This window comes from Cebidichthys violaceus, unplaced genomic scaffold (assembly GCF_023349555.1).
Source record: "Cebidichthys violaceus isolate CVI_PGR_0920_01 unplaced genomic scaffold, fCebVio1.0.p SCAF_247, whole genome shotgun sequence".
NCBI classification, from domain to species: Eukaryota; Metazoa; Chordata; class Actinopteri; order Perciformes; family Stichaeidae; genus Cebidichthys; species Cebidichthys violaceus.
In genome coordinates, this window is record NW_027176425.1 from 1 (window position 1) to 72,089 (window position 72,089).

The 72,089-nt window shown below is 42.1% G+C and overlaps 1 protein-coding gene across 1 annotated transcript; it reads right to left on the reverse strand.

The window, feature by feature from the left end:
* Positions 1-8,710: 8,710 nt before the first annotated feature.
* prickle2b (prickle homolog 2b) lies at positions 8,711-27,338 on the reverse strand. The gene is made up of 8 exons (XM_068719944.1): positions 26,856-27,338; positions 20,847-21,030; positions 16,446-16,559; positions 15,696-15,833; positions 13,369-13,572; positions 12,513-12,699; positions 10,543-11,433; positions 8,711-10,298 (listed from the first exon to the last, which is right to left on the reverse strand). The coding sequence occupies exons 2-8, from the start codon at positions 20,976-20,978 to the stop codon at positions 9,346-9,348; spliced, it is 2,619 nt and encodes an 872-aa protein (XP_068576045.1). The 5' UTR covers positions 20,979-21,030; positions 26,856-27,338; the 3' UTR covers positions 8,711-9,345.
* Between the last annotated feature and the right edge of the window lie 44,751 nt (positions 27,339-72,089).

The window sequence follows — 72,089 nt, forward strand, 5'->3', positions numbered from 1 at the left end:
GCTCACACTGAAGTTCAACTGGTTTCTTTTACTCTCATACCATATTCTTAAAAGTGAGACTATGAAACCTTTGCTGAACAGCGGCCACTGTGGCTACAGGTGACTGTTAAGGGATAATGCTAAACTACTACTGTAGTTTAACATTTAGCTAAAATGCCAAAGTAGCACAATTGGAGAAGAGTTGTTAAGTAAGCAAACTCACTTAGTAATGTCCAGTATACAGTAACTTTGACCTAAGATTTTCTATTAATAGCCACCATGGTGTGGTGGAAAAAAAATCCTATACCCGCTTTGCGTGAGTCTTTTCATGTTGAAATACATAATACCAAAAACCAGGTTGTCTTTTAAGTATTTATTCTCTGCGCAGAGAAGGTTCAATCATCACAACAGAATGCGTACAGTCTCAGTGAGGAAGAACCTCGAAAAAAAGTGAACAAGCTTTCTTTATACAGAATGAGCAAAGGTGGGGGCCGATGGCCAACGTTACAGACATCTCAGTCTCAGACTTTTGGTCTCAGACTGATAGGAACAACATTCAAAAACAAACGGCCAGCAACCAAAACAAGCGGCCCAAAGGCCTCGGCATGGAACATTCTCATGCAACACAGTTAGTTATCTATGTGAATAGGCAAGGGAGAATCCTTCTTCTGCACAACAGAGACACAGTGAAGTTCAACAAAGTCCAGAGCAAAATTACTTATGCACGAATACAATATACTGAGTAGAAATATATACTACGTAAAAAATGACCATTACAATGGTCATACCAGACCATGTAAGGCTTTAGCAGCAACACCTTTGAGTGTATTAAATTGAGCAATGATATGTTTCATGATTAATGAATTCAACTTTTCATTTGAAAGAAGAATGTATAATCATCCTCTCAAGAGTTATAGTCTCATTCTAAAGTAGACAGTGTCTGTGTGTATATTGTGGTACTTCCTAACTGATAAATGAATGAATGTGACTCAGACTGAAGTATTATAAATGTTTTTCCTCTTTTAATAATTATATAAGGACTTCAGATATTGTGCTACATGTATGCTTACTTAAGTATGCATTGTGCTAATGTACAGCATTGTGTCAGCATTTTCTACACTCTTAACAAGAACACACTAGAAGCAGAAATGCATACTGGACAGTTTCTTCTTCGGGGCCTTTAATATCTTTGAGCCTTTAAAGGTCTCCCCTTCCTTATCACTAGCCAGCAGCTGCTAGCAGCCACAGGGGCTTCATCAGCTGCCAAACACAGTCTGTCCACTGTTCTGCACATTGGGGAATGGAGCCGTGATTAGTAGTGTCTTGGCTTCCCTGACCATCTTGTATGATATCCTGCTGTGTTTTGTTACAATGTAGGAGGAATAACTGTAGGATTAATTGGAGACAACCGTGAGCGGTTTACTCTTGCAGACCTGGCTTGTATTTGTATAGGTTGCAAAATGCAAAGTGCATAGATGATAAGCAGAAAAGAAAAAAATAATTATTGGTATTAATATATTGGTCCAATTTTGGTCAAGAGAAACACAAATAGGAATTCAGTTACATGTAGTTCTAAGTTAACCTGTGTGTCTGGGTCTCAGTGGAATTACTCCACAGCTGTAATGTCTCTTTTACATCAACAGGTGGCAATGTTAATCTTCTGCTGAGATGCACTGCACTAAGCCAGGCCAAGTCCACATGCAATAACAGTAATAACTGTAATCTATAACAATCAGGACAAATTCATTTGGACAGATTTCACAAGTGATTTTACGTCATTGTATATTGATCCAATGGTGGTGAATGAAGCTTATAGAAAGTAAACAGTTGCATTTACTGGTAGTATCTTTAACATTTGGCACATTTTCAACATTGTATCCTAAATTGTAGACGGTTACAGAATATTAATTATGTCTTTCTATCATATTGTATCAGATTCTGTGTAGATGCTGAGTTTTTCTCTTTTTTAGACATCATTAAATCTGATTAAAATCTGACATTTCGTCTTTCAACCATTATAGGGAAATTATGCTTTAGCCACATATAAGTCACCAGAGTTCAAGAGGCATCTCTGTAACTTTGAACACATGTTACTTGTAATACTTCTAAGGTTTATGCACCAGTGTACCGGTGTAAAAACTGTTTTTATTGTCTTTATGTTATTTGAAAATATGTATAGTTAGTCTAGTCTAGTGTCAATGTGTCCGTGAGCAAGACACTTAACCCCAAAATCGCTCCCGTAGCTGTGCCATATAGTATCTAGTATAGATACTGAATATAGATCCTAAATTGTAAGTTGCTTCGGATAAAAGCATCTGCTAATGTAAATGACTGTAATGTAATAAAAAAAAGGTCCAATGTCAGAAGGAAAGCATCATTTGTAAAGTGCCTATTGGTATTTTTAGGCCTTTTCTATCTTTTACAAAGACTCCAAAAGAAAGTCATATCCTCCACCAGTGGTGAACCCATGCATAGCAAAGAAAAGTTTATTTATTATTTATTATAAATATTTAGTTTATTCTTCTGTCTCTTCACCTGGCAACACTGAGCTCACTAGCAGCACTGCAAATCAGAGTGAACAGAGTCCGATGTATTACAGATTAAATGAGTCAGTTTCATAATTCTCAAGTTTGTTCATCGGTCTACTTGCATGATTTCTGGACATGCAAAAAGACTGTGCTGATTTCTCCAGTGAATAGGACTACACATGGTCCTCTGTGTAAACCATGTGAATATGATTATTCAATGAAATAATGCCAGTTAGTGCACAGAAAGCACAAAAATCCACCTGATTAAATCGTCCATTGTGTCTGACGATTATCTACTTTGCCTAAGTAGAAGAGGATGAGTAGCAGATGTCGGAGGAACTAGCAAGCCACACTGATGCCATTCAGTGGCTTCAGTGGAGGACAATTTAAATTGAAATCTCTGCACATGAAAACTTTCTTAAAGTAATATGTAAAAAGCATTTCATAGTGCTGATAATGTATTTGTCTATTTGGCAATGGAATCATGGCACTGTAGGTCCTATGAATTTACACATGTGGTAGCCTGATATTAGCCCAAAATGGAAATTTTGTTTTATTTAAATCACTTGACACAATTTGAGATGTGGGCAACCATTCAGAGGTCTGCCACCAGGCTACAGACAAGGAGGGTGTTTTAAAAAGGAAAATACCTTGTGTCGAGCCTCTGTGGACAGACTTCTCCTTCATGGTCTCACGCTGCAGGAGTCCAGAGGGTGGAGTCAGGTCGTCAGGTAGAATTTGGCTCACCTGGTCTGACTGCTAGAGGCCAGTATTTACATAACGTCAGCCATGTTTCAAAATCCTTGCCTGAAAGGGGATTTTCTTCCTGGCCTCTTTTATTTGGATTTGGATTTGGATTGTGACAAATAACCACCCACAAGCTGTTAAAAGGTGACCCCTACTCTGGTAAAATGGGTGCTGGCATTGGAATAAGACTTATAAAGGAAGTAGCTAAGTAAGAATACTTAAAAGAAGACCAAAGAAGACAGTCAACAATATCGAGAACTGAACTTATGACTGAACATCATCATTACATGTACACACACAGACTCGTTGGGAAAACTAGGCTACTGTATAGGGCTGCCATTACAGAGTGCAAATATCTTAATAGAAAATTAGAGCCAAAAAAAGCATCAGATGGGGTCTAACATAATAAAGGTCTTAAGATTTGGAACTTCAGAAGCTTTTTTGCTATAAAAAGACAATGTAGAGGATATGATAATCCTGAAATATTTAATAAGAGTTAGCTAAATAACCATTAAACCTTTTTATCCATAACAACTTTTGTCAGGCACTAATTTATTACAGCTACAACTGCAAATGTCACAAAAAAAGGTCCTTTTGACTTAATTTAAAGTGTAATGATAAGTTGTAGGTCTTGGAAAGATGTGTAGCTGTAAAGTCAACATCACAGAACTTCTCTGCCTCATCTGGCTGACTGATCGGTCCATCCATCATTCTGCAAAACAGATGGACAGAGACAGAGAGAGGTGAGGGAAGACAAAGAGAAGGAAGAAAAGACAGAAAATAAGGGAATAGACATTTAAGTGATATGATTATGGGAAACTTTGGAACAAATGGGAATGGTGTCCTGCACTATATGTTGCTATCGGTGGTGATTTTGTACAGGTGGCACACAGATGGGACCCTTCCTGGGACCTGAGCTTGTTAATGAGTCACAGAGAGGAGGGGTGAAGCGGGCTGAAATCATGAACCAGACGGAGCCCTCTGGCAACGCAACATTGAGGTACCCAGCATGCCATTCTCCATTATGGCGAGGTGCCCCTCGGGCCGTTGGAGCTGCGGATTAACCCAAAACTGGCAGCATTTCGCCGCACAATGTGTCAGACTGAGCAAACACTGGAAATTAATTGTTACTATTTTCTCTCAGTGTGGCTGAAAGACAATAATCAGGCCTAATGAGGGCCCCACAGAAACTTATTATGAGCTCTAATTAATGGTGCAGAGTGTGTTTTGTGATTCATATTTACAATATTTAATTGCCTTTCCAAAAAGCTTGCAAAAACTTGAAGTCAAGTCTATCGAATCACGATTAGTCTGAGGGGTGAAGCTGAGTGGGATACAAAATGTTGACTGGTCACAGTTTAGAGCAGTGGAAGGACAAAGGTCATGCTTAAGTGGGTGAGAATGTATTGCGAGATTAGCGGGTTTAGTCAAGGTCTACAAGTCTAATACTGCTTGACTGCTTAACTATCATTCACTATCCTTTTTTTGCAGACAATTGAGAGCTGCTTGAATGTAAACAGCAGGGAACTTGTTGGAGATAATTACATTTTTGGGTCTGCTGTGCAGGTTTGCAGAAAGAATGTAGGAAGTTAAGACAGCACGGATGATAGAGAAGAGAAGAGAAGAGAAGAAAAGAAAAGAAAAGAAAGGAAAAGAGAAGAAAACAGCAGAAAGAGAAGAGAAGAAAAGAGAAGAGCAGAAAGAAGAAGAGAGGAGAGGAACATTGAGTCTCCTCAACATATTCAGATAAAGCTTCAGAATATGCAGATTTTACACCCAAGGGGGAAAAAAAGGCTCTCAAACTATATTAAAAAAGCAATCTAAGTAGGAGTATACTGTGATATCTTTATTTGTGGATATACTGACATTGTTCTGGTGCATTCTTCCCACAGTAATTGAACACACATGATTAGGCAGAAGGAGGGGAGACTGCTGGTAAGACCTCAGTCAGTCCTGTCACGCATCTCTTATTCACCAGCCCAGTGTGTGTGTGTGTGTGTGTGTGTGTGTGTGTGTGTGTGTGTGTACATGTGTGTGCTGAGAGAGTTTGTGTGTAAGATCAAGCTGGTTATGTGTGTGTGTGTGTGTGTGTGTGTGTGTGTGTGTGTGTGCGATAACACACCATTGGCATTCTGCATTTGTAAATAATTGAATCAGGCTATTTTAGTTTGCTCAGAACGCAGCTGTAATTTGCAGCCGTTCTGCTCTTAAGGACCAGTAATTATGGCTTTTAGAGTCTCCCAAAACAACTCAAACGGCTTCAACTCATGACAGCTGTGCATCTGGGCCGCAACACACACACACTCTCACACACACACACACACACACACACACACACACACACACACACACACACATATACACACACACACACACAGGCACCTAACATATGTGTGCTGTTAATTAAACTGCTACACGTTCTAACTGAATTGGATTTCAATATATAGGTGCAACAACTGGTGCTTTATGGATGAAAGCAGGTTTTTTAAATATATTTTCTAAATAATATTATTTAGGATTTTTTAAACTATAATACCTTAATACATAGTGAATATGGTATAGACCACGCAACTTCACAACTTCACATTTTTTCATAAATGTCAGATTTTACAAAATTAAAACAAGCTGAACAACCTTTTCAAAGGCTAACTCACAGTCTTCTTTAACATTATGGCAATCTCACAAAATCTATATAGGGAGATAAAAGGCGAAGCTTGGTCAGCAGATATTTAGGTAGATCGTTATATAGGTAGCCATTATAGCACCCGTGAACAAGGTTTGTCTGAACCTTAAAGAGGACCTCTTTCTATTTTCTACTGCGTCACCTGATTTGCTTGTTGTTTATCCAGTGCAGACACATACCTCGGGGTTAATGAAAGGATGGCTGTCTGTTCTGCAGACACTGCATACTCTGTCAGGCCTTAATAAACCGGAGTGCAGTCAATGTGATTCAATGGACGATTAATATGGGAGGAAAATAATAGACAAAAGTAAAATTAGCTTCCTCAACTGCTTTATGTATTACAACCCCATGCAGTGAAGTGTGGTCACATGAAAACTTTGTTATCATATAAATTATGAGAATGCAGCCAATTTACAAAAACTAAAGGGAAACACTTATGTTTTACTTTACTGGATCCAGAATTTTTCCCTGCTTTTCCGACTGAAAATAAAAACAATCAGCCATCCAACTATTCAATCAATTCAATTAACCTGTACAAAGTAACACATAACTGTTTTCATGCAACAGTTGATTTATTCTGTTACGAACGCTGCATTCTTTTTTCTAATTAGGCCGAGCTCCTGCGGTTTAGCTTCATTAGTAATCAAGTAAGTTATTAAAATGCACAGAATTAGAATTTAGGCAGCCCCCTATATTTGATAGAAATACAATATCTTACAAGTTTTGTATCAGCACACTATAAACATTATTTTTTACTGGCATGTAGAAAACAAGAATAAAGAGTAGAGATGGAAAAATCAGTAAATAGGCTGAGATTTTAACTTTCCAAAATTAGTAGTCCAAGACGAATGTCCTGAGTGCTACGTCATATTCTGAGCCTGAACATTGTACTTGATGCTGAATATAAAACTCGCTGTAGACCCTGGTGATGAAGTAAAGTACTTCAAACATTGGCAGTGTGTTACATTTTCATCGAATCAGGACTAGGTGTCACACCTCATCAAATGGTGAATTATGTCACATTGCGGAAAAAGTAGCTTTGTATCATTGATGGCCACATGATCAGAAAACCAGAAAACCTCCTCCTGACATACATTTTGAGAATTTCACCAGACTGTAAACTCTTTGTGAATTGAGTTAATCCCAAAGGCACTTAACAGCTCATGGATCTAATTCACTGGCAGTCACAGCTTGGTCACCAGTACGACTGTCACAACTGGAAGCATCCATGCAACTAGAGGATTATCTCTCCACCATCCGCTACCTTGAATATGGCACGGCCCGGGAAGCATATGGCTGCAATCTGTGGCACCCCTCACTGTTGGGCCTTCATTTGCTTTTAATTAAACACATGGAAACACACCCATGCTTGGGTAAATACCTGGCAAGGGACCAATGAAGAAACAATAGTATGGGCTAAGTTAATGATGATGTGAGGAAAGCTCATCTGTCAAGGACAATAATATTCACATTAATGAAGACTTTGTGTTTTATTGTCTATCTAGAGACACCGATTGCAGTAATATTCATCCAAACTTGCAGCTGATATGAGTAACAGTCTGCAGCTGTAGTTTGAAGACTTGCTAAAAGCAGGCGGAAGCCCACAGTTACGGACCAGGCCATCGGCCGTCTGACACATCATGGCTGGCTAATGAGGACTCTTTCCTCCCGTCTGGGAGTTATCAGAGTGTATCCTAGAGTAAACATGAAAACTGGGGCACACGACGCCTTGGAAGTTGAGGTTAGGTGAAGTAAACCCACTAATGTGCCAATCATGTCAACAGCATTAGTGCTTGAACACCTTTAATCAAGCGATTGGCGTTCACACACATTGCTCCAAACATATGTCTGTGTGTGTGTTTGTTTGGATTATGGGGGCTATAGTGACAGTTAATCCCCGGACAACATGGACGTCAGAGGCAATCCAATTTACGGTATGACACTGCTTAACTCTTATAGATATAACCTGTTATACTGTATTTGCCAATAATTTAACGGGAGAGGTTGACTTGTCTAGGATTCTCCTTGTTTCTTACCAAAGGTTACAGCTACGTCAGCAGCTAACTGAGGCTTTAATTGGGAACAGCGGTGCTTTGAGCTAAATGTTAATGTCAGCAAAGCATGCTCACAATGACAGTGCTAACGTTTTAATGATTAGCATGTTCAACATCTAATTTAAGCATGCAAACATTTGCCACATTAACGTTTTAAGTGCAGCTGAACCTGTCAGTTGAATGTATTTGGTCATTACCCAATGACATAATGACGCTACATTAAAAAGGATCCAGCAACTTATCACAATTCATCCTGATGGGAACATGAATGTGCCAAATTGCATAGCAATCCATCCAATAGTTGATATTTTTCAGGCTGGACCAATGTGGTGGACCCATAGACTGGCACTGCCATCCCTACAGCTATGCCGTTAGCATGCTTTACATACTTACACAAAGCATCACCAGATTTCAATAACTAAATCCCTGGACCTTTGTCAGCAGTTTCCAACTTGCATAGGCTGATGCAATAAACCAGAACTTCAGTGGCATCTGTTTCCAGGACAATGGAGCTCTGTTTGTTTGAATGTGACGACGCCCATTACCAGGCAAGTTTAACAACCCAGTGGAGGGTGATGCTCCTGATCAACCTCTACACCACATTGTCATTCATTTATGCATTAAACAGATGGAGAAGGTGACTGTTACGCCCTCTTGTGAACACCAGACACATGTGTGTTCATTCTCTGGAGAGAAACACCAGCTGTCAATCAAAACACTCACTGAAATACTCCTTTATTCCAAATGCAGGACCAGGTCAGCCAAATAAAACATGCATAAGTTGTTTTTGTCATATTCTATATCTACATTATAGATATTTAATACATAAATGATTCTATCCATACAAAATATAAAAATATGTGAGGCCTCATTTACAACCATATGTACATGGACTTCCTTAACTTAAGTGAAATTATTAATTCATTTATCTATATACATACTATGAACTGAATACAATAGTACAGTATATCCTATATCTAAATCACATTGTGTGAAAAAGCTAAGCTGTACCAAACAGACTACCTTGCACACTTGACTGCTGCATGGAAATGAAGTTATGATTTAAAAAAAATTGCACATCAGCTTTTGATAAATGTTGTTACTTGATAGAATTGCGCATGTAACTGTTAGCCTTAATACTCAGGAGATATTCCGAAAACAAACATGCAAACACTGTTGCTTTTTCACTGTTAACCGACTGTAATTCATCACTGACTTTCAATTACTTGATATTCAACACTCAACAACACTGAATAAATGGACTGTGAGTTTTTTAATTGTTTTGTTCCAGATGGGAGATGTTAGTGTACACAAGCTGGACAAAGAGTAATTTCCTTTATCAGATGACAGGATGTTAGGAGATAATGCAGTTCTTGCTTTTTCTGCGTTTGCGGGTGTGTAACTGCCCGCTGTGGTTGGGTCCTCCAATCCCGTTGTACTTATGGACGAGCTCCTGGTTGCTGAGGTAGCGCAGCTGGATGGGTCTGGGGATCGGCTCACCCAAGAAGTAACCTTCATCCTCTGATTCGGAGGATGAAGAGCAAGTGGAGCACCAGCCATCGTCATCGTAATCATCCCAGGAGTACTGGTTCAAGCCAGTGCGTCGGCTGGCCCCAGGGTTTTGAAGAGTAAGGTCTGAAGTGGTTCTGGGGCACTGCCTGAAGGGTTGGGGCTGGTATCTGCCCCCTCCTCCTCCTCCTACTCCGAACTGGTCCCTGATGCTCCTTGGTGGCGGGAAACGGTCGTAATCCTCACGGACACGTAACTGTGGTCTTTCTTGAGGTCTCACCCTTCGCTCTGCCACCAAGTTGAGAGCGTTTTCTGAACGGGATCGACGGGATCTCCGGGAGCGGTGGTGGTGGTGCCGGCGCCTCTGGGGAGTCTCTTCTGGGGCATCTATCCGTATACTGGCTCCCCTTCCAGCTCCTCCACTACCGACACCACCCACCCTGCGCTCACTGATGGGGGGTAGGCGAGCAGCGTTCGCGCTACTCACCAAACTCACCCTATCCTCCTCTTGGAAGGTGAAGCCAGGTGGTAACTTAGTCATACCCATACTCACACTCATGCCAGGGTGGTCGCAGTACTGCACCTGGTACTGGGAGGACCTGGGAGGATCCATTTCCATGTAGGGTTGACTGGCGGTGAGGCTGTGAATAGACTCAGAGCTACGAAACTGCACTGAGGAGTTGAGCGTGCCCATGTTACTTTTCTCTGACACGTTCATTCCAGAGTCTTTGCTCAGGTCTGGCATGGAGAAACGAGAAAGATGCTCCTGCCGCTTTCCTCCTCCATCTGCTGAGTTGCCTGTGGGCAAATAGAGTTAAGTTTGGTGTCAGTAGGCGGTTTATTCAATGTCATCCCATCAATTTTATACTTTAGTCAAGCTGAATTTCAGATTACATGGCCAGCAATGTCAGCACAAGTTGTGATGTATACCAGCAACAGTACTCGCACTATTGTTTTAAAAAACACAACTTCCCATGCTAACAAAGTACTAGAACCCGAAAACAAGGCCAAGCAGAGGTCTAACGGCTACTATTTTACCCACCTGTTGCATTGGACAGGGCCAGGGACTCCATGGATCCTCTTGGGGTCTGCTCCAGAGGGGTCAGTTGCTCTGTGAAGTTAAGTGCATTGATGGGGTTCCTGCTTCTTGCCACCTGGGTTGCTGCTGGAGGCCCCGTCTCTCTTTCCCTGTCCCTCTGAAAGCCGTGCAAACTGATTGAGCGCTTGTCAGAGGAGAAGCCATTGTGGTGCTGTGAACAATGGGACACCTCTGTGAAGCTCTTTTGGGTCCTCAATTTGGGTGGATAGTACTCATCTGGAGCTGGCTGTTGAAACCACATCTCATTCAGAGAGTGGCCCTTCATGGCTGAGATGGGTGGCCTCTTTAAACCTCCATTCTCTTTGATCCTGTGATCCTGCTGATGATTATTCTGTACAGAGCAGGTGGGGATATAGGCAGTCCTGACATTGCACTGGCTCAGGAGCTGAAGAGGGGTGGGGTTGGCAGTTAGGTCTGATTGGGATTCATAATTATAGCCATCACCTGCTTGCTCTTGGCTCTGCCAGGCAGGAGGCTCGCGCGTCAAACTGGGCGTTTGGCTGGAAAGACTCAGAAGATCCATTTGTAAAGACAGTGGGTCCACTTCCCCTGAGAATCTCTCAGTCTGAACTCCACCACCTCCGCCTCCACTCTTCCCTGCCTTGGAGCTGCGTCTGGACTCTCTGGTGGATCGAGCGCTTTGGAAGGCCGAATCAGAGGAGTCCGACCCATTGGGCTCCTCCCCAAGACTGCAGGAGCGTGAGCAGAAGATCTGGCCCTGCTTGGGCAGAAAGGGCCGACCAAGCAGAGAGCGTTTACAGCGGGCGCAGCAAAAGCAGCCCTCTGTGGCGTGCCAGTGCTGCCCATCATACGTCATCTGGCCTTGGTCAATGCCTGCAGGATAGATACAGATGGGTTTATGTAAAATAAGATTATGGGACTCATTTATTATACTCGTTGATATACACATGGTGCTTTAAAATACAAAGCACAATGTGTATATCAAAGAGCTTGAAATTTGTTATTTAAAATGTTGTTTTATGTGAAAATAGTGGCACTTTACAAGTTGCTTGTTGAGAGAGAAAATAAAGCTGGAGGCTGTAACTTAACTGTTCCTGGGGGCAAACCCATTATGGAGCTTTCCCAGCATTGTATAAACACATTGCATTTTGATTATGCCTGCAGTTGTTGCAGGGAGAAAGAAAACCAGCTATTTGCTAATGGCTGCCATCTGGTTACAGCATGTTTTCTGATGGTTTCAATTCATAATCAGTTGTGTTTTTTAGCCAAATACTTTTCTATATCCTGTCTGACGAATAATTACAGAGCAAATTTGTTGAGAGGTATGTGCCAAAATCACACCTGGGCATCCTATCGGGGGATACGCACACACAGAGATTTAGCAGGAGGTGGAAATGGGCCAAGAAGTGCTAATATGAAGGTTCCCCACCGAAAAATACCCCAGTTTCTTCTCTCAGTAGGTTTGCCTCTAACACTACAGGTTGTGTGATGTTTCAATTTGTATTTAACTGACACGTGGTGCATGGGTCTGCGACAAAAACAGATCCTGAGTGTGAAAAGTAACTTGATACAGTCATGCCTTTGCCCCACTGTGGTTTCATGCTGCATGGTATATACTGTACATATTTCTGTGCTCTGTAAGCTGAGGTCTCTTTGCCCCTCTGCTATGTGACCCTGCCTCACATGCCTGGCAATGACATCATTCAGCGATAAACTGCTAAAAGCCAGGCCACGTCCTTTCTACTGTAGCTCTTTTCTGCTCTGTGTTACTAAAAATTAGGTCACACATTCATGCTCCTTTAAAATGAAACTGCAGCCTGATAATGTTCCACTTAAATTTTCCATGTATCCATGTATTTAGCATTACATTTTTTTTCTGTAAGTGTTCCTTTGCATGATCTGCTGGTGATTAATGCAGTTTGTATTAACAGTGATAGATGCCGGCAGCGTACCAATATGTTCCCCGCAGGAGTCGCAGTACTCGGCGTAGAGGGACTCGAAGCAGGAGCAGCAGTAGGGCCGTCCCTCCTTCATGATGTAGCGCTGCCCCCCCAGCACAGTCTCGCACTCAAAACAACAGAAGTGCTTCATGTGCCAGTGACGCCCCTCTGCCTCAGTGCACTCATCCGCAAGGATGATCTAAGAAAGGAGAAATAAGAAAGAGCATCGTTTATCATAGGTCCTCGGCGGTAAAACCTCAGTTGGGTTATTACTGCTCACTAAATGACCGGACAAAGGTTTGGCTCGCCATTCCTCCCTTTTCATAGGCACCGCTTTCTCCTCTAGAGCTTAGTACTCTTAGATCATCCTCTTTGTCACTGACTTGTAGAAAAGGCTAATGTGTGTGGGGACTTAAATCTAAGTCAAATCTAGATGGTGCATTTTCTTTTAATTACGCTGCTGTTAAAACACCAGGGTGCTTTTGAAGTACTAACAGCGTCCTTGTCCCCATTTGCAGAGAGTGAAAGTCAGTGCTAATGGTTGGGAGATCAAGATATTGAGAGCTGACCCCATTAGACCGGAAAAAACCCTTGCATGTGTTACACTGTGACAGTGTGTGTAGGAAGCTTGTGAGTATCATACGACAGCAGTTTGGCCTAGTAATGGCATGTGCAAAATTTGTGTGTGATAACATTTAATAAGTAGTCCCACCGACACTGCCCCACATTACAGGCACAGTATGTTCAAATAAGTGATATGTGTGTGTGTGTGTGTGTGTTAACACATGATCATCCATGTGCAGGTGTGTGTGTGTGTGTGTGTGTGTGTGTGTGTGTGTGTGTGTGTGTGTGTGAGACGAACGTCTACCTCATCGCAGGCGGTGCAGCGTGGCTTCAGCCTCTCGGCGTGGTGCCGGCCGCAGTAGATCTTCCCGTCCTGGTAGAAGTAGATGAGGTCCACCAGGAGCTCGTTGCACATGCTGCACACAAAGCAGGCTGGATGCCAACACACGCTGTGACCTGCCCGTGACGCGAACACTGCAATGTCGCCACCATTTATCTGGCCTCCGCACTGAGAAGAGGTGGAGGAAGAAGAAAAAGAAGAAGAGAGTTTTAAGTTAATGGCTGTAGCTTTTATTAGTACTTGTGAATACTTAAATCCCACTTTTTTCTTTTCTAATATCAATTCTAATTCTTAAACTCTAATTAGTGGCTGATACTGACTTCAAATTCTATAACTGTGCTACTTTTTTGTAGTTCAACTTTAAATCTGTACACCTGGGCATCCAGTGGCCAAGTGGTGGACCTTCCATGCTCCCTCGGTTTCATGTCTGCCTCTTAGATTTTCAATGTCCATTAAAGGCAAAGTACCAAAAACAACAACACTAAGATTCTTTAAAAGGCTTGTAGAAAACCTATACAGTTTATCACAAAGCAAAATTACCATTTCATTATGACAGTGACGAAGAAACTAATTAATTGTGTGACACATCCAGAATAAATTTTTCCTTTATACAATAATTGCAAAAGAAAAGGCTGTAAAGCTATTCATACCTATTTCTGAGAGTCACCAACACAAGATGATTTATTGAAGTCTTGAAGAGCAGTATCAATAAATTATTGTCTTCCCAATCATGTGAGCGAGGAGGCAGCATGAAGTCAGCTGGGTCGACTAGAGATGGACTAATACACATGCTCTATGAGCTCAAAAATAGGTCTGAGGAACTCTGAAACACTTTTTGGTTCCGCTGTAAAGAACGTTCATTAAAATGAAAGGATGGGCGCCATCTTGAAACATGGGATGGTATCATTTCTTCCCTAATGTGAAGTAATTCCTGTTCAAAGCAGGTTGATGGTTTCCACGCTACAGTGGATCACCACTGGGGATGTACAGTTTTCCAAGAAGTAACATTTTTCCAAGAAGTTCAAGTGCCAATTTTATGGGATCTTTTTACAAGATCAGGATTTGTGCTGATACAGATTGAGTGTATCGGACTGGCCAACACAACTTTACACGTACCCTGGACTAATCTGAGAGCACATGGGTGTGTTTGCATGTGTGGCCGGGGAGGGCAAGGACAGACACAGAGAGGAAGTTGAATGGCTGCTGGAGGACGATGGTGGAGCAAATGGGAGAATAAAAATTGAGTGATATATGGGAGGATAAAAAGGAGAGCGAGATCGGCGTAGAGGTGTAAAGGTAGAGAAGCCAGAAAGATAAATGAGAGGGAGTGCTAAGGAGACAGGGGGGAAAGGTCGGGTAGGCAAAGTAGATTTAGAGGGGTGAGACAGGGACAGAGCGAAAGTTACAATCAGGTTATCAAACTGGCACAGAGCCTACTGCTGCAAGGAGGCTAAAGGGGGGGGGGGGTTCAGGAATTCAATCAATACACACTCTCCCAACAATCTCCTCCCTCATGTATGTATATGTGTGTGTGCGTGTGTGTGTGTGTGTGTGTCTGTGTCTGCTGAGCAAATGAGAAACACAAGCCATAAAGCAGCTACACACCCGGGGCACCGACACAACAGAGAGTAGCTCCGATTTGCTTGAGTCCATTGTACAGACACTAAAACAAATGGCTAGCGGATGCTGTAGTGCGTTTGTTGTTAAAAGAACACTCCATTGCACTCTGTGGTCCCATAAGGCCACAACAAGAATAAACGTAGACAACACGTTAAATATTTGATGGGACTACTCCGGGTACTACTATGACATATGTTCAGGAGGATTTAGAGCAGCTTAAACTGTAACTTAGTTGTTTAACGTTTTATGGAACGTTCTCGGGAAAAATGAGACACAACATACACATGCAACACCTCAAGATCCTCTTAAGAACTACACTTTGTGGTGAGACTGACAAAGTCACAACATTGTTATAAAAGCACATGACTGTACCTCTGCCCTTTATATGTCAACATAAAGCATTTCTCGTACATCATTACAAAGACCAGAAATGCCAGCAGGCTGTTCAGCATGTCCGTCACACGATTCATTGCTTTCATTCCGTCGGCCACAGGACACACCTTTGATCTTGTCACACTTAATAATTCACTCTCGTCACGGGACGCGACGCAGAAATGACATTTCGAAGCGAAACGCTGGGCGGCTTTCAGATCATCTTTGATCTTGTCGTGTCTCTTGACGGCTGGAGAAACGACACAAACATTTATATTTTTGATATTTCTGTCAGCTACCTGTTCGCAGATTGCCCCCGTCATCGTCAAGGGAAATGGACGGACGTTGCCGCGGCCCAGGTTCTCCCGTTTCCGTTGGGTGCTGAAAAGCTTCAGTTCTCGCTTCTCCTCGTCGTCCAGACCGTTACAGTAGCGTATCTACACACACACACACACACACACACACACACACACACACACACACACACACACACACACACACACACACACACACACACACACACACACACGAACATAAATTTGTTTAGTGTGATCTGTTACACAAACACAGAACGTTTAAGGTGGTTGCCTGTGTTTTATAAAGTCAATATAGCAATATCAAACTTTGATATTATTGCCACACACAAAGGCAGCACTTATCTCAAGTCAATAGTACAGCATTTGTTAGCATTTCAAGACAACTATTTTATTCATTTTATGTTATTATCATAAGGTTGATGTAGAGGTGCTAAGCATGTTGATCTTCTTAGTGCTGTTGTCAACTGTTTATGGCAATCACACCAATATCTCAACATTATATGGTAATGATTTATTGATGTAAAAAAAAAAAAAGATAAAATATATAGGAAGCTTTGCACACAAACACCTCACTATCTCATTCCCGCCCATGTCAGAGGACAGACTATTTTTTCCTCTGTCTGTCTCCTCCCTTCTCTTCTCTTATCTCTGTATTGCCCTGAAGGAGGGTAGGGCGGGAGGGATAGATGGATGGATGAGGTGGTGGGGGAGGGGGTCAGTTTGGACTCTCACCTCATTGTCGTGGGGTGGGAGCTGATGGAGCAGCTGTTTGATGCGGTATTTCTCTCCTGGGCTGTTAACATAGGGCACCTTGTCCTCAGGCAGGGAGCTGTAATACTGATGCACCTGAGCAAGAGACAGAGAGAGGATGAGAGTGATGAACAACAACAACAACAACAACATACCTGTAGCATGTAAACTAGCTAAACTAACCCAAAATACACATGGGCTGCAGCCAGTTATAATTTTGAATACGCTCTCGATAACTATTTTTGATTAATTGATTTCTTGTTTTGTCTATGATTTCACAAAATAAGGAATAAATATCCATACTCTCACTCTTCCAATGGCTCATTTTGTCTGTACAACAGTCAAAAAACCTTAATGGATAACAATATTAATAATATGAGACACAGAAAAGCTAAAAATCTTCACTTGGAATCTACAAATGTTTGACCAATTTATTTGATAAATTACCCAAAACGGTTAAATTATTATTAAAATGTAGTCTATTAATCATTACAGCACTGTGCATAACTGTGCAGAGACTAAATTAACAGGATCTACAACCAGGAGAATCCAACACAGAAAATCACTAAGATTTATGGCCCACCAGCGGAGACTTAACGGAACCTCACCTCTCCATCTTTGCACATTGACATGGGAATGTATAGCTGACCTGTCAAATGTGCAAACACTCATGCACACCCATGCTTAACATGGATACATTTAGCAGTGTGTGTGCACACAAACATGTGCGACAGCAGGATAAATGCTAATCTGGCCATTCAAAATTGCTTTGGACATTCTTTACATTACAGCGGCAGACAATGACTGTCATCTGCGTGTTATTTATTGCAGTCTTTTTTATTACACTGTAACAGGGGGCCGGGGTATAACAGAGGTCAGGCAGTCATATATGAATGTGATTGGAGGGGGTGAAATCCACGAAAGCAACAGGGTTTTAAATGGAGATTCGGGGACAGAGGTTAAAGAACGAAGAGGAAAATTAGAGGTGACGAGAGGGAAATAAAACAAAATGTTAGAGGGACGAAGAGAGAGTAGTAGTAGAAGAATGAACAAGATGCTTGATCAAATGAAAGAAACACATAACTAAGGCTTGGAATGTAAAGACAAACATGATCGATACCTGCTGACTAGGTCAGAGCAATCTTAACGACCTGATCCGTCTACTGAATGGATCTACTGACTGGAAGCCATCAGCTTTGTCCTTGGCAATAACACAGAGTCTGTTACACAAAAACAGATTAACTTGAATAATGCAGAAATGCATTGGTACGAAGAGACCGGAGACCAAAATGTAAAATATATTGCTTCAAAAAAACATTCATATCTTAAAGTTATAATTGTCCGAGCGACACATTCTGTATCAAGAGCATTTCCATGAAGCATTGCACAAGCATGTTTGTTGTTGGGATGCATTAGCAGCAGGAACCTCTTGTTGTAAGTGTAACCTAATTCTTTCTGCTCTGCTTTTGTTGGCTTCCACCGGTGTTGGCGAGGGACGCAAGATTCTTGGCCAGCAGCAGCTCGACCCGGGACACCGGCGGGGGGGGATCTCAGGATAATTCATGAAAGACTGACTGTGGTCAAGCACTGATAAATCAAACAGCGCATATGCTTCCAGATGAGCACACACACACACACACACACACACACACACACACACACACACACACACACACACACTGCTAATGATAAATTAGGAAACAACAACAATAGGGTTACAATCTGGAGGTGAAAGGCACATTGCCTCGAGGAAAAGATCTAAAGACAGATACACACACGCACACGCACACGCACATAATGGACACAGTTGCAGCGAGAGCCAGGAGGAGCAGCTTGTGATAATAACTGTAATCGAAAGCAGACGGAACTAAAGACAGGGCAGAATTTTCGAACTGTACTGAAAGGAGTGTTTTTAAAAGCTAAAGCAAAGGACTTTGCAACTGAGTGACAAGAGCGATGGCTTCACACAGCTGGTTTCTATTGCTGTTAATGGCCAGACAGCCAGAGGAGAAGACACCACCAGGCACCAGCCCTAACATTCTCTCAACAAGCCACTTTACAGTGGTTATTGGACATAGATGTTATATTGTTGAGAAAACACTGGTAGTTACAGCCAAACGTGGTGGGAAGGATGTTGTTTTCATAGCGAAGTGAGCAGATTTAACGGCTGTGTTTTCATTCTCTGTCTTTCTCTTCTCACGTCCTTGCTGAGATGTGCAAGTGCCCACGGATCAACACTGCAGTCAGCACAGTTGTGGAAACAAAAATCAATGCGTTTTAAAGTTAAAAAGGCATGAGATTGGTTAATTAAGCACGAAATCAAAGCTATACTGAATGTACTAAAAGCTCACAGCCAAGCTAGCAACTCTGTGAGGTGGTATTTAGGAGCAGCGGCGCTTTGAGTCACACGCTAACTTCAACTCTGATGGGAATGAGTCCTAATTGTTGTCAGGTCCATTTTAGATGAGGTCAAACTAGCCTCGGGTACCTTTTAGACTGGCTTTTTGTTGTTTGAAAGTTAATTTATCCACATTAGAGCTGTTGAGCGGTCTGAAAAAGCAGACTACATGTTCGAATGGAAATTAAAATATGATCCTGGTACATGCTGAGTAGAGTCTGCACATTAAACGGCAGCTCTTGCTACGTGATGGTAAAAAAAGGACATACATTGCTGAGTAACATTCTTGGCCTTGACAAGTTGTAACTTGGCAACATCGCAGAATTTTATTTGAGAAGGATGGAGAGAAGAGAGCAAGAGGAGACAGTGGGAGAGAGAATGTTGGCAGGCCCTCCTTCACACTATAATAACATCTCCAACAAACTCAGTTGGTGTTTGGTGATAAAAGTCTGTATTACAGCGATTGTTGACTAAAATTCAAACACACACAGGAGAGTTGAACAGTCCCAAATAAGTGCTGAGTTATCCCTCACAATTCTCAGATACATCTGATTTAATATAGCAGTCCTGGTCTGAAATCCCTCGTTACAGAGTGGCGACTTTACACCACCGCTGGCTGAATAGCAGACTCATACACAGCCCAGGCTCCCTACGGGGAAACCTAAACCCACCGTTTAGATCCTGGAGATTAGCTTTGTATTTACCGTCTCCCTCTGTCTTTACCTTGTGCAAAGGAAGGCCGGGTGTTGAAAAGCTCCACATCAGACATACTTCCGCTCCTCTGCGAGAGGTCACATAATGTGTTGCCACAGCTTGAATGACTTGGACGTCAGGTTGGGAAAATAGAAATCATGATAGCTATGGACATTTTTCATCTAGGCTGTTAAAAACACTCTTAATTTTTTACTTTCAAGGTTATTCAGTATTGTGCTCCGGGGATACTGCACAGTCCAGTTTTCATTATGGCTCGACTGTTCCTGAGGTCTTATCACCACTAGACGAGAACCTAATTGACTTCGGGGTTAGACATGTGACCCTGGAGGGGAATGAGAAATAGCTGCGCTCAGTCCTCGGGGGTGAGAACAGGGGGCTGTGCCAACATTGTATTGACCAGTTCATTGCTTTCAGCCCATCATCAAAATGAAACCAGCTTCCATAAACGCTTCTATTGTCCTATAAAACTGGAAACCCTCCCACATGTGCACACATACAGATACATGGAGTATTGTAAAAGAGGATTTTCTTCAACGTGCATGGGACCATTTAATACATTTGTGTATTGCTCAGGCTTAGCTTAGTCCCTGTGACAGAGATGAAACCTACTCTTAACATGTTTGGGGGCGGAATTAATTGGAGAATAATTTGACTGCTGAAGCCACAAAATCCTTGTTATTCATTTGCCTGCAGAAGGAGCAGTCAGCAAGATCGGTGAGCTATCATATGGTGAGGTGCAGTTTGAACTTAACACTCACAAAATATGGGCATGACTACTTTCATCAGGGTTACACTATACTGGTATTTATGTAAATACATATGATTGTATGACTGAATTATATATGTGCATATCACTGGGATTTTTTTTCTCCAAAACTAAAATGTTTTACAACACCAAACTTGGATTGTTTTGTGTATAAATGTGAACTCCCTATGTATGGTGAAATCAGAGCTTTTTGATGAGTGTAATTGTAACATTAACCCAGGACTTTTAGAGTTGTGCCATGCTGTTGTTAACACCTGCTGTTGGACAACAAACAATACTTAGCACAAAGCCGTGGGGTTAATCTAATGTGGACAGTCAACGTTTCTGGTCTTTAGATTTATTCACACCACAGTGGATGAGTTGGGTCACTATGTGGTGTCAACAATCCGGTGTGATTGACAACTGCTGACAAAACTGCACAACTTAACAGATGTCTGGCGTAGATGTCAGTGGTGGCGTCCAGTGTGAATGTGACGAGGCCCAGATAAGTGTAAAACACCGATACCTGTTCAGGTTTGAGTCCTGGTGGTACCCAGGCGTACTCCTCCAGGGCGCAGCCCGAGTCGTCGTCTGAGGTGGAGTTCCTCTGGAAGTCGTACATCAGCTTGGTGACCGTCTTCTCCATCTCTACAGGCATGGCTGTCACAGCATGCTCCTCACGGCGACACTTGCAGTGCACACAGATCTTCCTACCATGGACAAACACAGACAAAGAGCATTTGTCAAGCCAATGTTGTATGTAGACTACACTTTGGTTCAACGGGAACATATTAATAAAAGATTTACTGGAATAAGAGACGGATTAAAAAAATGAGGGCAACAGTTATTTGACCTCAGAATAAACCACCATTAGGTTGACAACAAACCCTCAGCTAAATAAATCACTGTGTAAACAGAAATACATTTGGGGAGATAGAGTTTCAACAGAAACAAGACGTCATGCTGCAGTTGCTGTTTGGGCCTCTGAAGCCTGCCATTAATCACCAAAAAATAAAAAATAACCCAAATTGCTTTTTTCGAAAGGTAACCGCAGACTACCTGTAAAAAAATAAATAAAAAAGGACAATCCGTCACCCAACCTAATCGCCTGTAGAAATGGTCATGCCCCCTCAAAAATTACATGAATCTCTACTTTTGTTCAAAACCGCATGAAGTCAGTTTGCAGACCCTCTACCGGTAAAGGATGTTAACTCCACACAGTTCAAGAGGTCGAGGCTTCCCACTGAAGCTCTCACAGTAAAATGTGGGTACCACAAATACAACGCTCAACAATCCTCTGAGGTACCAAGAACAAGCATATAATTACAAACAGGCTATAGAAATTAGCAGAATACAGACAACGACAGTGATGGAAAGCAGCACTGTACAAACACACCACACACTCCCCTATGCACAAGGTTAGCGAGAAACAATAGCAGATGCTTAGCCAAGAGAGCGCTCCACTCTCATTAGTCAAGCAGACCAACCCAGTTAAAAAATGGAAAGTATCCATCCATGTGTGAATTTCCACAGAAAAGATGGTTGGGAGTGTTTGACACGGCCACTCCTCCCACTAGCTGTTCTTTCATCTCCAGTGGTGTCCAGAGAGTAATAAAGAGTGCTGCGATATTTCATAGACTCAAACAACTATTCTGCAGTGTTGTCTTACAAAATATTGGGATTAACAGACAGGAATTACTTGTTGTAGAGTGACACAGAGCTTCTTAGACATCTCACAAAAAGCAGAGTAGGATGTAGGTTAAATACCTGAGTGCATGGATTAAAATTAGAATAAAGGTCACCTTCACCACGTCTGTACTTGGAGACACTTCATACATATAGATTCCATGTCCTTGACAGCTATAAGCCTCTGCATGAAGAGGGAAACTGGGTGGCCAGAAGGTTGCATCCCACTAACCCTTGCTGCCCCTCAGGCGGCCAAATCTGGGAGACAATCCCATTACCTTCCCAGACGGACGCCTGACAGACAGCCTTATGGAGGAGCTTAAGGACACTCAGGACACTGTTTGACAGCTGGATCGGCTGAGGATCTGTTAGTGTAAAGTGCTTGGAGTGCAGACAGTGCCATGTGGAGAGCTGGCCAAGTCTCACCTTGTCTGTTGTCAAAGGAGCACTTCTTGTCCATAGGTTGAGTCTTGGTTAACAAAACACTTTGGTCTATTTAGCTTAGCACTGATGGATTTTGATGATAGAATGGGCCGTGGAAATACGTAGCTCTCTAAGTCAAACATCCCATTGATGTGCCACAACTAGCCATTTGACATGTAATCCTTAAAAAAGAAAACACAAAAATATTAAGGTCTGAAGTCGGATGAATTCTCCATCACCACTTGAGATTCCACGCCATCCACGAGGAGCCTGACAGCCATTACTGTCAGTTCCAGCTTTCAACAGTGCCCTGAGCAGAGAGGCAGGCCTTTGCGGTCATTGTGGAAGGGCAAGCAACAAGCTTCAGAAACTGACTCCATGTAAAGTGGCCAGATATCATTGTCATGAATATTAATGGTTATGATAAACAGAGCAGCGATGCAGCTCAGGAAGACAAAGTCATCAAGCAGCTGTCAAGCAGGCCGACTGGTAGAAGGCTGTTTGGCAAATCCCTGTCCTGGCGGCATGATGCTATAGCCTGGGGCGCCGCAGCTTGCCTCATTACAACCCAGCACCTTCACCACCATTACTAATTTAAGGGTGATTAACTGGCTGACCCACAGAGAAATTTGCCTGCATCTAGAAGAGCACACACACTCGCAGAGAGCATGATGATTGGAAGTGAAAGACAAAGACACCAAAAGGTGGAGACAAAAAAGATTAAGCGCGTATGAGCACCTCTTCCAGTCTTCTGACATGCTGCCAGGTGGTTAGCAGCTATTTCTGCCTTGGGGTGAGAAGGGACTCTTGATGATAAGACTATACAAATAGCCAGACCTGAAGGAAAGCATTTCACACCGCATTCCTTCTGTCCTTCTGAGAGGACACATGACATATCCCTGCTCTGCCTATAGTCTCTGAACAGTTCGATTTGGAGGCAGAGAAGCTTGTGACCGTTATAGAAACACACCTCTCCGACCCACTATCTCAGTCCAGATGTGGGATGAGGACCTTCCTAAAAGTGATTCAACTCAAAAACATCTGACCCCCCCACATCAGCGCTGGCAGAGATAATGTGGGCCTACGGGGGCCTGTTGCTCCTTCCCTCCCCTTCTACCCTCATGATTTACAACACGCTTCATGCACATGCCTGGGATTTCCCCTCCACTGAAACCTAATCCCCGAGAGTCCTCCTTCTAATCTACATGATTTTCAATTAGGAGAGATTTGGGGACTTTTGTAATACAAGTCAAGTGCATCACTGTCACCTCATAAATGACTGTGAGGTAAAGAGAAGGAAGTTAAAAGGCTTGTTCTGAATTCAAACATGACTGCTTGGGCTTTCATCCCCCAGGAGATGTAAACGCTTAAGTATCATTGGTCAGTGTGAGTGTGAGGTTTGTTCAAGACCTGGGGGGTATTGTTGTTGGATTGATATCCTTGTGACCATGATGTCAGTGGACAATGATTCACCGTTTCGGGTTAATTATCATCGCCTTGCTCCTCTAGATTAGCCTTGTAACCCAGGTAACGGGTTGTTTTAATACATAACTAGAGTCTGATAGGCCCCTCTGACAGTTGCATAGTCTTGGTTCAATTGTTTTAGATCACTGCTGCCAGATCTTCAGCGAGCAGGGTCTCAAATTTGGCTAAACAAGCAGTCTTAAAACTCAAATTTACCATCTAGTAAATGTGTTTCAACGCAAAACAAAAGTTGACTCGGAATTATCTTTGCAAGGCAAAAAAATGGGGCTGGGGTTTTAAACATAACCCCAGGGTTAGGAGACTGTATTCAACCTAAAATTTAGAAAACCATCTGATCATTCAACTGTATCCAAGAGCCAGTGGAGGAAGTATAGCCTTGGAGGGTTTGAAGCTGAAGTCTCATTCCACTCTCATTCCAAAACCACTGCAGCTTTTCCATGGCATCACTCTAGATGGCCAGATTAAAATCCCATCGTTAAATGGCAGCTCTGCACAAAAGCGGAGGTTGGACGACGAGAGAGGAGAGCACAGAGGAGAGAACAGCTGGGTGCACACTGCCGCCAAGTCCTATCTTCTTTTTTCCTGCCTCTGCTTTTGTTTACTCTGGAAGAAGTGGGGGAAGAGGAGGACCGACTCTTTTCTCTTCAGTGGCCTTTTGTTGAATACAACATTTCCGTTCAGTGTTTTGAAGCGGTTGTTGGAAATTTCAGGGGCTTTCAACGATTAGCCCCGTTTTTTTTACAATTTAAAAGTATACAAGCAAACATAGTCTTGTGCCTTCCCTTCTGAGCCATTAGGAGCTAATCACAGTTGAACATTACTGGAGGTGTTCCCGACAAGAATCAGGACCGACAAAGATGTTTTCCATTAACGGCCAATTAGTAACAACCAGATGCAGCATGTTGCCGAGGACAGACATAAGGCCTGCATCCACCTGTCACAACATAGAGAGCCAAAGTCCTGCTCTCTTTCCAAATAGCCTAAACCTGATGATGAGTTTTCTCTACTGTAATATACAGCAACATATAGGCATCTTTGCATTTTTTCAATGGCAATCAACAATGAGACACGCCACCAATTGTGCACATGAACTCAAATTAGGCTTGAAACTTCAATTTTTCAACATATAACCTGCATTACAAATGGGAGGTGTAGGTTCGAAGAGAAGTGGGAATTTAGAAGGGTATAATTATAGATGCAATTGAGTTGCATCATGGGAAATGTAGGAGCCTGTGTTTTTGGAGATTGAACCATAACAATTAGGGTTATCTCGACCGCTGCTGCTTCAAATTCAATCTCTTGTGAGTTCCCCAACTTTATGGAAGTACAAAACAAAATCACTGGAACACCCCTCATTATAGTGCACATAAGACACGCGGAAGATGTAGTTGTTAAATACTTATTAGGTGTTAGTTAATTAGCTAATCATTTTTGTTGTCCAGTATGGACAAATAGTCTACTGACATTTTGTTTTGATGTTTCAGTTATGAAGAACTTTTTCTGTGCCAAAATGATTGCGAGCCAAAAGCCAGTGGAACATAACTTAACCAAGAATTGGGGTAGCTGTATAATGTAACTGAAAGTAACTTGTGAATGGAGATAGGTACAACACATACACACACACCACGAGAAAACAGAGAAGTGAATGGTACAGGACTTGTGTGGGAAGTAGGAAGCAAAAAAGGACAGAGATTTTATGTAACATCAGACTGGGGCACTTTTCAACTGCAGCCACGCTATACTCGAGTCTGGATCACATTACTTATTCATTCTGTGTTGACTTGTTCCATAAAACGACACTACTTTGGATGGGAACAGGGGGAGTCATGGCTTCCAAGACATCTTCAGTACAGACTTCAAACCATACTCAGACACTAGTAACACAGTGCCAGATCATTAGTGAATGTGTTCACCAGGCTTTGGTCTACTGGCTTATGCTATAGTTTAGGAGAAAAAGTCTCAGGAAACCCACCAGTCCTTCTAAGAATTTAATTGGAATATATGTTGACTTTTCTTTCTTGTCAGTGGGGGAAAAGCAGCACCGATTTTTTTTTTTCCTCCAAAAGTAGTTGTGGATGTCAGAAATATGTTGGTTTAGGCTCCTGTCAACTCAGTTGGTGTTTGATACTGCAGCCAGCTGCTGAAGCTACATTATTCATTATCAGTCAGTCCATTCATGTGCTAATCCAGTGACCCTTTACACTGCTAAAAAAGTAGCCATCTAAACGGGTCAATTAGCCTGCATTGAGTCTCGAAATGCTCTCCTTGAAATAACTGCCATGGAGCTGCCATAACGCCACTTGTTTCTAGGGCAGTTTGCAGCAAACACCAGTAAATTATAAGAACCCTTTAACTAGACAGACTCAAATAATGACAACATAATAACAAGTTGATATGGAAGCGCAAATTAAATATGTTACAGGTGCTTAGGAATGTGTCTCTTCAATTACTAAGCAATCTATAATCCTTATGGCACAAAGTTTGAACAACAAAGACTGCATTGCTGGAAAGCGCACAGTAGCTTGACCATTGCGCCCCAGGGGGTGGGGTGGGGGAGACGTCTATAGAGAGAACGCTCCAGTGCGAGTCAGACAACTCTGCATTCTGTTTTTTTTAACATCCAAATAACACCCGGTTTTACGTCATGAATGAGCAAAGTGACGAAGAGAAGTAAGGCGCATCTTAGTTAAAAAGTCCACTGACTTTAAATCGGGCAAGGGTCTTTAAAATGTAGTCATGTGACTATTTTACGAACATATTTCAAAGAGAGAGTAAAGGGGAAAAGTCAGAAATAAACTCGTTGTCATAGTTCATAGATGGCCTATGTTTGTGACTCAATTATCTTTCCCACTACGCATTTAAACCCCCACCATGGATCGTCCGTCTCGCTAAATAACGGCTCCAAATACAACATAAACACGATCAATGATCAGCTGCTTACCTCCTTACAAACTGCGGCGGTTGGAAGCCATAGCCCTGACCTCGGTGCTGGTTGTGGTGGTGCGGGTTTTAAAATGAGTCTTCCTCATTGCAGAATTTGCCAAACAACTCCAACGCCACAGCTTTGCCACGAAAACACCCCACTCTCACCCGCTGTGTGGTTTCTGCACCCCTCTGCTACATTTACCCCCTCCGTTTAAAAGCCTTTTGTCAACCCCCTGCCCTCCACAAACACATTCGGGAGTTCAGCAAATGAGGAGAAAGCTTAGACGAAGAGCCAACTCAATGTGCGTAAAATCAGATCCCCATTTACAGATCCAAACAAGAACGCAGACGCCACCGAAATATTTTAAAATCCAAATGAATACGACACAAATCTTCCTCGGAAGCGGGGTAACTGCTGACGGCTCTGAGTGAAGATCCTCGCGGACTTTCGCTGCGTAAAAGCACGGAGCGCTGGCGCTGCTCCACTCGCTGCTGTCCGTCCCACTGCACCGCTTTAATCCTAAACCAGTGTCAGGAGCGCATAAATCACATGGTCATTTCCGGTTTGTAATTTCCACAATAAAAGCACCATTTCAAACGGGTTGGGATATTAATTGGCTTAATAAGATACTATAATTTAAGCTACAAAATGCATGAATTGGAGGACATACTTTTTGGGCTAAACATCTACATATGCTTATATGTTATGTAAGTTCAATCATATATGATTATTATTATTACATTTTTTTTTTTACTAAATTAAAAGAGATAATGCAAAAGGAGTGTGTTGCAAAGATATATAGCCCAGTGACAACACAGCACACTCAGTCTGCTGAGGAAGACCATGAGATTTGGTTGAAAGCTCTGGGTAAAACATCTTAGTGGACCTTTAATTAAGATTCTACTTGGCCTATTTCTTTGTTATTCTAAACTACTGTGTCCGAGGTAAATAATTAACTTCCACAAATAATCTATAGAGAAATCCACTGGTAAGAAGGCCTTGTTTGAATGTGATTATTTTCAACTAAATTATTTCTTTAGCCTATTGAATATCTTACCTCACCGTGAAAACCTAATCATTCTTAATGAACCTAATCTAAATGAAGATGTAATTTTCAGATTTTCCAGACAGTCGTTGACTTCTAATCATTTCTGTACAGACTGAAAACCAATAGTCAATTAAAACCACTTTAATTTCGCAGCCTTTGTTTCAAGTCAGAGTCGCTAACTTCCGGTTTTACGGAGCCTCTCTGGTTGACTTGACACACTCACGCACAGACCCTTCTCCCTGCATGTTAAAATCCCGGTGTGATGTCAGCAAGTCAGCGTCTCAACATTGGCGTAATTAGCAGCGTGAATGACTGGTGTTCTGGGAGGATTTGCATGTGAATTGAACCACTTCCCCGAATCAACTGGCCCGGGACAAGAAGAGAGAAGAGGGAGGGGAGAGAGGAGCTGCAGGGCGCTGACTTGCATGGGGAAATGGGGAGGTGAGCCCCTGTAAACAAAACAGTGCTGTTTAACATAAGAAGCGGACATTAGCTGGAGAAAGGACAAAAGGCTTACAGACCAATGACAATCCACTGAATCAAAAACAAATGTAAAGTCAATTTAGTAGCAACTTAAAACTTTTTGCAGTGCACCTATTATAGGACCTTTTTGCAAAAGGTTTATGAACAGAGGACAGAGTAGACCATGCTTAGTCTATATATATATATATTTTATAGCCATCTATGCATTCATTATGTAGTATTTGTTATGCTATTACAAGTAGAACATGCTCTAGTCACACAAGGAGCATTTATAAATAAAGTTTACTTCCTACATTGATATTATCAAAATACAACTCACCAATATATTATCAGTCACAAGGAAATTAAAGCAGGGTACTGATTGATATGACAACCACGTGGAGTCAGTAAGCTCTGTTATTAGCAACAACATAACAGGCACAACTGTTCCCCAACAGATTGCCACCATCTCAGCTATTTTGGCTCCTTCCTAATCTCCCAAACACTCGCATGACAATAAGCTCTGTAATGCCTTTTCTTTTCTCTTGTCCCAACAATGAGAGGTAGGAGTGTTAAACAACGTCCCACTGCTGCTCGTTTGTGCAGCGCAAAATGTGTCAAGAAAACAGAAAAAACAGCCAAAAGTTTTTCTGGCAGTCAAAGCTGAACAGATTTGTGGAAGATTTCAAAAAGCAACTTGGAGGATGGATGGAAGTGGGTAAGAGAGTAATTAAATCAGGATTTGTGTATATTCCCCCCCCCCCCCCCCCCCCCAAAGTGCCCTGCTGCTGCCGGTTGGCCAAACAACCATTTAAAAATAAATGCAGAAAGGATCATTTAAAAAGCTTGCTTTGAAATAACGTGTGAAAAGCTGCACAAGTAAGAATTTTGCTGTTTGTGCTGAAAACAGCCAGCAGCTGTGAACACCTTTCTCAGTTTTTCAGGACAGTGCTGCAGTCTCTTTTCTCCCTTCAGGAACTGTTCCTCTGGTTTCCCTGAGTCAGAGTAAAGCTCTGCTTTTCTTTTTCAGTGAAAGCTGTCTTTCTGTCCCTGAGACGTCTCTCACACGTGGCAGGGCAACTCTTGCTGTGACTTAGTCTCATACATAAGAACATATAATCGCGGCCCCTTTACAAACACAAGAATATCAATTACAGCTCAGGCTGTACTAAAGGCCTATCCACAAGATTTTACGAGTAGCTCTAAGTGACAGTGTCCTCTGCTCGGAGCGACCACAGAATGGGTCAACATGGTTTGGGGCCAGCCATTTACCCCAATAAGCCATTCCCTTTTCCCCAATAAACAGTTTCTCGACCTGCAGTGAGCAGTTTTAAATGCCATGAGAGGACTGAATAAAAGCATAGAGGCCGGCTTGGGGGACATACCACAGATAGCATTGCCTGCACAGACTCCTGGCATGCACAGAGACACACGCTGCTTGGTAATTTTAGACAGTGAGCCAAATAGGTTTACTCCCTTCCAAAGCATGCATAAGCATATTGAGGTTTTTGTCTCTATCAAAGCACAGGATGAGCTATAATGTAAATACATGTTCCCCCGAGGCTGGGAGCTCTATCTTAAGTATGCAAGAAAGTTGTACTGCCTCAAAGGATCTTATCCTACAAGAACATTATTCATATCTTACCAGGGAAGGAACTGATTTATATACTGCATGATATGGTCAGAAAAACACACCTGATAAATCAATGCCTTTATCTCGATTTGAAATGTAGCCAACATCCAACATGGCCTCCTCATCTTTATTTCTCATCTGCTTTTTTAGGAACACCAGTCTCCTCTCCTTTCATGTGGCAAATGCTGATGGCTATCACTCTAGAGTCAACACACGAGGCAGCTGGGACTCACCCCAACAGCTGATAACTCAGACATGCTGAGGGGGAGAGAGGGAACCAGCTTCCTCTTCCATATAGCTTTTCTATCCCAGTGCTGCAGAGGGTACTCTAAGTATTTACACTACCCAAAGTCTGTTCCCCAACTGGCTACTGAGCTGTGTTGCAGCTCCTTAAACCAACTGGGCTGAGGCAGCCATGATTTTGAGGGCAGGGTAATATTGTTCTTTTTTTTATGCAGCAATTGGCCAGGTGTGCAGAGGTGTGAAAGTAAGCATGATTTTGTATTTTTGTCTCAGCTTGATCACGTCTCGCTCGTCTCCATAAGGCAGGGTTTTCATCCCGCCTTTTGTGTGGCTGTTTAGAATGGCTATGAACACTTTTGCCTTCAACCCACTTTGAGTGGGTTCGTTGCAAACATAACAGAGCCTAAAAGAAGACCTGGAGCAGAATGGAGTTAATCTTTAATTGCTGGATTCTGTGCTAGGACACTAAACAACTAATCAAGCAACCGGGGTGTTAAACTCAGTGAATGGGCCCATTGGAGAGGTGATGCGGAAGATGTTGCCAACCACTGCAGCTAATCCTAGTAAGTTTGTTTGCTTACCTGCTGTTGGATAACGGTCCTTCCGCTACATTAAGGGTGTAATGATTCATGTGAACACTTTGCATCCAGTTACAAAGAAGAGGAAGTGGCTGCCAGTTAGTATAAAGGTTCACTGGTTTCCCAACCCATTCAGTGAGAGCAGTGCCATTTTGAAGACACACTGACCTCCCCTCTATCATGGACTTGCAGTACTTTGGCCCAACTGCTCTGACCAGAAAGCAGATTTAGTGTGACACGAGACAGGGAGGGGGGCTCACTATGGGACCTTCAGCCAAAAGCCCCTCTGTATCCATGGTCCCAGCAGATAAGTGGCCATTATTCACCCCGTGTTGAACATTAACTGGATTAATTCTGTGCGGGTTGAAGGGTGAAATTGTATTTGTCCAAAGGGAGGAAAATGGCAAGGAAATGAGGAGTGTTGCCAGCTTGGCTGAAATTCTAATTAGCTTGGGGGTTCGTTAGCACACAAACTCAACTCTTGCTGCAGAGACCTTGCTGGTGCAGAGGCCTGGTTAAGTCATTAAGCCACAGAGGGGAAAGTAGAGGGAGACAGCGAGAAAGAAAAAGAGAGAGAGAAAGGGGGAAGAAAGAAAGAGTATGGACACTTAGTTTCACGCTCAAAAGGCCCAGGGCAGGGAGGTGACCTTGTGGAGTGACTCCTCAAGAGGACTGGAGCTACTTTTTGCCCCTCCTGGTCCACTTACACAAGGCCTCTTCAGCACAGAGGAAAAACACACTCTGAGCCCTCCACCTTCGTCTATCCATTAGACCATCCATCTGCACTGTAGACAGCACTCTCCAGGGCGACACAGCTCAATTTCCACCGTGCTGTGCCCAACAACGGCGGTTTGTCAATGAGCTTTTCTCAGCCGTACTGTAGATGTGGATTCTGATTCAAAACATAACTAGGTCATGCACTGGTTTGAAAAAAAAAAAAAGAAGGAGGGAGCAACAGTTCTAGGAAGTAAAGAAATACTGTAATGGACGCAATGAGGAAAGCAAACAGACAGTGAAAAATATGTTTTGACGTTATTATTTTTTCTGTGTCCGTGCCTTAAAAATATAAAGTTATTTGGGAGACAAGCTCTAGCTTTCTTTCCATCTGTGCTGAAAAGTTATCTCCTTTTAAAAATGTTGTGAAGTAATGCACAAAAACCTCTCATTCCTCTCCCAGCAACTCATAAAGCCACAGCTCTGATGCAGTGTGATCTTGTGGCTCCATGAATGAACAACCCACCTCCGAACCTCCCACACTCAACACCCCGCAGCACATTTCTCTGACTCAACTCTCTCATTCAGCCTCCACTGATGTTCCTCTTCCTCACCTTGTCATCATGACCCAGATGAGTGGTGTGGGTGTTGATACTGATTTGCTGTCTCTCTCTCTCTCTCTCTATCTCTCTCTCTCTCTCTGTGTATGTGGGTTTTTGTTTCATTCACTACATTCGCTCCATACACTAAACCTCTTCTGACTTGTATTTCTGGTTCTCTCTCTGTAACAAATCACCTTGCAGCCCTCGCCCGTAGCCACAATCTCATGTCGACTGACCAGATGTTCCATCATTAATAATGAATATTAGCGTACTCATTAGCTGGACCACAATTGCGGGTTGGCAGCCGCAGTCTTGATATATGATCTTACCACTTATTTTCAGAGGGCTGCATAAAGCAAGCCAACACAACAGCCTTTATGTGGAGTTTGAGGGTTTGTGCGCACTATACTTTGTAAAGAAGCCAGATAAAACCAACATATCCAGTTGGGGTGAGGAAGTGCAACAAAAGAAACACATGTTGAATGTGAATTTGGCTGGTAAGCCTTAGGAGCAGGCCTGAACTTCCAGGAATTTTAAATATAGAGATAACATGAGATAAAAGCAAAAAAAAAAAGAAACAGATTCTGTCAAATATGAGCAGAAGAACATCGGAATAAATAGTGAAATAGAAGGTGAGGAATATGGAGATTGGAAACAGTCATTGCCCGTGTGATCGAAACAGTCTGTATTTGTGAAAAATCTTGTGTGCCAAGGGGTTGGTTTGAACTCTCTGTTCTCCATAATGGTTTACGCTCAAACTTTTAGTTTACTAAACCCCGACACTCAGCTGTGCCACGTTTAAATATTTAGTTTTAAGGAGCTTGTGGGTTTAGCAGCGACAGACAGGATCAGTCCATCAAACAGAGTTTGGACTGAGGGCGTTCAATCAACTCTGGAACAAACTACAAAAATGTATCAGCAGCGCTCATGTAAAACTACATCAAAAAGAGATTCTTCCAACACACTGACTGGACATCTGAGATTTTCCCATTATGAAAACAGTCTGTGTTTTTGTGTGTGGCTTTGGGTAAAATAATGAATAGCAACAAAACTACTCGAACATGAGTCATGATAGTCAATTATGAGTCCACCCTCGGGTTCAATTTGGCCCATTTATACTGTACCTACAAACTGGCTACAAGTGGCAACGTGTTTGTGGTGGTAAGAGCAGCACTGGCATTGTTCAAAGCATTTTAGTCTTTCGATGAAGAGCATTTAATTACTGACTGAAACTTGAAGGGCGACTTTGCTTCACATGAATGTGCACACACATACAGACTGATTTATGACAGGCATACCCATACAGGCTACACAGGATACAGGGCCTTTTGGAAATTGGAAATATTAAAATACAACATGTGCATTTAGTTTGAACACCTGTAATGTTGCTATGGTTAAACAAAAATCTAGTCACACTAAAAGTGTCTTAAATCTTGGTTTCAAATACAAAGCATATCTCTTTAACATTAAATATTCAATATTCAGTAAATAAGCAAGACACAAAGTAAACATTTGAAAAGGCAAGTCTTTTTTAAAGAGTTAAACACTAAAAGAGAGACTCACCGACAGTGAATATCAGATATCAGTCCAATACCAACTCAAATAGGATGTTCTGGTATTGGATACCAGTATTTTGATGAATAATGATTCAGAACATTTATATCAAAGTATTTATGTGTACATTTTGTTCAACAAAGTAAAGAAACATTTATAAAGCCTGATCCTGCTTTAAACATAAAATAATGATGCTAGTCACTTGCACACAGTTAGGCATACAGCTTATTAATTAAACACTGATATCACTATCGGCCGATACCAAAAGCCCAAGTACTGGTATCGAGAATTAAAAGTTTAATCTGTGCATCCTTACTCTGTATCTACCTGTTCTGGTATGGTTTGATCCGATTTGATTGAAAGTAGCTTGGCAACGCAGCAAATGACAACAACTTCATCAGATTTTGAACAGATTGAAATGTCGATAAATCCTGACTGGTGTACTGGACATGTTTCCCCAACTGAGCTTTCTCACTTCAAATCAGTGAGAAGAGCACTGACAAAAACACAAATCTGAGAAATGAACCAAACTGTTAAACGGTTATATTGTATTCACGTAGGAGCGCATTGCTCAATAAACTGAAAGTAGGTTTTCAGGGTCTTTTATTTTTATTTTTTTACCGTAGCTTTTGTGTCCTCACAGGTGCCTCACAGCAGAAATACTTAGACAGAAATACCCAAACATACTCAATGCTATGTGGCAATGGGAAGGTAGGAGGGGAGATAACTTCCCTCCCCCTAGTTCAATTTGCCACCAAAATAATCCAGCTCAGAGCCTTTAGATAGATGTATACATCTCATGGAGCAATTATGTTTGCATACAGCAGGCCACTGGAGAAAGGAAGTAAATGAGTTGTACGAGAAAGAAAGAGATAATCTCTGGATGAGATCATGTCAATAATGAACAGATGAATAGGAGGAAATATGACGATTAAAATCAAATCGGATTCAAACTAAGACCGAGTCACTTAAGCTAATAGACCAATAAAACCACAGAGAACATATTCTGAAAGCCGACAGAGATCTTTCAAAGCTCACATTTGAATCAAAAGCAGTGTTTCATCTAGAGGTTAAGTTTAGGCAATTTAATTTCCCCCTATTTCATCTTGTTACACTGTTTAACTTAACAAAGGGGGATGGGTGATGAGCAGATCAGACACACACACACACACACAGACACACACAGACACACACACACACACACACACACACACACACACACACACACACACACACACACACACACACAATGTCCAAGTCAATAAGGCTACCAGAGCCCTCTCCCTACAGGATCTTTAAAGCCTTCTTATGGATTGGAGAAGAAATTGCCATTTCTAGGACGTGACAGACCAGCGTTGTGTTTCATCACTGGCCTGATAGACGGTGAACCTGGGGCTTTATTGAGTGATCGCTGCCCTGAGACTGTTGGCAGAAAACACTCACACACAAGGACAGACAAGGAGGAGTTATGAGTCACATTGAGCAATCCACACAAGCAAATAAATCCCATTAAAAAACTTTTATCAAACCGAGGTCAAACTCTCAGAGTGAGCACATCTCTGAGCAAAGATAGACTTTCAGTCCATCACATCTGGTGCCTTTTAAAAGGTACTGTAGTCTTGTTTTGAATACCGGGTCTGAGCAAACTTCTTCACGAGATAGTCGTATCGAAGTCTTTAGCCATCTGTAACTTTTTCTTCACCCACTTCATTCCCCACTTACTGCTGCTCCCCTACGTTCCCCATTTAAAACACGGCCCATTAGGAAGCAGTGAGAGAGAGCAGTGCCGTGAGAGAAACTGAATCACCCCGGCTCGCCGCTGTTTACACCAAGACCCGGCCCGCTGCATGAGCCGCTGTTTATTTGAACTGTGAACCTCCATGTGAGGTGTGTGTGAAAGGAAAAGTGTAAGCGTGTGTGTGTGTGAGAGAAAGGGAGAAAGAGAGAGCATGTGTGCTGTGGAGGCAAGGGGGAGGGAAAGGCTCCACACAAAACCCAGTGTCTCGCCCTCCGATTTCTTTCACACCTCTCTTAACACACTTTTCACAGTGTATTTATTCGCCCCGTGGGCTCCTGGCACTCCTCGGGTTCTCCGGGCCACAGACGGGCCTCTGTGCTGCATCACTCGGGCACAAGGAGTCCGAAAACAGACCTCTAACACCCCCCCATGGAGCTCCAGACACAATAATGTCCTTCTGCTGACCCACATATGACATCACAGCCTGGTTCTCACACATCTACATATGCTCACGCACACGATCACACAGAAAACATACAGACACTTCTGCTATGTTTGTAAGCACACACATGCGTGAAAGTTGCCGAGAATGCATGTAATTATATGCTTATTTTGTAAGCAAATAACTGATATACACACTCGCACACACACACAAACTGGGGAACAGTAAGGTTAGTGTGGGATCGGTTAAAACTGTCCAAGGCAAGAGTAAAGTATAAGAAGACCTGAGCATCAATGAAGCCACTGTTTAAAAGGAGCAGACTGACTGGAGGAGCCACGAGGAAAATTAAAGGCTGCCAAGGATTCAGACATGAGAACGAGGGCACACACTGAGGATACATGTACACATGAAATAAAAACACATAGCCTGCACAAAACATATCAACATGTGTGCACAAAGAAGGACTAGCTGTTGCTTTTTCAGCTTCATCCATGTGTGAGTGGCTCTGAATTAGCGGCACAGGCGTCACTGGCCATAAACACAGCATTCATTCTCATGATAAAACTAGCAAACTCATCATCAGATTCCAATGTAAGTGAGGCATGAACATGTAGAAGACCACAGGAGAAGTAGCGGCCAAAGCCTGGTTTGAGTTAAAAGGCAAATAAGTGATCATCAGCATCAGTTCCCTTAAGAATATTCACACATGCTCACTGACTTGAAGCTATTTCATGGACAAAAAGAAGAAAAAAAAACCTGGGGCCGGCTGCTGAAGTGTGGAACTGCTAATCACTGTGCATCATTCTTCTCGCCTCTGTTGCTGGGCTCCACATGTTTCCACATAAACACACACTTTGGCCCGACAGAAACAGAGATAGTGCAAACACATGATGCTGCAAAGTCACGCACTGGGCATGTGTGTGCCAAAAAGCACATGTGCGACACACAAAATCATGCAAATAATTTTATGACTGTCTTTTTCAAGCTACTGTTTTTTTTCCAGGGTTCATGCAAACCCATCAGCTATGGGTAGCACAACAAAGAGTGACATACTACTGAAAGGCAATATCGATATCCTCCACATGTCTAATCACAGCACAGCACTACAGCTCAAGTACTTGGTGCCTGCTCTGGCTCCTCTCTGGTATCTGGGGCAGAGTACCAGTCAGTAGAGGAAACTCTGGACGGGAAAGGCTGCTCTGTGTGTGTGTGTGTGTGTGTGTGTGTGTATATATATATATATATATATATGTGTGTGTGTGTGTGTGTGTGTGTGTGTGTGTGTCAGCTTGTGTGCATCTGCATGCCAAGCCTGTGCCAGCCACAAGACTGATGCTGGCGTCAAAATGAATCACACTCAGTCTGCTATTCCTTCCCTGCAGCACACCAAGAGGTTAGCTGAGAGAGGAAGACAGAGGAGAGGTAGATCATAAAAACAGATCATAAAAGCAACATCAATGGGTGATAGGCCGAGCAAGAGAGGGAAACATAAAAGGCAGTGTGAAAAGCAGGAGAGCTTGTGATACAAAGCTTGAGAGGGAAACACAATGAGAAGGAAAAAAAAAACCTGATGGGGAGATAGAGTATGCGGTATCACCAAGCCCATCCATCTGCAGCCAAGCTACATGCCAATACATTCATGCACTCTCTTGATTTGACCTATGGATTTGTCTAATTGCTGGTTCACCTCCCATTGTATGTAAACCGTCCAGTGGCATATTTAGAGAATACTGTTTACAGTGTATGATGGATCAGACCAGTAGGGAATCTGACACAAGGCCGCTGTGATAGCATCAGTCAATAAATGGGCAGAATTTCAAGACACTCACAGTAGTCCCATTAGTTGCCTGTGACCATCAGTTAAGGCTCAGTCACACCAGAAATTAAAATGTGGTTGAAAAATCTAGTAATTTCAATGGAATTGCTGCAATCAGTAGCGATGCAGCGCTTATCTTTGAGGTAAGCCGGAGAGTCCAAAAGAGAAAAAGCCACTATAGCTCACTAGCTGTGTTGCGCCATCCCCTTGTATTTAACATCCCATGCCAGAGTATGACCTTTACAGTTGATGATGGTACAACACATCTCTTGAATAAACAGTTTTTGTCATAGATTTATGCACCCAAAATTCGATCACTCAAATAAAATGGCGGCAAATATAATACATTATTTAGTAAATAGAGAGATGGTTTTGGACACAGGCTGGCCATGTTCCTGGATGGCTTGCAGAACTTCACTCTGCCGTTCTCTGGTGTCGCCAGCCCTTAATCCCCCTGAGCCCTCAGTCAATATGACCAATAGAGGCTTCTAGCCTCAAAGCACACACCTTAACACAGAGAGCTAGAGACAACCTGGCTCTGATCTATTGATCATGAACTATTTTGCATTTAACTGCTGTGGCTGACACTGCGCGTCCATCTGATCCTCCAAAGGCCACAGATCTTACCATGCATCGTGAACTCTATTGATTACACATACAAATCAACTGAGTACTTCAACAGATCCTTTTGGAATAGACTTTCATTTTCTCAAACAATATCTGATCAATGCTCGGGGTGAGTCAGCAGGTTTACGCCAAAATAATCACAAACTTCACCCCATCTTAACTGGAAAATGAATAAATCGTTGTGTCGACATAAACAATAAGTTCTAAAAATCTCTCACGTGTTGGGAAGCGGATATGAGAGCAACATTTTTGATGACATAGCACAGATCTCGGGGTGCAAAAAGCACAGCCTGAACAACACATGAACCCCTCACATCTGGGACACATTTAGTACCCATGTGCAATGTATTACATATTTCTGGAAAAAAAGCCACGCTCGAGTCTGTAATCTGTTGATGATGGGAGTTTATTCCCGTTGTTCATGGTTTCGTCTGTTGTGACCGCAGCATGGTAAGCAAAGTTTTTCTGAAAGTAGCTGACACTGAATGACTGAGAGGTGAAGAGGGGGGCGAGGGGGACAGATAAGCTGGATAAAAAAAAAGGAGGTTTAAGAGAAAAGAATGTCACAAAAAAGTTAAGAGTTGAAAGACTACAAACTTACAAAGGAAAAAACTAAACAATCCAAAGCAGCTCCTCCACCGCCAGACTCTTCACACTCCCAGAATCCTCAGCTGCAAATGACTCTTTTAGAGTAGAGGGGTGAAATTCGTCACCCTCATGGTCGGCAGGCTGGGTAAACTGTTAAGATCCTGTGTCAGCCTGCAGACTCTGATCATCAACTTGAGAAGTCCTGGCTACCTTGTTATCCTACTGACCTTCAACTGGAGGAGGATGCTGAAAGATGGTTAATGACTAGTTTTGGGCTACTTAAGGAAAGGTCTGACATTTAGGGAAATATGCTTATTCACTTAAGAGTTAGATGATGTTCGTTGGTAAATATGAAGGTACCACTAGGAGACGCTTAGCTCAGTCCAAATGAAGAAAGGAAGCTAGATGTTGTTTTATCCAAAGGTTTAAAAAAAAAGCGAACTATTAGCACGTTATATCCTGTTTTTTTGCCGTACTATTTTGTGGTCTTCCTTGACAGAGTCAGGCTTGCTGTTTCCCCCAGTTTAAAGTAACCAACTCCTGGCTCTAGTTTCATATTTAACAGACAGACATGAAAGAGTCTCACCTAATTCTCGAAAAGAAAACAAATAAGCGCATTGCTCAAAATCTCGGAACTACTTTGTAAGCTCAATAAACTATACTGCACATTATTCATAACGTATTCAAATAATGGCGTTCCTTAAATTTATTTATTCTAAAACACTACAGTAATATAATGCTACTTTTCCATTTTACCATCAAAATTGGAGATTGTATCCCTTCTGACATTTCAATTTTAGGATAGCTTGTTTTGCTACTGCATGAAGAATCACAGAAACCATACACATATAATGCTCAGTTATTCTTAGTGAATAAATACCAAGTAGTGGGAATGCTTCCAATAAGAGATTGCTGTTATTTTTCATCCATGATAGATAAAAGTAAGAAAAATAGTGAGATGTCAATCTGAGAATACAGCGATAGACTAAAACTGCAGCAGTAATTTATTACTGTACCGATCTCTGCTGGAAAATAAGTTATAATTTACTTGCAAAACATTACTGAGTTAATAATGAGCAAAAATTGTGAGAATTTATGAAGACTGCTAGGGTCTACCGCTGACCCAAAGCCATATTAAATCCTAATGGGCTTTACACAAACCAAGAAGACATAAGGACATGGCTTTAATAAGCCTATAGTTAACATGAAGCTTAAAGATGGCTCACCCAGCCCTCGTCTAAACCTCAGAGCAAACCTCAGTCAGCCTCTGTTTAGAGTCAGCATCCCATACTGGTGGCTCGCTACCGTGTCCACTGGCTTTCTAGGCATCACGCTAAGCAGCCGAGCGGCGGTGAGGCTACTGGCCAAGCAGCCACTTGTTAGGTCTGTGGGGTTAGACAGCCACATCTGGTCTGCCTGCACCCACTTAGAGCTCGACCATGGTCTACTGTTCAGCCAGACCTCAGAGGTCAGACACACAACCAGGGAACGGGTGTGTGTACTGCAGTGTGTGTAGACTCTAACCCTCCCATATATCATAGAGGAATAGGAATTGGATGTCAATTTAAAGCAGTTGTGCTCTGCCCTAAATAAATATAAGCTATTCATTCAAATGCAAGATTAAAGATTGCTACTTGAAGGCTTTGGATTTATGTGGGCTAGGTCGGAGTAGAGGAGAATAAAAAGGAGCATGCAGACATTGATGTAAAACCGGAGCTAAATTACTGTAGCTCTGTTTTACTCAATACAGAGAGATATGACAGGTTCTGTCCTTGAGCTCTTTCACCTCCAACCACTTTGTCACAATGCGCCTGCACCTGATGGCATACGTCTGCTGTAATGAAAGACACCAACAAGCAATAGCTTCATATGACGCACTCAAGCTTGAAAATATGATAGAGAGCCCATCACATCTGCATCTTAAATCAGATGAAGGCTCCGATCATTGCTACAGGGTAATTAGCGTGTGTTGGTCGTGCCTGTGTGTTCAAGTGTTTCACACCTTATCTGGTGCTGTATGACACAAGCATAGTTACGCTAGAGATTACATCACGGCTGTGACAAAGACAGGGCTCGTCACTATAGTTTTAAGTCTCCATCGGACTAAGAATGTTTTCTGAAGGTGCTTTTGTTTATTTCACAGAGACGTGACTGTAACTGAGAGAAACAATGGCAACCCAAACAAATCGACTAGGTCTGCCTCTTAAGCATCAATGATTCAAATCATCAATTGAGGAGCAAGCGATTTGAATCTTTTGTTGTCATTCAAATTAAATCATACACAGAGGAACACAGGCAAACCGCATAGCAAGCTATTCACTTTTACAAACTGAGTCTCACAATGATCTAACTGACTAACGTTTTGGCTGAGAGCAGCCCTGCAGTGCGTTAGGATTTTATTAGGCTACTGAACTATGATCACACACTTTTCATGTCTCTGACCGAGAGCAAATCTGATGTTTTCACGTCACAGATGATGATCAAAAGTATTGAAATGAGTCACACAAGTCGGATGTGAGACTTGGAATGTAGGCTGTAAGTTTAGCCTATAATGGCTGCTGTCCAGTTGTGCTGGACTAGAGTGTTACCAGGCAGAGGCAGGGTCTGAAATTAGCTTTCTTCACTGCCTGCCACTGTAGCAGGCAAGTATTTTCTTGTCTGTCACTGAGAAATTTTAACTGCTATTTTTGAATGCAGTGTTTCAATTACACCAGCTTCTGAGGGAGCCCTATCTTTCGGGGTCGGGAGGGTACTGTAGACATGCCACACATAAATGCGCCCGCCTATGTGCACAAATACACAAAATTTTGCCAAGTTTAATTTCTGCTGCATCCACACTAATACATTTTCATTTAAAACTGAAGTTTTTAAACAAAAACTATCTCCGTTAGCATCGTTTGCAAAACGATTTCCGTCCAGACTAGCAAGCCTAAAAACGAATATCACTTGACTATTCAAGTGCGGGTGCCGGTTTAAACAGAAAGTAGATTGGTTGCTTAGCTACAAACAATACGACAGAGTATTATAGTACTCTTCATAAATAAAAGGTCGTACTTGATACTTAAGATATTCATCTAAAATCTTCCTCTATAAACCCAAATAGACACATTTCGTGGAAAGTTTTAAAAGTTGTATTTTTCAAGAATGCCGCTGAACACGCTGCTCGCTAATCGCTCTAATAACAGCTACTTCCTTCGCATTTCGGCAGTAGTAGAATTATAAAATGCAGAATTTAACTGCACAACAGCTGCTAGTATAGACAACAAGGCCAGGAGCGCCTGTAATTCGTTATCCATGTTGAATTAACCACTGGTAGTCGATCGATAATCAAGGCTGTTGTTGCTTTTTTTCTTCTGAAAAAGGGTCATGTGATAGGGGTGTTACTCATCAGGGAAGGACACGTCGTGACTGCGAAGACCCAATCAAGTAGGGAACGTGAGTGTCTACGTCATCATTTTAAAATGTATGAGTTTATGCCCGTCCACAGTAGGAGGTAACCTCTGACTTTTAACTTATCTGTTTTCGGTGCTCTAAAACTAAAGTGGAACTGTGCTGCACTTCATTTGACTACCAATCAGCACTTACAGTATCTGGACTGCACTAGTGTGTTCTCATGTTCCCCTTATATGAGGAAAAGAACAACATGAAAACAAACTGTTCAGAGCAGCAGGCTAAAGGCCAGGATTACTTTGTCATTCTAAAAATACCCTTTTATTTCACAGAATTGGAATCCGTCACTGCACAGATTGTGGACAATTAAGCCAGGAAGCAGGTGGTCGCTAATGTGTCATATCTAGGCAGACATTGAATCTGGCGTCAGAAGATACATAAGCAAAGTATGGCATGTGCTGAGTTCAACTAAACTGTTATTATGAAGGATGCAAAATGGTGGCACTGAAGAAAGCAGCAGGATGTGTTCCTCACAGCAGAGCATCGGCTGGCTAAAAGGGCGGTTCTGCTTTTTGTTTTTGACTTTGAAGTGCAAGGTTGTCTGATCTAAAAAAAAAAAAAATCCAGGTGGTTGCATCTTTGTTTAATGTGGAATGTGACAGATTTGGGTTAAATAGGATGCTTGGAGGGTAGATAAACGCCATGTTTGTGCCTGCAGGTGCACATGAGAGAAATTGCCTTGGTGTGATTGTGAGTGGCTTTGTGATGGGGAGAGAGAGAGAGAGGGGAGAGAGAGAGAGAGATAGAGAGCACAGTTGAGATAAATAAAGGACATGACTTAGAAGCAGAGATTCACTTCCCCATGGCTCCACCTCAGCGTCTTTCATTAGCCAAGACCACCCACCTGCCATGCTGCAGCACCCACCTGCCACACACACACACACACACACACACACACACACACACAGATAAGTACATGTAAACACACAAATAGCGATGGAGAAAGAGGAAGGGAAATCATAGTCGCTAAGAAATGGAGGAAGCGTTTCTGTCACAAAACCCTCCAGCAGCTCCAGTGAGTGCAGTGACAAAGTGTACTACCAATATATCGACTTGTACCAAAACATGAATGCTGTGTTCCTTTGGAATGTAGCAGGGAGTTTAACCAGTGTTTGTTCCTTACAACATTGATTTTCTCTGCTGGAACCGTCCAGCCCATTTCAATGTTCCTCAGACGACTTAGGGACAGACAGCTGACAGATTCAGTGAGGAACAGGGGAACTCTGAGTTCACATGATACTATTTGTGTGTGAGTGAGTCTGGAGGAGGGGAAGAACTTGGTGTGCCAGATACCAGAGCATAACTGTATTATATGGATTAATTAATAGCCGGAATCTGTTTCCTATTATCTCTGTATGCTTCTAGAAGGGGTATTCAGCCACACGCGGAGCTGTGTGGGGGGTGCGGTCTGCTCCCATTACATCAGAGCTGGGGCCACAAGGGATTTTTTTAATGACCAAAAAAACAAACATCTCCATGATGCCCCAATTGCCTGCAGCAGATCAACAGGCTGCAAAATAGAAATAAATTAAACACTCAAAAACAGACTCACAAAGTGCATCCAGGAAGTGTCTCCTTCTGGGGTGTTTTGCGGCAGCGGGATGTAGCGGAAGTGTGTGTATGAATATAAAGGAAAGGGGGGTTGACAGAAAGCAACAAGTTGGAGGTCATCGTCCAACTTCAAAAGGACCCACCCATCCCCCCAAAAGACCTCTGACTTTATGTGCTGTTTAATGATGCAGAGGCAGACAGACACCGTTGAGTTTCTGGCAGTCTGTTTGTTTCATGGTTATGGTCTCCTCTTGGTCGAGAAAAGCCAATGGCTAGGATGGATAAAAACCAGCTTTCTCCACCAACTAACATTGACCTGAAGCAAACAGTGGGGCCCTTTTTGACTCCTGGGTGGGGGCTGGGGGTTAAAGGCAGTGGCCACTTTTACACCTCGATGTCACCAGCACTCGTTTGTGTGTGTGTGTGTGTGTGTGTGTGTGTGTGTGTGTGTGTGTGTGTGTGTGTGTGTTGGTGTGCGGGAGATAGAGGTACAAATTTAAATGGACTTTGCAACCGTGAGAAAGTGGAGATAGAAAGAGAAAGAAGAGGAAAGGGACAGAGCTGATAGAGAGGCAACATTTTGAGTTTTATTTGAAAAATAAATCAGTTTTGTCACACAGTAGTGGGCGTATGAAGATAAGAGCCTTCTAAAGCAAGGGCTATCTTATCTGCAGTTTAGGCTCTTGTTAGAGACTGTGGGAACATTCAGGGTGGTCTGAAAATCACAGTTTTTCCAAAGAGTGAAAACTTCCTTCTGAGACATAATAATAAGGCTAACAATCCAACGCCGAAGGCTACAGCTCACTGACCACAGGGTGCTAATTCATATAGTGCCTTTACAAACAAAAACAAACACCAAATAGCTGCAACATGTTTTCTAGTCATTCATACATATATGTAAACACACACACACACAATCAATGTATGCAGACCAAATGCCACCATATGGCAAACACAAGACACCGACGCACAAACACACACACATACACACATTTTGAGAGTCAACCAAATATTACCCACTACATACTGAAGATTTCAGTTTGTGTCTAAGCATTCATGTGTGCATTGTCTGCGTGTGTCTGTGTGTGTGTGTGTGTGTGTGTGTGTGTAACTTTTCTCGGTCCTGCAGTACTGCAGCAAGGTCTGCACTAAGCATTTATGAGCTAATTAAGGTCTGGCCAGGACTGGAAAGCTGGTGATAAGGCCCGTCTCCGGCCCTCTCATTAATGTTACACGCTCCACTGGGGTTACACACACACACACACACACACACACACACACACACACACACACACACACACACACACACACACACACACACACAGGAAAAGTCTGTCCTCCAAAACAACAGTGGCAGCACTATTCACTTATTATTAAGCAGGCTTCCAGACTGATTTCTCAGATTTTGCCATTTGGGAGCCTGGCTGGGAATTCTTAATGAGTGATGGAAGCTGCATATGGAAATGGAGAGAGTGTGATAGTGTTGCAGTAGTATGTAACTAATCTAAATAATAACTCCAGACTGGAGTTATTATTTGTATTATTATTTGAAATTCTGTAATAAGTGAGCAATATGAAGTGTGTCTCCCTACATTTCTCTGTTCTTATAAAGAATTGTTGAAATGGACATAAATGTAAAATATTCATAATAAAAAGGCAATTTTGAGTCATTCCTCTCTAATGTCACAAAACGTTACAGTGGCAATATTACTATTTCAAAACGTTTCACACAAGTATTTCTACAGCTGCAACTGCAAGCATCTTTCTCCATCTCTCTCAGTCTCTCCTCATCTCCATTCCAAAAACGTAATTGTTTTCGCTCATCACCCCATTATTCTGCTCCACATTCTTTTGTATTTGATCACTGCTGATGTTCATCTCTCACTCTCTCCTTCTGCTTGACAAATCAAACCCAACCCAACATGTTACATTTTCGTGGTAAAAGATACACAACAAGACCTCAACAATTCTCTGTGGTAAGAGTACATGTTATGTTTACATGTGTGTGTTTGCTTTGCGGCATTCCTTTCTGTATAGAACTGGCAAAACATAGCGAGAGGAGACACGGATCACAGACTGCCGGGAATCAATTTCGCGACCATTAGTGGCCAAATTACAGAGAGGCAGAAACAAAGATGGCAAGACAGCAGAAAGAAAGGAGATAAATCAGGATGAGGGTATGTGGAAAAAAGAACAGCTTGCAGCAGTGGAGGAGAAACAAGTTACAGAGAGCATTATGTAGGCTGGTTTGTTGGAAAGATGGCTGGAAACAGATCAAACTACAGGTTGTCAGAATGAAATTGAGCCAAAATACACATGCACACACCGGCATCACTCCAGTGACTTCTACCACCCTGAACATGATAAGCCTGCCCAGTGCCAAGCACCTGACAGCAGACATTGTTAGCTACCAGCTAACAAGCTATGGTGCAGCAAGGAATTTTCCTCAGGAGTTGGTGGAGAGCAAATCCGAGCTAAGAGGAGAGTACATGTATGACTTACATTCATGGGAAAACCAAAAATATGGCTGCATACCATGTTAATATGGTTGCTGAATGTGTAATAGAGAACTGATTGCTAACTCGTTTAAGTTTTATGGCAATTTTGGCAGATTTTTTAAATATTTACTCACTCCTTAGTATGAAACTCCTTAGTGTTTCAACAATATGAAACCTTCCTCTGATCCTGTTCCTGAATACCGTACTACTATCCATGGGCCCAGCCAACATGACAAGCAGCTTCCACCATGCAAGGTTGGCGTGGTGGAATGGATGAAGTGTCAGGGGTTACATCCAATATGGATATGTTTGGAGACAGAGTTAAATTTCAGGTAATGAATCCTATGCAGCACTTTTACAATTCATACTGCATACACAAGCACATTTAGGATATATGCACATGAATAGAAGCACAACAACATAGAGAGGATACTGCGGATGGTCTTTTAAAGAGAGGAGAGTAAGAGAGAGATCCATCGTCCCTGTCCTACTTTCCACCAGTTCTCTCTCTCCCAGCTCCAGTCTTTTGGGACGGATCAGTGAAAAACTGCCCGTCAGCAAATTTCAGGCTATACTGTACATCTAGTGCTTTTCCCTCCTAATTCGAAGCTTCCCCTCTGCAACACCATCAATGAAAGGAGAGCAGAAATCCCTTTTTTCAGTGCGGGTACCAATTCACACAACTCACAGGCTGGCACAAAAGAGCATCTGAATCCGTTAACAATTAAGCACATACATGTGTACATAACAGTGCATACATCCAACACTGGATAAAAGGCTATATAAACTCACAACATCAATTTCTGAAGAAATTCTTTTTCATTTTAGGGGTGAAAGAGAGGTTTCAACTGTCTACATTTAGATACGGGTGTTGCACAATCAAGGAGGCAGGCAAACCAGATGCAGAGACACAGCATCTACACTTTGTTGACATACTCACATGAAGAGATGTGTGGTCGTAAAGCACCTCAAATTGCAAGTCAAAGCGCTGTGAATTTGAACTTGAATAAAAATGTGTGTGTGTGTGTGTGTGTGTGTGTGTGTGTGTGTAGAAACAGTGTCTTGTGCATTGCCAGCCTGTCACACTGAACAAAAGGTTGTTTTACAAAACCCACACTCTTGCCACCTCTGGTCTGGGTGGAGAGACAGAAACCGAACAAAGGTAGAAATGTGTTAGTATTGGAATGTGTTAATGCGTGTGTGTGTGTGTGTGTGTGTGTGTGTGTGTGTGTGAGGGTGTGAGAGAGATGGGGATACGGTGGGTGGTAGGAAGAGACAGATCATCTGTCAAAAGTTCCTGTGTGAGTGTGTGTCTGTAATTTGCAATGCAGAAGCTTGTCACAGACTCTGTTGTGTGTGTGGATCATGCAAACGTCTGTGTGTGTGTGTGTGTCTGTGTGTGTGTGTGTGTGTGTGTGCGTGTGTGTGTGTGTGTGTGTTTTCTCCTTGGCATGATTGAGCGGGTCTTGCGGCCGTGCCAAGGCTGCGGTTATTCTCCAGCCAGAGGCAGAGGCAGAGGAGCACAGATACTTCATTATGGCCTCATTCATCACCCCTGGGACATCTTGGCACCGCACTCAGCCACCCCTCCCTCCTCCTCCCATCTCCCTCTAACCTCGTCCTCTCTACTTACAGCTGCACGAGTCCCTCGCTCAGCATCTCCTCTACCTCTTTCACCTCATCTCCCTCCCTCGGTACACTGTACCTCTGTGCTTATTACTCTTCCTTCCTCTGGTCAGATATTTCCCACTCGCTCCAGCGTTTCCCCACTCTCACTTTACTTACCTTTTCTAAGCTTCACCCTATCCCCTCTTTCTCTTTTTTAATTAACTCTCTCTAATCCTCCATGGCCCTTTGTCTTGACCTACCCTCATAGGCTTTCATTTACTTCCCCACTTCCTTTTCTCTCTTTCTTCCCATAAACTCGGCTCATTTTTCATTCCCGTTACTCCTCGTCCTATAACTGATTTGCAGCCCGGTCTGCTGAATAAGCCAAGTTGTGGCACCCACTGTCATCTCACCTGGCATGTATGCTAAGGAGATTTATACTTGTGTCAGGGTCTGTCCAGCAGCTACCAGTCCCTCTAAGGTACTTTCAGACAGAAAGCCGTTTCTGTGCAGGGCCATTCGCTACTGATGATGGTTGAACTTTTTTTGTACTTGCCACCACAGCTTGCAATGTAACCATGGCAACTATAAAAAAACTCCACAAAGATGGAAATGATAGCAGGAGCCAATTTGCATCAGAGCTCCCTGAGTTACACACCTCTTCACCAGCTGTGAACAAACATCAATTAACAAAAGTAGTTGTTAATTAACATCATAAACCATGTTTATAATACTAGACTTGCTGTATCAATTATGTCAGATTGCTAACAATTCCCTCTATTTTAAGCTACAGCCTGCTCTATAAAATGAAAATGTGTAGTTGTACGGGATGTTACATGCTGTGACAAACGGGCACAGAGACTTCCCAGATGTCACAGAGAAGATGCTGCACAGACATACTGGGTGGATGGATAAACTGTTATTCATCAATAAATAGTTACATAGTTAGGTACCTTTGGAACCACAAATTGCTGTTTTTAAATTTCTGTTTGTGTATGAATGCAGATGAAACAAACAAGATGAGTTGATTAGCTTTAGAGGTGTTGGTAGGCAGGTTTTTAAACTTTGGACAGAGCCAGGTGAGCCATTTCCTGCTGCCTTCAGACTAAGCTAAGCTAATTTATCTCCTGACAGTAGCTCCATCTGACCTCAAATGTAGAACTATTCCTTTAAATGGTAGTTGTTTGCTTGGTGCTTGGCCATTTTTAGTACTTTTACTAACCCTCCCTGAATCTGTACCGTGTGTGTGTGTGTGTGTGTGTGTAAGTATGTGCGTGTGTGTGTTTAGACCACACGAGTGGGGAGCCTACCTGCTGTCCCATATGGTTGGCATTCAGCCTAATTAAAGCTTTTGTTGCCCCACAAACTGGGTGTATTACCATAAGTGCTCCCTGAAGTCCTGTATTTATGGCAACTTGGCATTATAAACAAGGATAAAAAGAGAGCAGAGACAAGTCTAAATTCTCTGCACGTCGCCATAGAGACAGAGGAAAAGTTCCCAGGCAGCACAGCAGCTAACCAGCAATGCCAGTTTACATGCCCACGTTATGTCCATAAATAGTGCCACCGTCATGTAAACTGCTTGAATTTCCGGTCATATTCAGACATTTAAATGTGTTCACAAAAGAATCGGCCTAAGCAACGCTCTTTGGGAAGATGTCTTCCGTCTGACGTCTACCTATCTTGCTCTCGATACTGATCAAGCTGACAGTTATATAGTCCACAAAGCACTCCTCTACAGCCCTTTTCCCTCTCTATGCTTATCCCACATAGCCGTCATACCTCTGGGACTAGCTCAGCATGACCCGAGCAGAGGACATATGACACTGAAACATTAACTCATGACCCTGAGCTCACTGGCTGAGGTCAGTGCGGAGAAGCTGCCCTCACACAGCCTGAACAAAGATTTTACCACACTTTCCAGGTGATAACCACGAACAGTAAATGCAGATCGAAACCTCCGTGAATTGGCAGACATGGAGGAAATGGTATCAACTTTGCTACGAACATGAAAAAGCATTGCTCTCGCTGTGATTCAGTTCATAATTATCCTCCATCAGGACTTTAATGAACTGTGTGAGAGCTGGCACTTCCGCTGCTTGCTGTGAAACCAAAAATAGCTCTGTTTTGTGTGGTGCATGCAGCAGATGGATCAAAAACAAAGAATTTCCACTGCCAAATTTTCCACCATGAAACTTTTCCACAGGCAGGGCTGGTGTGTCAGGGGATCAGTCTTTTTGACCAAACATGATGGAAAAACACGGGATGTGTGGAACGAAATCGAATTAGCCCGTTCCCAAAGCTGTGGCTCAGCTGTGTGGCTAATTTTCCTCATTAACCCTCGCAAGAGATGTAAGGCCGCTCCGCATCCCATAAAACTCCAATCCATCTCCTCATGTGTAATGAAAGCTGCAGGACCGGAGGCAGCCCTCAGCTAAGTGAACGCTACTCAGGCCACTTTCACAACAATGTCAGGAGATGGTGAAAGGAGATAGGTGAAGAGCAACATCTGGGGCCTCTTTGATCACTACGTGGGAGAGAAAAGGAAAGAAAAAAAGTCGGGGCAAGTCTGAACATATTAATCTCTTTGTGTATGTGTTATCGAGGACACAAATGACTCAGTGACGCTTCCATCCACTGTTGAACATACGGCATAGGCAGAAAGTCATTTCCTTCTTCATCAGCAGGAAAGTTCAGACAGTAGAAGTTCAACTAGAGGATACAGAAGTCTCCAACTCTTCACCCAGTCACCTCAAACAGACATATTCCTTAAAAACTGCTGCTATAGGACATTTTTGAATTGGGGTTGTGTTTACAAAAAATGTCTTCTATTTGTGAGCCTCAAACAGAGTGCTATTGTTGTGTCCTCCGGGTCTCAGCATGACATGACTTGATTTCCATGAGATTTTTATGGTAATTGACTAAATCTCTGTAACCTAATGAAGGTTTTAGGCAGTAAACAGCAATGCAATGAGAACAGAGGGTGAAGTTGTGGTTGAGATGGAATGAAATGGAGAACATTTTGACGTGCTGCTACAGTCAGAATAGTTGGTAAGGATAGTTTGGCTGGCATACTCCCCCCCTCCCTGAGGAAGTTTTTCACTTCCTCATTTTACAAATCTTTTACGGTTTCATGGATTCCGTCCTGGTTCATTTATTTCTCTCTGACCCTCCTCCACTCCCTTTCTCTGTATTAATTTGCCTCAATCCTCTTATTCCCAAGCCACTCTAGATCTGTCTCCCTGCCTCTCCATCTTCCTCTCTCACACTCCTCCCCCGTAATCACTCCCATCACTCTCTTATGACGAGGAGAGGGAAGCAGGCTCTTGTGCTTGACGGACAGGTCCTGAGTGCAGACATCTCCCCGTGGTCGACCTTATCAGTTGCCAAGCCTGGCCGAGTTGAGCCGGCAGCCTGCTTTTTCTGGCTGCACTCATTTGCCTCTGGTCGTCTCCAGAGCATTAACTCTGTGTGTGTGTGTGTGTGTGTGTGTGTGTGTGTGTGTGTGTGTGTGTGTGTGTGTGTGTGTGTATTCTGACACATCTAAGAAAAGGCAAGTGTGATAAAAATGTATAAGTACACAAGAGACTATTGCAATCTGGTGTTTAATTCAAATTAGGCCGGTGCTGTGCTTTCTTTTGATTTGAAAGGACCTTCAGATATCATTCAATGACTTCAGTGAGGCTGAAAGAGCTTTTGTTTCAGTTTAGTTTCTGTCATAACTGTGACACAACCCAATTACCCAGTTAATCTGTCATTTCATTCAAGTTTCATCCTGTTGTGTCAGAGCTTTCTTCTGGCTAAATGTCCCAAGACTGACATTGTCTGGCACTGGATGGAGATGAAGTACAGATTCTGTACTGTCCCACGACCCACAGATAGAAAACAGTAAGGAAGGACGCAACACAAATAGAGTAGAGATTGAGGAAGAGAAGCAGACAAACTACGCAAGGGGACTCATGTTTTCTGTCTCTTTTCTCTAAAGCCGTCTTCCAAATGTCTGTGTAATCTCACAATGAATACAACCTTGTCTGCAGTCACATTATAGCCAAAATGTTTGAAAGCTTGGAAATTGAAATCCAAATTGTATCCATGCTAGGGCTCTAAGGACGTCAACGTCAGTCAGCAGTTTGGTCTGATAGTCGTTGGGCTACCACTTTGGTCCAGACTGAAACTATTAGATGGATTTCTGTGAAATTGTGTAAGAGAAAAAGTTTTTTACCCATCTTGTGACATATCTCAACATCTACTGGCTAACATTTTGTACAGACATTTATGATTTACTTTTCAGATGTTGTATTAACTGACCTCTGAAGTGATCCCTCGACTTTTCCGCCACAATAAGGATGACAACTGCGGTTTTGAGTGAAATGTATCAATAACTATTGAATGATTTGGTATGAAAATTGGTTCGAAAAATGCATGTCCCCTTCAGGATGAATAAGTTTGTCCATTTCTTTGGTTTATCACTAAGTATAGCCTGACAGAGCTGCAAGCACGGCTGTAGAGTTTTAGACTTCTTAATTAAAATGGTCCTTGCATCCGGGCAGAAACGATGCGGCATTGCCAGGAGATGACGTCTCATTCTGTGAAGAATATTGTGGGAGGTGAAAATTCACCGCTCAAACATGAAGATAAAAATTTAAATCTTCACAATAACAGATCCTGGACTAATTTCGTAAATTTAATACCGATCAGAAACAGAGGAGGTAGGATTAAATAAATGATCTCACAAAAAGAAAGAAATGATTGCACAATGATAATAGTGAAAAACAGAAAGAAAAGACTCTTTATCTGGAGCTTGTAAATGAGTGGCACAATTTCAGCCCTTTTTAGAGATTCAGATGATGGAACATAATTAGGATTCAAATCAATGGAACTGATCAATGCAGCTCAAAGTTGATACACCGCTGTGAGCCAGCTCCTTGATATCGATTGGTTGACAACACACAAATGCAGGCGGTAGGTCTGGCAGCAGGAGGAAGGATGGGGGTTGGGTGAGGCGACCACTCGCTTACCAAATCAATTGCCACACTCACCGCCTGAGGAGCAACTAAAGATCCACTTGCAGAAGCTAATTCATTCATCCCTCTGTTTTCCATCCCTCTCCCTCCCTGACCCTGAAACGTTCATCATCCCGCTGCTTCAGTGAGCTCAGCAGATTCTAAATCTTTCTTTACTCCCGGAGAAACTTTGAAGTGAGGGATGTTTGTCTTGAAGGCTGGCAGGAAGTGGTAGCAGGATGAGAGGGCAGGTCTTTCCACAACTGTCAACAAATCCAATTTATCTAGTAATTCCACTGATGATATGATTTTTCAACACACAAAAAAACACACAACAAGTTCCCTAGCAACGCCCTTAAATCAGTCAACGCAGAGGCCGTTTTTTTTTTTCTAGGTGTCATTGCTGTGGGTGGGTGCTCGCAGCCCAGGTACAGAGACACTGCGAGCTGCATGGGGCTCAGGAAGCTGCAGGATTCGCTGTGCTCTAAATACAAACCTCTTTTTTTTTTTTTCTCCCCTTGTTAGTCTTTTACCAGCAGCTCACACAAGGGTGCCATCAACAGAGCTGGCAGCATGTCTGTGTGGAATGCACTCTGGCAATTTACGGACAGACTCACACGGTCAATAAAGGCTGTTGAGCCAGTGCTGGATCTCACACATGTAAACTGTTCTTAAACTTGTCACATGTGACATGATTTGAGGCAGAGCACACAACGAAGGCTTCAAGGAAAGGAGCCCCCAATTTTGTCGGAGAGTGAAACTCGTGCCGCTGACATATATAGGCATGCGCTGATACAGTGACACCAAGACACATGCAAACACACACACACACACACACACACACACACACACACACACACACACACACACACACACACAGTTTAGGAGACAATAGTCTGCACGCTGCCTGGACCTGGCAGCCCAATATAAGTATCCGGGTTAAAAATAAAAAGGGGAAGGCATGTTGCACAGCTGTGAGATGCTGGGAGATTTTTGTGCTGTCAGCCTGCCTAAATCACAACAGCTGAGATGACAAGGCAATGCCTCTTAACTGCCTTTTTTCTCTTCTCCCTTCTGTCGTTCACTTGCTTTTTTTTTATTCCCCTCTCCCTTTAACTTACTACACCTTTAACCATTTCTCTTCCCCTTCTTTCTCCCTTAACACACATTTTCTCACTTCTGTCTTTTCCCCCCTTGTCTAAAGATAACGCCACCCACTCCTGACAACTGCGTTGGCAGAGCAACAAAGCAGCACCCTAGGGAACGGAAAGACAAGACTCAAGTGGCGCTTTTACTCAGTTGTCAGTCGTAATTCACTGTAAAAATCTCAGAGACGGATTTGCACACCAACGTGTAGACACAGTCACTTAAATTTGAACTCACACTTGTGAAAGCACAGATACAGTGAGACATGAAACACACACACACGCAACGTAGATTGCCCAAATTGTCACGGTATGCATGCCCTCCCAAAATAAAAACATTCCTAAATCGTCAAGATAAGTCAACAGTGCCCTTAAGAAAACTAACCAATCACTGAGGGGCTTAGCTATCCAGAATGAAAGTGTCAAAATGCAGAATTTACACCACCCAGGGGAAAAGTCTTGACTCCCTGCCAAAGACAACTCTTCTCCACCAATCAGTGCCTCAGAAGCCGGCACGAACAAATCAGCCGTTGAATGAAGGGGATGAAAATGTTTAAAAGTTACTCACCGCTTCCCGCTTCCCCCCTGGCTGTGCTGGGAATGAGGCGGAGGGGGAAGGAAACACACTAAACGACAGGAGGATCTCAGAGGGGGCAGAGAGCAGCAGCAGTGCGGCAGCCTGAAGCAAACACTTTCAACGGCTCCCCCTAATTGAAAAATTCTGTTTTCATCTCTCTTAGATCGAGAGAGAGAGAGAGGAGAGGGAAAAGAAAAAGATGACTTGAGCGGAGGTGATGAGGAGAAGAGCGGTTCTGCTTGCAGATGGTCAGCAGGGTAAAAGACCAAGAGCAAGTGAGCAAACGGCAGTTTTTCAACAGAGGAATGCAATCAGGGGTGACCACCAAGCTGGTTGCTGAGAGGGCAAACAGTCCACAACATTAACCCCTCCCACTGCCTGTCAACAGCAGTCAGCATTTTTTTCCTAAGCTCTTTCCCCAGATGCACTCCAGTAAATGTTCTGACAGTTTTTTGCACTGACATCATGTGGGAACAGGAAGCAGAATTGACTTAAGAAAGTTTACAGCAACTTGAGGAATCAGGACCCAACAAAATTATGGTTATTTCTACAGAACCAATGACACCTATTAAAATGTACTATTGTATCACTAGTTTGTATTGTTTTGGCAAACTACTACTTCCAGGGTCAATAATTAACTTTTATAACTTATTCCTTGTATATTTCTAGTTTTATTACTTATTCATAGATTATTTAAATCAATTTCATAAGAAATACAAAATAAATTCATTGATTCATAAATAGTCAATCGCCAGAAGAAGAAAAAATAAATCGGTAACTATTTTGACAATTGACTTATCGTTAAACGCGGTCTCTGGTACTAGTTTCTCAAATGTGAGGATTTGCCAGTGAAAAATAAACAAATCGATGACATCACCTTTGGCTTTTGGTCATTTTTACAACATTACAACATTTTTTTTGACCAATAGATTGAGAAAATAATAGCTAGACTATTCAATAATGAAAATAGTCATTGAAGCCCTTTGAAGCATTTTAAAATCTGTAGTATAAGTATATATCATTTCTCAAAGTAATTTACAGAATTGAATCAAGCTAAATGTGAAATTGTAATGAAAATTCTAATTCTATTGAAATTAAATTCTAATTCTATTGAAATTAAATTCTAATTCTATTGAAATTAAATTCTAACTTCTAATGAACATATCAAATCAGCAGACTTTGTGAGTAGTTGCACTGTGTGAAACAGTGATTGAAGTTGTGTCCTGTCTCAGTATTTGAGCCTGAAGGCATGAATATGTACGAGCAAAAACTGGGTTTCATTGAATTAAATTGTAATGCAAATTAGGTGTCTTCACCTGTACAATGACTGATAGAAGCTGATCTTGACCTTTACAGAGAGCACTAGTGTTGTATCCCCTCTTCAGCAGTCAATCAGTCTGCTCACCCTCCACTAAATCCACAAGGGCAGCAGTCTATGGAAACATCTGCTAGAGCACTTTCTAAAAGCTCTCCTCTCTAAAAGTTGGACTAATGTACATTCAGTGAGTAGCGGATAACTTAAATCAGTCCAAGTTGACTGCTACCTTGTAATGGGTCTCTGGGTGCCAAATCCTAAACTAACCATAGCCCAAAATGGCCGACTCTGAAGGGAGGTTCCCCCCCCCCCCCATCTCTGCCTGCCAGTCATATGTCAAATAAATACAGCCAGAGAAACGGCGAGGGAGAGAGTGAACACAGGAAATAGTTATCTATCTCCGCGCAGTCCGAGGTTGAGGTTTCTGGCACCGCCAGCAACCATGATGTGGGCAGAATGTCATCACTTCTTCTGTGGTGCTCACACTGTGCCCTTACTGTTCTAAGGAGTGTGTGGTAGCCAGACTCACAGCTGTAGATCTTGAGGGATTTCTGGAGAACAAGCAGCGCTGCAGCCAAGAGAGGCGGCTCCTGTCTGCACCTGACAACAAAGACTTGTGTTGTTCCTGCTGAGGATTTGCAGGTATTCACATAACATTTACATTTCACAAGCACAGACACACACAAGTAAAGCAATAAAAAAGACACAAAGGGAAGACAAAAAGACGCTAAGGCAAGGAAAAGTATGCTTTCACTATCCCAGTCACCAGCCTTAAAGACACACAGCGTATCGCAACATTTATATAGATTAAATCAATTACAGGCAAAAAGCCACAACGCCTCATGTTACCATTCCTGCTACTATGGAAACTAAACTGCTGCGGTCCACGTCACTCAAATCTGGTACAAAAGCTTACCATCATGCCCAAAATATGCTGAGAATCACTCTGCTGTGCCAGGCAAAATTGGTACCATTTGTACTAAAGAAAATAGCAGAAATAACCAGGCACCACCTGACTGCACGCAAGAGCTCTCTTGCGACAAAAAAAAGTCCCCACACCTCACGTTCCTAATGACCTACTAAATGCTTTTCAAAAAATGAGGTAATTTGTCACTGTTAAAAACAAAGTGTGCATGAAGAGGGCCTGAGGTGCGTCCAGGAAAAGGGATGGAAAGAAAAGAAAAGAAAAAACGCCCCCTCGCCACTCCATCCACACACAGAGGATAAGTCATGTACTTATCCTCCTCTTCCCTTCAGGAACAAATGAAGGTATCAATCAATCCCACGGTCCCACGGAGAGAGGGAAGACAGGGGCCAGAGGCATACAGAGAGCAGAGCTGAGGCGGCCAAAAACACTCCAAGAATACAAGATGATTGTTTTGAAAAAGAGCCGGAGCAGCCAGCTGATTCTGTATTTTATGTTAGAATACATGCAAGAGGAAATCACACAATGACACATTGTGTGACAACATGCACAACAAGAGGTGTTCCGACATATACATTTTTTATTTTTTTTTAAACTGTTATTGTTAGTAGGTCTATAAGACTCAGATTACTGTATATGTAACCATGCTTGGTTGAGTTTGTTGAGAGAGAATACTGGATTTGCATTGATTAGATAGACACAAAACATGCCTCCAATGAATGTTAATGTTGCTTGTTGGATGAGTAAATAAGCTTAAAGAATGCATGTTTAAAAAAGTGTGAAAGAAAGAACATTTTTGTTTTTCCCTTGTTAGTATGCACATGTATGTATATATATATATATATATATATATATATATATATATATATATATATATTGTCCAAAATCTAACCTAAGATCAACTTTTTCTATTGTTGTTAATTTATTGGATCCATACAAACGTGAGGATTTGTCTAGAATCAGACCCCACCACGACGACCTAATGCGGTGCGTACCCCGATGAAACATAAAAGACAGTTTTGGAAAACATTTCCATGCCTATACACCGTAGAAAATAGCTTTCCCTGAACAGATGCTGCTCAGAACATAAGTTTAATGGAGTCTATGCAAATGTAAAGAAAAGAAAAAAAGAGGTACAAAAAGCATCAGTTGCCATGCCTACCTGTGCGAAACAAGGTTGCTTTGGTAGTCTTACGAGGGAAGAAAGAGCGAGCCGGCTACAAAAAGTAAGTAGTTGCCGCACAAAAGAGAGCTGCAGTTATTCAGTCAATTGTGTCAATTGTGTTGAAAATGGGCAGAATACAGACAGAAGGAATGATCAGCATGAATATTACAATCTGCATTGAAAGAGAAAACCTCAGATGAAAATGTATTCTTGCAAGAATGGAAGACAACCTGGCCAAAATGATATCTTTCTGAAATCTCTGCTTCATGAAATCAATGAAGTCTTGGAGTGCACTTCCTAGACGCCCTTCAAGGCCACGCTTATCACATGTAGCCACAAAGAGGCCTGGAATTTGTCTTGTGACCCGGTATGTCCACACAGCTCAGCAGTGAACTCATCATCTCATGGTTTCTGGCTGTCAGTTCCCTCGGCTTATTGGCTTGGCTTAGTTTTTCTCTCTCAGACAGTGCGGTGTGTGATGAGAGGAGCGGTGAGGCTGAAGACCACGAGCTGAGCTTCAGCCAAGAGCAATATAGAAAGAGAGGGAAAGATGGAGGGGAATAAAAAAAGGGAAGAGAAGAAGAAGAAGAGGGAGGCAGATTGAACTTTTTTTTGCTTTTGTTTAAAGGAGAATAAAAACAAAGAGGGATGAGGAAGGAGAGAGGAGAATAAATGGACAGTGTGGCCGAGAGCGAAGTCAAGAGACTATAATAGGGAGGGATGGGGAGAGGGTGGCTGCACCCGCTCTTCTCTTCTCTCTGGCCTGGCAGTCGGCCTTTTGGCAGAAACTGTGGTATCCATTGCATATTGGTAACCCTGTAGAGAGGACACGCACACACATACAAACAAAGGGACCAGGGTTAAAACAACACTGCATGCTTTGAGGGGATTTTCGAGGCAGGGTGCTTTTCTTCGTGAAAAGCCAAGTCTGAGGCATCGCAACGCAGCTAACAGAGAAGCCAAGATTGGCCCTCGTTAGACAGAATAATTTTCACAGCTGTTTCCGATCCGTTTGAGCTTCTCGTGGGCCGAGAAGAGGAATGGAGGAGAGAGGAATGGAAAAGCAAGGCGACAAAAAGGAAGGAGAGGAGCACAGGCAAGAAGAGAAGAGATGCTGTCTGCCACTTTGACAATAACTCAACAGCCAATCCCCATTTAACACCACACACACACACACAGACCGACAAGCAGTCCTACGGGAGTTAACAACGTCCTCAGTGAGCTCTTGGGAGACAATCTACTTAGAGGAAGGCTTGGATTTCACAACGCCCAGCTGTTTCACTTGCACAAGTAAAGCCCATGAAAATTCCTATAGTGAAAAAGCACCGCCATACACACACACACACACACCTCAAATATACAGGGGAATGAGCTCAAGGCAATGGAAGATCAAGCCATTAATTAAGTTCATAAGCTTTCTTGTTTCCTCTGTATCTTTTTTAATCCGTTCTTCTTTCTCCCCATCTCATCTTTCAATCTGCTCCCCCCCCTCATCCCCTCAATAGATTTTAAACCTCTGGGGAAGAGTGGACACACACACAATTATTCACAGCACATTCACACACACTCCCACACACACTTTCATAGTCTCCCCAGTTAGTCACTGTGTCATCATTAACTGTCCAGTCCAGCTCCAGCATAGTACACACCAGCTAATAAACTGTGCACAGTGGCTATCAGAGCTGTCAGTCAAACCAAACAGGAAGACAGTACATCAAAAAATAAGTCTGTTAAAAATAACTATAGCATCTTTTCTTTTTAATGAGAATGAGTGATGAAGGGTGCAAGAGGTGAGAATAAAGAGCTCTGCAGACATTATAATAAGGACATAGTGACAATAAATTTCAGCTTGACATTTTATTTTATACAGCACTTTTCAGGAGGTGGTGGGCGTAAATAAATGCATTCATTTTGGAAGGATATTTATTTTAAAGGAAAAGGAAGAGAAGGAAAGATGATATAGTCATATTGGTTACATTATTAGGAATAATAATGTAAACTTTGGCTGATTGAGATTAATACATTCCATCTACACATTTCAATACAGTAAGTGCTTCTCTGTGTCACTCCTCTGGCACACAAGGTTGAGTTGCACTGGGTAGTGCAAAACAAAAGCGCCACAGCAAAGTGGTATTTGGGACTATGGTTTACCACAATCAATAAATTAAAAACTTACCAGTTACCAAAACTGTGAGAAGTTTGAACAAATCCAAATCTGTCGAAGGTCCTTGAGCTAGACATTTTTTTAAATTTAATTATTTTTTTTAAATGTCTAAAATGTCAATTGCCTCTTGAATCAGTTTCCAGTCAGGTTCATCACATTATCAACCACCATCAGGAACGCCTCAGCGGGAGTCCCAAAGTCTCCCGGACACTCACACACATCTCCATGTACACGTACTTAGCTGAGTAATCAACCACGGGCTGTGATTGCCGACCGTCCATCTGCAGTATGTTTTCATGTTGGGAATTAAACACACCATCTCATCACAGACAAAGAAGGTAAGATGAAATCAGACACAGCCACACTAACCCAGCCATGTCTGATTAGGCCATGACCTGAGTGAACCCCGACCTGTTTGGATTATCTGTGTGTGGGGTCATATTTGTGTGTGTGTGTGTGCGCACAGATAGTCACCACTTTTTGGATAATGTCTGTGACGTAAGCATCTCAAGCAGTAATTCATGGTCTAACCACAGAAGTTATCTATAAAGGTTTGTTTCAGGTTGTGCGTGTGTGTGTGTGTGTGTACAGCTGTGGGTCTGCGTGGGCGAGATGTTTATCCCCACCGCCACATTGATGAACTGTGGCTGAAAGCCTCTTGCCAAGCAAACCCTAACGACACATCCTGGTGGAAACCTCCCTCAATAACCGGTTCCAAGCGTAACAACTCTAAACTAAACCTCTCACCATACACACACACACACACACACACACACACACACACACACACACACACACACACACACACACACACACACACGCTTTGCTCTCCTGTCTCATTAAAAATCCATCGTCTGGCTCTCTCGTGCACCCCAAACAAATACAATCATAAATTGGGAACAGGGTGGAGAAGCAAAAAAAATTCCCTCAAAATAGAGGCGCTCCCTTTGTGGTGACTGCGGCTTCACAATATGGGATTTCTGGAGTGTTTCCAAAACAGGCGCGTGGCCCCCCTGTACAACAGCTGAGGCCCTGAGCCCCCGCCCATCCCTTCCCTCCGCACACACAAACAGACACCCCCACGAGGTCTCCAGGGATCAGCGCTGTGTGACACAGTGACACAATCAATCAGTGGATATTGCTTCTATTGACAGTCCCCAGAAGAGTCTCCTTCTGTTTGATGATCTGTTGCCCTTGTTTTCCCCTTTCTTTCTTCCTACTTTGCTCTTTGGTTCCTTCGTCCTCTTTTGAATCGTACACCGACATTTGAGTCTGTATCCATTTTCTTTTCACTCTTTCATCCTGTACTTCACTCTGTCACCACCATCCATTCTGCAAACCTATCTTTCTTTTTTTTTTATTTCTGCTGCCATTTGAAGAAAATACCACACACAAACACAGAGACAGTCAATCTCTCTCACACACACACACACACACACACACACACACACACACACACACACACACACACGCACGCACACACACACGCACACATGACTAATTCATTGATCCTAGACCCTAACACAATCAGACAACACAAAACGATCTCTTCCTTTTTTTTTGGGAGGGGGGGGGGGAGATGGCTCATGCATATTTCATATTTACTATGATACACTTTCTGGGCCATGCATAATGCAGACACTGTTTAAGGATGAGCATTGGGGGGCAGGGAGGAATTTAAGTTGGGGATATTAAATGGAAAAAGAGATAGCGCCCACTAACCATCACTCCATAATTTCAACACAGTGTGTCTGCACACAAACACCAGTCGTCCAGACTCAACGTTTGCCTCTGAGCCATTCATCACAACCAGTAGATGGATGACTAATTTTAAATGAAGCTTTCATTTTAATCCAGAGGAGACTTCACATGTGGTATAGCCTACAAGATGTGTTAACTGGACCATCATTCAAACACACACACCCACACACACACACACACACACACACACCCACACACACTTTACGCCCCAACTTGATTTAGAGTCGTAGTGTGTGTGATCCCATCTCAAGACAGTCTATGGTTTTCATCATTTTTCCCAATCATTCCTATCGGTAATAAGAACATAATTGGTGCAATAAAAAAAGTCAAAAGGGCAAGAAACAAAGACTTGTATTATCACCTGACTGTGCATGTTTCTTGTCGGACTTCCTTGTAGCAATGTCACTGTGTTGCCAGATCTCAAGTGCTGCTGACGTTGTTATCATAACTGACAGAACATTACGGCCAAAATAAGGCCCAAGTTGTAACAAAATGGAATAATCCTTCAGAAGGGGGAGGTGAAACACATTACTACACAGAAAAACAGAGAAAATGTTAAATTCTCTTAGCAGCAGCCAATGTTCGTCTTCCCTGAATTCCCCTTATGTGCACAATCCAGTTCCAGTTAACCAGATGTCGTATATCAGCCTCACTGTGAGGAAGCCAAGCCACTTGTTCCATCAATAAGGCTTTCAAGGCATATGGTCAGAACATCCTCTGTATTCTGACTTAACATTCAACAGAAGACAGCGGGTAAAAGGGGTCAATAACTTCACCGTGACAAAGGAAATCCCTTCTCTTTAGTGGCTTTAACAGAAAGCTGCCAAAGTGCCTAATTCCTCTACTATCAGTAGATGTAACCTACATTTAGACAGGAAACAGAGTCAAAGTGGATATTGAAGGAAGACAAGAGTTTAAGACAGTCTATCACTCAGATGGAAACAAGGCAATAAGCTTTCTGGCAGTAGTCTGTCAGTTTAACGAGGCTTGATGTTGGCCTTCCTTTCTCTTTTATAGCCTCACTTTCCCTCCATTTCTCATTAACTGATTCTCTCACAGTCTCCTTCAATATTTCTCTGGTTTCCTCCTTCTCTCCATCCTTCCCTGTCTGGGATTGCTGATAGTTCAGGGAGCCATTTCAGCTGTGAACAAGTGAGTTTTTCTTTCAAGAGTGATTTTCAGTTATTTCTTTTTCAATTCAAACCTCCCCCTTCCTCCCTCTCTACAGCCTCATCCCTCAATACAGATGGACAACGCATGAAGAAAATACCATAGATGCGTTTCCATGTGCCACTAGGGATGTCCACAATCCAATTCCAGTCAAACAGATGTCATATATCAACCTCTCTCTCTGAGGAAGCCACGCTGCGAGAAAGAGAGAGGGAAGAGCGGAGCAAAAGAGAAAGAACAAAGGAATGATCTGGGAGGCTTTTGTAAGGAAACAGGCTCAAAGTCAGACCCCACATGCTACAATGCAAGCAAGCACACACACAAACACATTAGGACTGTAACAATGGCGAGGATGTGGTTACCACCACACCATTATGCAACCCCTCTACTACCTGTATATCATCCTATTCTTACCACCCCTCCTTCATCCCTCCCACTGTCTCCAGACTTTCTCTCGCAAACAATAAAGAAAGTAATTTGTGGTGAATTTACTCGCTTTTCCATTGAGAGACTTCCCATTGTGCTTTTGCTTTCGGGCTAAAAAGGCGCCATAACGGTTGTCAGATGGGTTCATTATGATTTGTTGGCGCTGAGCAGAAGTCATCAGTCATAATGGACGGAGGGGGTTGTCTGGCTGTATGGCATGGTGGTTAGATAGATGGAGCTAGATTAATGAGCAAATAAATGACCCCTATACATCTGGTGTTAACATGCATTCTGTGTAATTAGATTCCAATTAGATGGACTCTTACACTCTGTTTGAGTAAATGCATGAAATTAATCTGTAAATGCACCTGAGAGGCTCTAAAGATCAGAGTATTTTATGTAAGGATGCCTGAGAAGTAGTCAAAGGTACACTGGGAAATATTAGTGGTTAAACATATATTTAAAGTGTATATGCAATATGGTAAAATATGGAGTTATTAAAAGAGAAAATAAATCAAAATTATGAATCTACAGCTATTCTTGCAGCTCTGTGAGGCTGTGCTAAGAAATAGTGGCCCTTGTAGATAAATGCTAACTTTAGCATGTTATCATGCTCAGAATGACAATGCCAACATGCTGATGATAATGTGTTAACCATGTTCATAATTGTAGTTTAACATATTAGCATGCTAACATGTTCTAATTAACACTAAACACAAAGTACAAACAAGGCAGAGAGTTTTGCAGGTATTCGGTCATAACCAAAGTATTGGACGACTTAAAAACATGACCTGATGAATAAATCAAAAGACCGGGGATCACAAAAGTCATTAAGGTACACCTTCTGGGGAACATGAAATTACGTGGCAATCTGACAAACCAACACTGCCATCCCTAGAGCCAGGCTACGATCATGGCTAAAAAGGTCACTACCTCCACCCAAAATAATACAGAATAAAAGAGAATAACATAAAATAACTCAAGGGTGTGGGACAAGTAAGAAAACCAATCATTCATTTTGGCTACGTAAGGTTGAATCAAACACAAGGTGTTTAGCATCTGACTTTGCCCATAAGTGTGAATGTGTTTGTCTGTTATTGTCAGTCGGTCTCTACCTAAAGCCTGCTGTGATTGGCTTCAGCCCTTCATTTACCTGAACAGCAGGTAGAGATAAAGGATGGTTGGATGAATGTAAATATGGTTCAAGCACATAAGCTGTGAACCAAATCTGGATATGATGGATGAATAGAGTGTGACATGTATTAAATCTTAATCTTGCTCTAAATCAATTCTGATGAATTATGAACATCACCTTGACAACCCACAGGGCTGAAATGTACCGTACATGACATACAAAGATAATTACAAAGTGCTGACATAAACAACATCAATTATGCATAGTCATGATCCCTTCAATATGACATCCAACACCCATGAACAGCAAAATGTGTCTTAGGCTGATTTGTCAGCTACCAGCACAAACTATCACTTAGAGCTGATATTCATATCTGAAATGAACATCAGTAATTTGACTGACAACTAGTTAGGTCGAGGGGAGAGGAGTTGGGCATCTGTCCGTGTACAACAATGACTAATTTCTCCCTTGCTGTCTCCCCATCTCCTCCATCCCTCCTTTCATCCTCCCCTTCCTTCCCTCCTTCCTCCCTCCCTGACTGTCGGTCTCCGTGCTGGTGTCCTATCTGTGTCCAAGCTTTTTTCTCTTCATGTCTCAGGGCTTCTATCTGCCTTAGATGATTCCCTTGTGGCGCCATGAAGCGAGACAGAGAGAGGAGAGGAAAAAAAATCTCATTAAAGAAGGGATCATCTGCTGTCAACTACCGGCCCGGCCCCAGCCGAGCTCGGACACAGAGAAAATACAAATGGCCATAAAGACCCACCAGTAATTTGGAGCGCTGCCATGCAGCACATTGCTTTGTGTCAGCTGCATATTGGACAGTGTAGTTTATTAAACTAGAAAGACTGGGAAACCTCAAAACAATGGAATATATGAAAATATGCTGATGGAAATAACTGTCATCCATGTTTTTTTGTTTTTGTTAGATTGTAAGTAATACAATACACCGGGGACAGATACAAAAATGAAGTGAGAGCTGCATCCAGCCACAAAAAGTGTGCATGAGCAGAGGAATTAACTCTGGGCTTCAGTCTGAAACACTACAAACCCAAAGAGGATTTTACTTTGCTGAAGCAAAAAACAAAGTGGTAATTGAGGAGAATTTTTTGAGGCACTGTCAGAAAATTTGATGCTTGACTAAATCTCATGAGAAGCTGCATATTAGAACAGAGAAGAGGGGAGTGCAGTAATTGTATTAGGCATGCAAATTAGTTTGTTATCCATTTATCTACTAAGTATCTATATTTTTTAATTTATCGATCAGATAAAAATAAAGTTATCAAATCTTTAATGTCATGAAATGAAGGAAAGCAGACAAATATTGATATTTGAGAAGGTGAAGCCAGCAAACATTTGACATAAGCTCTTTTCATGGCATTTTGACATGTTATAGCAGAAAAAGCACATGTGGAACTAATAACATTAATGATGGTTGCATTCAGCAGAAGTATAATCCTCGTCAGTTAGCTGACATGCACACAGACATTTTTCATAGCAGACATTTTGACTTGTCATAGCAGTAAAAAACACATGTGTAATTAATAACCAATCATTAAAGAGGCACTGAGCTGATATTACACACAAAGTTCAGTTAACTCGTCCTGTATAGCACGACTCAACCTGTGAAAACAGTTGTGTAATGTCTTCTGTATAGCTCTGAAGGAGCTGTACAAAGTTTAGAAAAATTAACCCTGATTATGCAAATATTTCATATGTAATAGACAAGAAAATTACCTTTGTGTGACTGTACACACCAAAATGATGATGATCCATAAATGTCTGGAATCTCAATTTAAGCAATTTTCTGCTCACAATAGAATAATCTATTTAGGGGTTAGTGAATGATCAAATAATCGATAGATTAATAATGAATTAAATCAAATTGAAAGTACTGTTCTACTTTTAGCCTTAGTATTTACATCTGAATTTATTTACATATTTGAATTAAGTATATTTATATTAATTATATATTGTATCTAAGCTCATTTTGATTTAAATTAACCTCATCATTTTTTAATATCTCAATTTATTAGATCTATCTTTCCAAAAATACATATTTCATTTCAATCAAATTATTATTTCAATTTATTTTATCGAATTAAAATATTTGTAATTAAATATAATTAATAATTGAAAAATCAAGGGCATTTTTACATTTTTATCGATTATAATTTAATGAAATGCTAATCTAGTTCCTTTTTACACTAAACATTCACCTATCATTTGGAACACAGTGAACAACTTGATTCAGAAACACAATGTCATCCATATAGTAACAGGGTAAAAGTCGCCCCTTCTTTTAGCTTAGCACTTCTCTCTCCCTCAATACAAGTTGTTCTCAGCAGCTTTGTAAATAGCTCTTATGAGGAAACTCTGCTGTCAGCTTTTATCACCATTTTGGATGGTTCCTAGTGGCAAATACACTTTGTGAAGGATCCTGTAACTCGTGTGGTGTCCTTTGATCATGTACTTGTTGCAAAGTCACACTAAATTTTTTTCTTCTAATTTGCATAATTTTTGCCAGTTCTTGAATTTCTCCTCTTTCTGTATGTTGTTATTGTAAAAGAAAGAGTTTCATCAAACCAAAAATAACCCTCTAAATGCTTCTTGCTGCCCTATTTTTCCAAATGATACTATCCACACCACTTGCATTGCAAATTTTCACCTGAAAAACCTTCATCACCTCATCCCAAGAAATATCCCTTTCTAAAATGCAGCACTCATTAGCTGAAATTAAAGTGAGGTTGTCTTTTGCACTTCAAAGGTAGGAAGATGTAAATCAATGTGAAACTGAAAACAGGAGATCAAGAGAAAAAAAGGGATGCAGACAGAGGAAGAGGAACTTCAAAGTGTTGCTGAGGGAAAAAAATAATCATTCCTTCTGGTAGTGGTGCAACAGGTCACCATCTTTGTACAGCACCTGGAAACCCTGCAGATACCCTCACACACAAACACACTTTTTCTCACCATCTCATTCCCATCTTCCTCCCTCTCCTTCCTTGTGGAAAACTTAAGAGGAGAGTGTGCTGAAACACCCTGCCTCTGCATCTTTTCAAACTCAACCAGTGTTGATGTGACCTCTCCTCCCTGGTGTCTCCCAGTCAAGAATAATTTCCTCTACATCAAAGCCCCACCCCTGTGGGGTGCTCTCATCAGACAAACCAAACGTTCCTCTGGGGTGGTTTAATCAAAGGTGACGCTCTAATAAAGCCAACACACAGGATGGTTTTAGCAGAGAGCAGGCAACCACAGAAACCCTGTCTTGTTTCCCACCTACATCTCGAGCACTCCAAGTCCCTTACTTTGACCAGGGAACTGTACACTGCACAGAGCTACATACAGGCCCAGATGGCAGATGAATCCCATGTGGCTCCTTAAATCCAATCCAGCAGATTAATGCTAGTTGAAGGGTACAGCCAACCTGCACCTTTCCTTAGAAACTGCACTGTAACAGACCGATGTAGGGCACATGCGGCCCAGTATATTTTTGCAGTTTGGAAGAAGAAGGATGGAGAAAAAGTCGGGAGGGGATAGTTGTGTGTATGTGAACGTGTTAGTCAGTGTGTATGGAGTATTAGCCAATATGTATGTGTGTGTATGCACCATATGGAGAACAAATTAGACGCCACACAAATCATTGACAAGTCTGGTGTGTTGAGCAGGACTGGCCTTGGATGCTTCTCCAGCTGTGGGATTTAAACAATGCAGAGAGGAAGTGTCCATACCTGCCAGGATTGTATTGCTGTTGTGTCAAGGCCGGATGTTCTGTGTAGTGTTGCAAAAATGGAAAGGAAAATACATTTTTACTTTCACCGCTGTCTTTGAAACTTAAGTGAAATATATTCATGCCTGAAAAAAGTGGTGTTAAGTTGTCTAAAGCTACTTTAGAGTTTTACACCAGCCGTGTCCGTTCATTGACAAAATAAATCTATTACTCAGAGGACGTAAAGAGAAGAACTTGTGAAAGAGAAACTGTCGACAGCAAACAGTACACATCCTACACAGCAGGTCAGGACAGGACCTTGTTTTATGCAAGCGTCCACACTGCCACAATCCTGCTTCAACCTTTTTCCATTAAGGTGCTAAAAACCTGTCTCCCAAAAGGAATAAATTGATGCTGTCGCATTTCAAACCTATTTCGAGACAAAATTGCAATGAAATGGGATGACTCATGCCACAACAAACTTCAGAAATATCACTGAGAATAGTTGAAGAACAAGCTGCCATGACGCAAGAGTGGAAAACGAGAGAACAACAGCAGCAGAGTGGGTGTAAAAATACACCGGCTTGAACTGAAGAAATCACATTTATCAGCATGATGACGAGCAAAACATGTCTCATTTAGAGCAACCTTTATAAAAAGCAAAGCACCTAAAGACTTATTTTTAGAGTGCTTGAAATCAAGATCGTATTGCAACCCAGAACACAAAAATAAGTTTAAAAGGTTTCGAAGGTTTGTAATTGGCCAGAGGTTTTGGTGTGATTCAGTGTCTGCTATTGGCCGAAGATCACACCCCACCAGAGCTTTTTTTCTTTCAAAAGAAACTATATATATACACACTCCAAATAAACTGATGCGTCTTTTCTAAGACCAAAATTACTTAAAATAGGATCAGTTTTTAGGTGTGATCACGTTATCAATGATCTTGTTGGGCATATAGTAATATCTATTTACACACATGAAGGACAAATAACAAATTGAAGGATTAAAATTTGGAGCCACCACAAGCCACCAACATGGCCTGAATACAGGGGCTAGTGATTCTAACCTGAAACAAACCAGTCTAAAAAAGGTAAAGTAGGGCGAGGAACTTTTCTCTACACAAGTGGGGAGGAGTGAAAGAAAATCCCAAAACAAATTAAATCTGCCCATTCTCTGAAAAGTTTGGGAAAACAGCTGAAAACCTTTGGTCTGGGCTTAGTGGGATTGACAGGTTGCTGCTGCTACCAGAGCCGTATACGATGCATCTACGTCACTCCTCTGCATTCCAAATAAGTTCTGTTCATTGGTTGCAAAAAATCAACATAGCGACGGCCGTAATCCAAGATGGCGAGGGCCAAATAGTCAGACTTTGAGGCATCAAAACGGCAGTCCACAAACCAATGTGTGACATCATGATGACTACGTCCACATCTTATATATAGTCATTATGTGTCTCCACTCATTTAATCAAGTTTTCCTAAAAAGGAGCAGTTCAAAATGTTCTGAACTCATTCACCTTCCTGCTGAGAGTTAGAGGAGAATATAAATAGCGGTTTGTACTGTAAACCGCTGCAGCTGGTTGGCTTGCAACAGGGACATTCAAAGCATTGATACTGTGCACAATCTTCACTTTTCATGTGAAGCTAAGCTTAACGCCTGCAGGTGGTAGCTTCATATTTAGCAGACACTGATCTGACTCTGGGCAACAAAGCAAACATGCATATTTATAAAATGTTGAACCATTTCAGTTTTTTTGCAGCAAACCATGCAGTCATTCTCTGCTTTGTGTGTTATCAAAAGACATAATACATGCAGTCAAATACAGAGCAGTAAATGGTGTGAAAGTGCCAGAATTATAGACTCCTGCTGTTGGTCAAGATTGTTTGAATCACAAAATTTCACCAAGCTTCAACATCACTACAGAGCAATAAGACAATACAATCTGCACAGACAGATGTGGATCTTAATGAAAGAGGAGTTGGATACTTTTTCATTCAATAAACTTGGGTGAAACCCTAAGGAGCAATTCATCCCTCAATGCCAATTGTTCATTATTCTTCATACTGGTTTTTCAGATTCATGGGCTGAATTTCAATCAGCTTCCTGAATTGTAACGACTCAAATACTAGCCCTGAATCAACGAACGAAAGCACTCTGAAATATGATCATGACGGATGCCCACTTAGCTAGTGAACCTCAAAACTAGCCGCCCCCCTTCAGCCAGGCTAACCTCTGGACTAAAATAAGTCCCACATGTGCACATTTGGCAGGAGCATGACCCTATTAACCCTAAACATGGCCTATGCTAAGCTTTAGCTAATGACACCCCCACCCTCCCTCGTCTGGTCCAGGATGGCTGACTGACAGTCATGGTCTGCACACACAAACAAACACACCAGATTATTGGGCATGGACACACACACATACGAACACACACAGGACCTGTGGAGGCTGGTTGTGTGTCGATAAGGAGGAGGTCAAACAACAGATGGCTTCCAGAGGATTAGTATGACTCAGTCAACTTCTATAGTTAAACAAACACATATACACTAACTGCTGTATTAAAGCAGTGTTATGAAAGTCATCATTACTTTCAGACATCAGTTCTACTTTCTAATATTTGACTCACTAAAAAAAGCATAAAGTAGCTTTACCTGCAGTAAGACTGGGTTAGCTATGCTTTATACAAACACATGATATCAGAGGTTGGAACCTGCAAAGGATAGAAAAGATAAATCTGAAAGGTCACAAGATGAGAACATTTATTTTTTCGGAAATGTCTTAACTTGTTGCTTTGTATTGTCAAATCTAAAAACTGTCGACATGAAACATATGATATCTCATGCCGAAACCAGAAAGCTCAACAAAATAGAAGCAACATTTGAATGAAAACCTCACAGTATGGACAGAGGAAAACAATTCCAAAAGTTATTTGTATGAATGTCACATTAAGCTGCAATGAAATGCCATGACGTATTCAGAGTCACAGGATAATGACATGCGACCTATTGATTGCATAGGTAGGTAACAAACAGAATGATGACGGCATAAATGGACATTAACTGCAGGCCTACATGTCCTACAAAGCCTTATGGTCTGACAGATGTTCCACGCTCCACAGGTATTGTGCAACTATAAAGCTGAGCACTGTCAAAATGAGCAACATTTACAGTCCCAATAAAAACACCATTTCACCAGTTATGAAACCGACACTTCCAAGCAACAGCAGGGTGAGAATCTCCTTACAAAACAAGTGATGCTCGACATGAGCGTGTGTAGGCATTGATGTTTCTTCTCCGTTGTGCAACCACGACTGTACACTTTTTGGGCCAAGCACGCTCACGCTCCGGGAGCCCTGCCAAATACATAGAGTGCTCTGTGGATGCTTCGCAGCTGTCAGGCAGTTATCATCACAGTCACTTCCACAGAGACTCGTGAAGCTTGATGTCGACCAACATTTTGATTCTGTCCCCTCTGGGGTGAATTTCCAATTCAGTACAGGCAGACTTCTCAGGATTAGATGTCTATATGTGCAGCCATATCCATGGGTAAGACTCTAGGTCTCTTAGGCTGTTGGCAGGACACAGATTCTCACACACACACACACA

Excerpts from the sequence above, each read along its gene's own strand:
- prickle2b (XM_068719944.1), bottom strand. The coding sequence starts at position 20,978 with ATGCCTGTAGAGATGGAGAAGACGGTCACCAAGCTGATGTACGACTTC. Across the intron at positions 15,834-16,445 it reads TCCCACCCCACGACAATGAG|ATACGCTACTGTAACGGTCT; the intron begins GTGAGAGTCCAA and ends GTGTGTGTGTAG. Across the intron at positions 12,700-13,368 it reads GCTGCACCGCCTGCGATGAG|ATCATCCTTGCGGATGAGTG; the intron begins GTAGACGTTCGT and ends CTCCTTTCTTAG.